At 41.6% G+C, this 70,544-nt stretch overlaps 5 protein-coding genes across 12 annotated transcripts in view; 2 read left to right on the top strand and 3 right to left on the bottom strand.

Annotated features, from left to right (window-relative positions):
• LOC119741470 overlaps positions 1-7,734 on the bottom strand; it is a 9,016-nt gene extending 1,282 nt beyond the window's left edge. Inside the window, exons 1-16 of the mRNA XM_038217228.1 lie at positions 7,262-7,734; positions 6,871-7,118; positions 6,212-6,408; positions 5,707-5,846; positions 5,248-5,507; positions 4,838-5,040; positions 4,518-4,624; positions 4,019-4,375; positions 2,978-3,343; positions 2,448-2,813; positions 1,895-2,266; positions 1,421-1,670; positions 1,002-1,231; positions 426-838; positions 150-255; positions 1-27 (exon numbers count right to left, since the gene is read on the bottom strand). The exon at positions 1-27 is cut by the window's left edge and continues 241 nt beyond it. Of these exons, the coding sequence (XP_038073156.1) occupies positions 1-27; positions 150-255; positions 426-838; positions 1,002-1,231; positions 1,421-1,670; positions 1,895-2,266; positions 2,448-2,813; positions 2,978-3,343; positions 4,019-4,375; positions 4,518-4,624; positions 4,838-5,040; positions 5,248-5,507; positions 5,707-5,846; positions 6,212-6,408; positions 6,871-7,118; positions 7,262-7,390 (3,771 nt within the window). The 5' untranslated portion in view covers positions 7,391-7,734. The remainder of the gene's footprint in view (positions 28-149; positions 256-425; positions 839-1,001; positions 1,232-1,420; positions 1,671-1,894; positions 2,267-2,447; positions 2,814-2,977; positions 3,344-4,018; positions 4,376-4,517; positions 4,625-4,837; positions 5,041-5,247; positions 5,508-5,706; positions 5,847-6,211; positions 6,409-6,870; positions 7,119-7,261) is intronic.
• A 3,622-nt stretch (positions 7,735-11,356) lies between these two features.
• LOC119741782 lies at positions 11,357-19,822 on the bottom strand. The gene is made up of 17 exons (XM_038217678.1): positions 19,327-19,822; positions 18,935-19,182; positions 18,319-18,515; positions 17,823-17,962; positions 17,364-17,623; positions 16,954-17,156; positions 16,634-16,740; positions 16,137-16,493; positions 15,614-15,979; positions 15,084-15,449; positions 14,531-14,902; positions 14,057-14,306; positions 13,638-13,867; positions 13,062-13,474; positions 12,786-12,891; positions 12,396-12,663; positions 11,357-12,196 (listed from the first exon to the last, which is right to left on the bottom strand). Exons 1-17 carry the CDS (start codon positions 19,453-19,455, stop codon positions 12,045-12,047), a joined length of 4,164 nt encoding a protein of 1,387 aa, XP_038073606.1. The 5' UTR covers positions 19,456-19,822; the 3' UTR covers positions 11,357-12,044.
• Positions 19,823-29,949: 10,127 nt separating this feature from the next.
• On the top strand, positions 29,950-35,570 carry LOC119740505 (UDP-D-xylose:L-fucose alpha-1,3-D-xylosyltransferase-like). 3 transcript variants are annotated; one of them, XM_038215831.1, is made up of 3 exons: positions 29,950-30,150; positions 32,515-32,586; positions 33,640-35,570. In XM_038215831.1, exons 2-3 carry the CDS (start codon positions 32,520-32,522, stop codon positions 34,665-34,667), a joined length of 1,095 nt encoding a protein of 364 aa, XP_038071759.1. In that variant the 5' UTR covers positions 29,950-30,150; positions 32,515-32,519; the 3' UTR covers positions 34,668-35,570. The 3 variants fall into 3 exon arrangements, with proteins under 3 accessions (XP_038071759.1, XP_038071761.1, XP_038071760.1); XM_038215832.1 differs by having other exon boundaries at positions 29,951-30,150; positions 33,673-35,570; XM_038215833.1 differs by lacking the exon at positions 32,515-32,586 and having other exon boundaries at positions 33,673-35,570.
• A 1,922-nt stretch (positions 35,571-37,492) lies between these two features.
• On the top strand, positions 37,493-52,178 carry LOC119740504 (kinetochore protein spc24-like). Of its 2 annotated transcripts, none has more exons than XM_038215830.1 (6): positions 37,493-37,613; positions 40,462-40,675; positions 42,217-42,358; positions 43,541-43,645; positions 45,099-45,175; positions 51,841-52,178. In XM_038215830.1, the coding sequence occupies exons 2-6, from the start codon at positions 40,483-40,485 to the stop codon at positions 51,948-51,950; spliced, it is 627 nt and encodes a 208-aa protein (XP_038071758.1). In that variant the 5' UTR covers positions 37,493-37,613; positions 40,462-40,482; the 3' UTR covers positions 51,951-52,178. The 2 variants fall into 2 exon arrangements, with proteins under 2 accessions (XP_038071758.1, XP_038071757.1); XM_038215829.1 differs by having other exon boundaries at positions 37,494-37,687.
• Positions 52,179-52,840: 662 nt separating this feature from the next.
• Positions 52,841-69,626, bottom strand: LOC119740503 (tuftelin-interacting protein 11-like). 5 transcript variants are annotated; one of them, XR_005272690.1, is made up of 14 exons: positions 69,398-69,625; positions 66,308-66,423; positions 65,439-65,639; positions 64,128-64,343; positions 62,486-62,793; positions 61,204-61,474; positions 59,567-59,789; positions 58,704-58,865; positions 57,640-57,858; positions 56,750-56,956; positions 55,804-55,949; positions 55,064-55,132; positions 53,549-53,838; positions 52,841-53,488 (listed from the first exon to the last, which is right to left on the bottom strand). XR_005272690.1 is itself a non-coding variant. In XM_038215826.1 (14 exons), exons 1-14 carry the CDS (start codon positions 69,510-69,512, stop codon positions 53,659-53,661), a joined length of 2,433 nt encoding a protein of 810 aa, XP_038071754.1. In that variant the 5' UTR covers positions 69,513-69,625; the 3' UTR covers positions 52,841-53,658. The 5 variants fall into 5 exon arrangements, 4 of the variants coding, with proteins under 4 accessions (XP_038071754.1, XP_038071756.1, XP_038071753.1 ...); XM_038215826.1 differs by adding an exon at positions 65,810-65,812 and having other exon boundaries at positions 52,841-53,838; positions 65,439-65,636; XM_038215828.1 differs by having other exon boundaries at positions 52,841-53,838; positions 55,064-55,129; positions 69,398-69,626.
• Positions 69,627-70,544: the final 918 nt, after the last annotated feature.

Raw genomic sequence — 70,544 nt, 5'->3', positions numbered from 1 at the left:
GATCCTCATGTCACAATGCACGTATACCTGAAATGCGAAAAATTGTCGCACAGTTAAAATGTTTGGTTTCGATAAAATGAGACACTGATCACGAAGGTCTTTCAGAAAAATGATATGTGATTTGTCTCATTACTATTCTCATTACTTACCGTTCCATGGATGTTGTCGCCCAAGAAAGCAAAGGAGTTAATTGCAAATCGTTCCTTTTGACTTGAGGGGGAGTCCAGCAGCGCAACTGTGTCGTCAATTGGGCATCTGAAGTTAAAAACAAATATGACATTTATGAATACCATTGTCGAAATTATGACGACAGAAAAATTCCCTTTCTCTAAAAACAAGTCATCAAGACTATACAATTTGAAATGGCTGTAATGTTTTAAAATGTCAAGCCCAATACATATTTTGATATAAGCTTTAATACATACCCATTGGTAATAAACGGGAACCGGGTGAGATCGAAGGGGTTGGATGTAGGCGTGGCCCAGCAGGTGTCAATCATGAGGTCACAGTCCCCGTTGCAGGTCACACGGCCCTCGAAGTGCATGGCTTGGTTGAGCTGGACCCCTACGGGGAATTCCCTGGGCCGGTAGGCCCGTCTGTAACTCTCATCCTCGTACATCTTTAGGGAGAAGTTGAAGTTGCCGTAGCCTTCCTCGTAGTACACAATAGTGGTGACGTTGGGGTCAAAGGACAAGTAGCTGACCCTATCGGTCGGCACGTGACAGGTCAGGTGGATCTCGATGAAGTGATCTCGCGTGATCTCGCTGCCGGGAGTGTAAGGCTGAGGTGGGATGAAGACGACGTTCCTAAAGGCCATTTTTCTGCCATTCGCCGTAACCTAATTAAAAGACAAAGAAACAATGAAAACTGTTTAAAACTTAACTAAGGGATAAAGTAAATAGAGTCTCTAGCCGGATGAATCTTGTATGCTTGCAAATGAATTCCCAACCACTTCAGCTAATCGTTCTTCTTGCCAGAATCAAGTTATTAACATTAATTACCTCAGGCTCTGTTTGACAGGCATCGTATGACGTCCCGATGACGTAGTGAGTTTTGTTGTAATGTCTCCCAGTACAGCTCTTGTCATTCAGGTACATGGATGCTGGATCAATCTCACCCACCAAGCGTTTGGACACGAAGGTCTGCATGAAGTTTTCCCTGCAATCTGCGTTACCATGCGGTGAAGTGCTAACCACAGGCTTATCGATTATTTCCCCTGGCAATCTACGACCTGTACGAAGAAAAAAATAGGACAAAAAATAAGAATCAAACAAATAAGGACAGTTTCGCATTGTGCATCTAATACAAAATCAACTTCAAATGAAAGCATAACCACTGCGGTTCCTTTAACGGCATTTATACCAAGAGATCAAGTTTTACCAAAAGGTACCAATTTGACCAAACGTTAACCCAAACTTACCAGTCCACTTGAAACGCCAGTCGGCCGTGTCAGACAGCGTAGTATCGCACTCTAAGGCGCTTCTTGCCGCACCCTGGTCGACCATGACCCTGTAGTCAGATCCGAAGAAGACAGCCGCGGCGGCTGGCAGAGAGAACTTCAGTGCGCTGCCCTCGATAGTGACTTCATCGGAAGTGGTATCCACCTCGTAGACGGCCGAGTCCTCTGAGTTCAAGATCCTGACGTGGGCAGGTGACGTAGGCTTCTGAATCTGTTTATGTGATCAAATAAGATAACGAGTTCAAGTCAAGCAAATATTCTTCACGATACATTCTTTATTGATACCAAACAATTTCCATGGTGAATTAATAACAAGTAGTACTTGAGGTAACGGGAATTTTAAAAGGATATTTAAATGGAATAGTCATCTTGACATTTCAAAGTGGCGTTTTAACAAATGGCAGTGTCGGGTTAGAAACTGCAAATAGAACTTACCGGTTTGTTGTACTGTATCTTGAGTTCATATCCAGTGATATTTCCACCGGGCCTCGGGAGTGATTCCATGGGCAGGACAGCCAACGGCTCAAAGCTATCACCTCCATCTTCGCAGAAGGTCAGAAAGGTGAAACGCCACTCTGCGCTGTCCGGTCTTGAGACGTCACAGCCCAGAACGCTGACGGCCGCCCAGCCGTCCACACGGAGCTTATAGACTCCCTGGAATGCGAGGGGTAGGTCCAAGGGAAGGGTGAAGCCGAGGGAGGTACCGTCGACGATTGAAACAGCGGGAGATGTGGCGTCGATTTGGAAGAGGAGCGAGTCGGCGGAGTCGAAGAGTGAGATGTAGGCTGGTCTAAAGGGCTTCTTGATCTGTTAAAGGAAATGTATAAACGTTTCAGTCTATGTTTAAATACGTTGGCAAAATTGAAATGAAAAAGAAAAATTGATAAAATGGAAATAAGAATTTGGCAATTTCAACTGATGGCAAATACTTTAAACTTTATTGATTTGGTACAAAGAATAGAAAGTCTCAATTTTTAGTTAAATTTACCTGTTTGTTGTAGCCAATCTTCATCAGTCTTCCAGCAAACTTTTCTCCTGGGAAAGGGGATGATTCCATAGGCAGGACTGAAAGTGGTTCGTAATCTCCACCATCTGCACAGAACGTGACGAAACCAAACTCCCACTCGGCCGAAGGAGGGGGGATGAGGTCGCAGTCTTGGGCGCTTCGCGCGGCCCCTTCGTCCACGCGGATGGTGTAACCCCCTCCGAACTGCAGTGGAAGATCCATGGACAGGACGAAGCTCAGAGTGTTTCCACTGACAGTGACGTCCTGGGTGGACGTGTCGACTTGAAGAATGGGGAGGTAGAAGGCGTCCAAGATCGTGATGTAGGCCGAGTCAACTGGTTTTTGAATCTGTATTATGAAAACGGAAAATCAAATGTTTTAAAAAAAATGGACGTACGAAAATAGTTATCTTTGATAGGCAAAAATAATACTATCCAAAATTTAAGATATGAAAAAAAAGTATGAAAATGAAGCTGTTGATAATAATGATATATAATAACATTCGGACGTACCTCTTTATTGTATCTGATCATCATTGTTTGTCCAGCAAAGTTCTCTCCTGGAGATGGCACTGATTGGCTGGGCAGGACAGTCAGGGGTTCATACACTTCCTCGTCGCTACAGAACGTGACGAAGACGAAGTCCCACTCCGCCATAGGCGGCAGGCCTTGCTCACATGCCCGAGCACTCACCACGGCACCCTCATCAATCCGGATCCTATACCACCCCTGATATTCCAGTGGAAGAGTCAGGGGAACCGAAAAACTCAGGGTTCTGCCGCTGACTGACGCATCAGCTGTGGAAGTGTCGATCCTGAAAATGGGTGTGTTTCTGCGATCGACGATAGTGATGTAAACGCTAGTTGATGGTTTTTGGATCTGTAGATATAATTAATAGATAAAGGTCAAATATAGTGTTTATCAAACTGCTGAAGATATTACCTAACTTAAAGGGAATATACAACATTTGCAAACATCGAAAAATAAAACTACCAAGTTTTTGCGAAATACCTTAATAGGATGTTGGTAAATGACAGTCTAAAGCATCCTGTAAAATTATGGCACCTGGTATACTGTCATTTTCAAGAAAAGTGGTATTTTTGTATCAATTTCCAACGCTGATCGGCCGATCAGCGTTGGAAACAACTGGCTTTTTTTCAAATACTGGCCCCAATTGACCATCGCACTTGTTTACAATCGATTACAAACCTATGAACGGGTACGAGCCAGCTAGACTGGTTCCCTAACCTTACAATTCCCAAATGTATGTAAACTGCTCTGTTTCTTCTTATATGGAGTCAGGGAACCAGACTACAGGAAAATGATCGTTTTTCTTGGTTTTTATAGCATTTTCGAACCCAAAACCTCCAAAAAGTCAGTGTAACTATATTTGCTTTATATTTCCAACCCCCCAATTCCAACCATTTCTGAAAATTACAGCAAAAGCAAATGATGTATATTCCCTTTAAACTTCTTCTCAAACAACGTCTCAATCAAAGATGATGACAAAAGCCTCTAACTTGAAGATACTTATGCAAAGAAGGTATATCTTACCTTTTTGTTGTATGTGACACTGACAACATTTCCAAACATCTCAGTTCCTGGAGCGGGCACAGAATCGACAGGGGAGACAACGAGGGGTGAGTTGTCACCGTCACAGAACGACTCGAAGACAAACATCCACTCGTCGCCTTGAGGAGCCGCCTCGCAGTCCATAGCACTCTTCACAGCCCCTTCATCCACGCGGACTTTGTAAGCCACCCCTCTCTGAAGTGGAAGATCGTAAGGTAGGGAGAAAGACATAGTCTTTCCACTGACTGTGATCTCAGATGAGGAAGAGTCGATTTGGTAGATGGGGTTGTTGCTGGCGTCAAGGATGGAGATAAAAGCAGGTCTTGGGGATTTCCGGATCTGTTAAAAAAAAAGTTGTCATTAAAATGCAGTCCTATAGTTGCTGAACATCACATTAAAAAAATAACAGGCTTTGTAATCGTCATTTTAAAGTTAAAACTCAAGTTTTAGAGACAATGATAATCGAAAATATAATTGGTACCTCTCTGCTGTATGCAATGGTGACGGTTTCCCCTCTTAGTCTGGCTCCGGGGGCTGGTGTAGACTCATATGGATCAACTGCCAACTGCGGACCAAAGTCGGCTGCATCTGGAAAAATGGATTTAGCAAAAACAGGAAGTTTTTAACAGAGTTTACCTTAAAAAGGAAGGAAATACGTCTTCTTTTATAGGGTATCTTTACTTTGTTTTCCAGAGACTCGAGACCGATATGATTTAGTATGATTTGTTTAAATGGTTGAAGTTGAAACGGGAGTGGAAAAATAAAGCAGATAAAATGACAGAAATTGGTGTTTCTTCTCACCTACAACATTGACATAAATGCAGAACATGTCACTAGAGAACTTATGGTCTTCCTCGGCCTCGTAACAGATCACGTGACGTCCGATCTGATCCCTGGTTGGGATCCAGGACAGGGTCACTGTATATTCATCATTGGATCCGTGCACTCTGCGCAGAGGGGAGACATGGACGCCGGATGGCTTGATGGTTTCGAAGGAAGTGATACTGCAGTGGAAAACAAACACAAAGTTGAGAAGTGGAGGAAACAGTTTAGAAAAAAAAATACCAAAACACGTCTTTTGCCAAATCATGGGTTAGTTGATCCTACAATGACTTATAGGTAAATTTCATAAAAAAAGTGATATATATTTGGAGAAACCAGGGTCAAATCTCAGTCATTCTTTAGTTGCCTAAAAGACTGGATAAACTCACGCATAGTCCAGAGAGGAGCTACGAGCTCTGAGGGGGATTCGCGTCTCCCTGCCGGCGGGGATGGTGGTACAAGTCCCGTCTTCCCCGAGTAGTTCGGGCTTTCTACACTTGCCGTCTCTGTTATGGACCTCGATCAGAAACTGGACGGGAATTCGGCTCAGTGGGGTGGTGGGGTCCGAAGGAGCGTAATCCTCGACCATCACAGCCACAGCGTAGGTGCCGGCTGGGTTACGGCGGTTGAAAGTAATCTTACAGGTGTCCTACAAATTTGGAGGAAATTTATCAAAAAGATTCGGTCACTTGATGTACCACTGATGTAGTTGTTAGTATTCACAGTTGCAAACACTGATGCAGTTGTTTGTATCATCAATAACTCGCACTTTAAACTTAATCCATAATTGAAATTCCATTAAGATTCATATATAACGAAACGTGGATAAGAATTGATGTTGTACATACCTCTTCCAAGATGGCGCCTTTCTTTGTCCTTTCAGAATTGACAAAAAGTTCTCCACAGATGTCTCCGTTGTTGGCATTGCACTCATTTCTGTTCGGGTCGGTCCATCGACAACGCAGGTCATCACCATCGGCGTCCCAAGCTACAATTGAGGAAAAAAGTAGAAGTACTGTTAACTAAATGGTTCCCATATTCTTGATTCGGTCAGGGATTCTTGAAAACATCTCATAAAGGTAAAATCATAATATTCTGTACAGGATTGGCCTATTTTGGGATTGGCTTACCACTACTTTCATTTCTAGATGCATCTCAAATACTGCTCATACAAAACTATTTTTAACCAAGAGGTATCAGTTGGTCCACCAATTAAATACAATTCGATATTTGGCAACAGTCCTCTTGATAGGCAGACATGAAATATCCATTTACTGCATATACAGAATTCTGATTAAATCACCAACATTCGGAATCGGACAATGGAAATCATTTCAACATCAATCTAATTACCTCTGATGTAGCGTGTGTACTTGCATCCCCTGTACAGCCTGTAGACCGGGAAGCTACCGGCTACGGGTGGGCTGTTCGGCAAGCCCGTGTCAGGACGCCGCGAGATGTCCACCGTTGACACCATGTTCCATCCTCGACCGTTACCCTGATCGTTACCGTTGTTGCCCACTGTGGTCGGCCAGCAGCATTCCTCGAAGCTACGGGAAGGTTGGTGGGAAGGGGATAAGTTATATGTGAAATCTTGGCAAAGATTGAAAATTTGTTCTTGAAACTTCAATCAAATCTGCTATTATACTCAGTGTGGTGGACGAGTACATCACGAGGCCAGTCAAAAGTAAATCACAAGTCCTTTCACAATTCGGGTCACTAAATATAATTAAAGTAATACGGGGAGAACAATAACTTGGAAATATTTTTGTCACAGTCATTTGAATAGAGCTTGTGACTTGCCTCTAGACTGGAGTACTTGTGAGGACTTGTGAGGACTTGTGAGGACTTGTGAGGACTTGTGATGGATTCGACTACAACACTGAGTATATCTGATGACTTAGCACGAAAAAATTCAACTGCTAGAATGCAATCAGTGTTGAAGACGAAAAACAACGGATACAAGTTTTGACCAAATGAAATTCAGGACAAACTTAAAGATTGTTTCTTACTTGACATCGACTCTAGTTTGACCCGGCTCCAGCGTGTACGGCATGATGAAGTATCCAGCCGACCAGTCCATTTCATCGTCATAGTCCGTGCATATGTACTTGGCCCAAGAGATCCACCGGCCGTCAACTCGGAACGATCCCTCGGTGTTCAGCACCGACCTGTCCTGGACAGCCTGGTCGGTGCATTGCGTGTGGAGGTAGCCGTTCTCGTAATGGTGTCTGAAGTTGAGACGGTAAAATACGACCACCTGGATGGAGAAAACAAAAATACTGCAGTGAGCATTTGTACTGCCGTGTTCAATCATCGAAGGTAAACTTTATACTGTGGTACTGGTAGTCATCAAGTCAGCAAACTTGATCAGTTTCGTGCACCAAAATTTGAATTACTTACGTTGCTCGGGTTGTCCTCGTCTGCTTTCCATGTGATGGAGCCTCCTTTGTAATGTCCAACATTCCTGCTGACTGCAGGCTCGATGAACGAGCTTGCTAAGCAGACGACAAGAAGCAAAACACGCCTCATGGTGGTGGCTTTGAACCGCTGCAAATGACAATTCTTTTTACTTTCCAAAAAATGCTGCACGTTGTCAAGTTGTCACAGCGATATGGAGAGTGTTTTATATTCTTGAGTGTTTTAGTCTCACTGTCACTTCAGTTTGCACTGTTTGGTGTCTACGCTTGTTCTGCCCTTACCTGTCACCACCGAAGCCTTATATACCCTTTGCCAGTGACCACTCCAGACCACCTGCCCAGCAAAAGTTATGATCATAACCACCGGAAGACTGTTTATTATTTACGTAGGTGTTTGAGCCCGACAAAACATATCACTTTTCTTTCCACTTGAATTTTCTGGTCGTCTGGTTCGTTGTCTAGGTCTCGTGCAGCCGCATTCCATAGTAACTGACGAGTGGGCTCATGAATATCGAATTAGTTTCGAGGAACCAACTGGGAGATGAGGAAGGTGATGACGCGACGGAAGTTGGCGCGACTGTGGGGCGAACAACCAATTGTATCAGCTGGACGCCATGACGAACTGGAAGTCTGCTGCATAATGCATAGACAGAACTCAGCAAGCAGCCAACCACAAGCTGTCCAGACAAGTGGGCCCGGAACTACCAAACACCCATTCACAAAAATCCTTGCAGCCGCGTGCAGTCACGTACCATACCATGATCAATGATCGTATACATGAGGGCAAGATCGGACAGTGCTATCTTTTTGTACAGTGACCTATAAAACACGATGACGTCATCAAATTGGCCTATTGGGATGGGCGCCCCTAGCGTTAGGCAGGTAAAAGCATGTGAATCTAGGCAGAATCTAGACGTAAATCATGCAATATCGGGTATGAAATGTGAGCGGGAGTTTCATTGATGAAGGAGAAAGACAACTGTTAAAAAAATGACGAAATGAACGAATGAACAGACGAGTAAAAGAATATTTGAATGAAGGAATAAATGAATAAAAGGGTAAAAAAAAACTGTCAATGGATATATATTGAGATTTAGCAATGCTTATCAACAATTACATTTAAGATATTGGGAAGGGGGTAGCCCAGGTTGGACGACGTCTTCATTGCTTTACGACTGACGTAATGCAATGAAGATGTCGTCCAACCTGTATTATTGTTCATGGCCTATGCGTGTACACAACGGAGTCCAACCTGGGCTAGGGAGGGGGAGGGACCGGCCAATGTAATGTAAGGGTACGGGATTTTCCCTCTCGCGTATTATGCATATGTCCTCATTTGCGTGTGACCCTGACTGAGCGCAGGGTGTTTTATCCATCATCATCATCATCATCCCCATCATCCCCATCATCCCAATCCCCATCATCCCCATCATCAGGCTGTGGTCATCCATTGTTGGATGATGCCCTCCTCGGGTTATTATTAGTGTCCAGACCCCAACACGGTCTTAAACATAGTCTTTAATATCGGCAAACGACATATTTATTCCCTTAATTAAAAAAAAATGTACTGTTTATAAACTTGAACCTAATCCTGTCGAGAATAAGCAATAAACAATAATACACATGGTGAAAAGTGGAAAGATTTGGGCGGAAATTGTTTATGATATTGCCAACCACAACTGTGAATCATGTTCCTGTATACGGTAAGCTCATCAGCATAATACTCTACACCGTCAAAAATTATTGTTGTAGGCACTTCAGGCATTACCCCTATGAATCTCGTGAGTGGTGCTATTAATCAGAGATTAAACTACTTTAAAATATTACATATCTGCATGATTTTACCAAAGAACAAATACTTTAGCGGCTTTGCACAACTAATTTATCACGTTGAGTGCATTGAATAAATCTACTGTTTACCTACCTAACACTAGGGACGCCCTTCCCCATCATGACCTCTGAGCAAATACTTTCTGTTTCACTTTTTTTTCAGCTGACTGTCCGATCTTCCCCTGTCTACGATTTTGTTATAATGTACACAACCAAGAAAATGACATTCTCGAGTGTGCGATAAAAGTCTCTGCCTAAACTGATTAATTGAAGAAAGTGTTTCATAAATTGAAGAAAGTGTTTCGTTCTCTTTCAAATTGTCGTTAGCAGTTGTATATCAGGGGCTAGATGTTTTGGCAGGGGAGTGGGGATAACATTTTCTCAACAAAACAAATTGTAGATATAAGATTTCAAAAGTTGAAAAGACTTTAATCGCGTTTTGGACGTTTCTATATGTATAGGGAACATATTTCGTGCCGAATGAAGAATCTATTGAGGGGATATGTGGATTATTATACAAGTTACCCCGTATAGGCCTAGCCTACACAGATCCATATTGGTTTAGTACTGATTCTCGGTTTACGTATCAAAGAGAGGGGTGTGTTGGCAGGCATGTTTTTCTGCAAGATTTTCCTATGTTTGCGCCCCAAGGGGTGTGGTGAGGGGTGACACCTAACGCAGGGGTGGATCCGGGCTCAGGCCCGTCAGATTTTTTTTTATGTTCGATTGTTGCGGACAGGCGGATATATAGGCAATGCAGCACATTGTTACCGGGTGCACTTATTGCTAGAATTGTTTTGTGTGTGTGTGTGGGTGTGTGTGAAGGGGTGAGCTTGTCTTACATACGCAGTGTGGACTTCCGAACAAAAGACGTCCACATAATGTAGGTAGCAGCGACGAAGTGTGGACTTGCCCACGTCCACACAGTGTTTCCCCATTTCTGGAAAACAGGTTTAGAGGCATTTTTGGGTTAGGTTTATCCGTAGCAGAATGAAGAGAAACACTAAAGGGAATCATTGAAAAAAAATTGGGTTGTAAGAGTTTTCACAGTTTGAGAAAAATGAGTTTTTCCACTGGTGTTCCTTAACTACACGAAAAGAAAGGAAAGTCCACACTAGGTATGTGAAACAAGTCTGGGTGGGTGGGTGGGTGTGTGTGTGTTCGTGTGTGTGTGGTGTCAGAGCAGGGGGGGGGGTGTTCGACCCCCCCCCCCCCCCCCCCGCGGATCAGCGCCTGTAACCCCCTTTAGATCCACCATTGGGAAGCCTCGACAGACACAAGAATTTAGTTCCCCCCCCCCATTAAAAGCACCTCGCCTTATTTTCTGTGTTCATAGCCAGCATCAAATTATTGTCACTTGTCTAGCAGCTCCTTTTCACAATGCTTTCTTCGATTTCCAGCTCAGATAGATGCATGCCGAACTTTCAAACAGAGTCAGTGCCCGGTGGAACCCACATAAGAATTTGTAAGTTTTTCCTCAAAATGGTTTTACTTTTAAGACAATATTTCACGTATATTTCCACCAAAAATAATTGTTGTAATGAAAACAGAGCCACACTTTCATACTTTCTTTTCTTTTTTTCCCACATGATATTGCCACATTAAGACGCAAAAAGAGGAAAACAGTTTTCATTGTTGTTCTTTCTTTTTTTCCATTCATTTTTATTTTAGATGAAAAAGCTCAATAATTATGTAATCAGCTGTACAAACGGCAAGGCTTTTATAATATACACAGAATAGCGAGAATACAAAATGTTTATGTACAAATCTTGATCAAATACTGATTGCATTGTTTGCGACTGCTTATATATTCATTAAAATAAATCACCATTAATGCTAACATTTGGTATTATTTCAACTTTACAGAAAAAAACCGTGAAAGTTGCACAAATTAAGTGTCATATATTAATTGCAGCATTGGTCAAGGTGTGAAACAATCGCTCGATGCTATCTTAAACTGAACTCAATTAAACTTTGGTCTCAACAATTACACGAAGTACAATAATGCTTGCACCACAATTGTCGACATTCAAATATTTACAAATCTAGCTTATAATGTTAACAGTTTTCGCTTTGGTTTTTCAGCAGTTGAAAGTATATCAAAGCTTTTCGGTGACGAACAATCTTACTTCTGCCCATGGATATCAATTTTGTCGCACGTCATTTTCTAAAGCGTATCACCATAACACCGATCGACTTATAACACCGATCGAGCAAATTATTTTAAATCAGTATCAAATTATTGTTATTGCTTTTCCAAGAAGCTCAGTTTGTCTTTGAACGATTTTTTCTTCACAAAAAATAAACAAATTTGACAGATATTCCCGCCGAAATAGCAATCGAAAGACAGGTTAAATTTGTTGCAATAATTTTGATAGCATAATACTTCTGCTGTAGCATAATACTGATATCTATACCCCGTTGAAATCACAATGAAGTAACGGTGAAAACAGTTAAGAACTATACACTTTATAACTCTAAATTTATAACGTCTCAACAATTTATAAAATTCCTGAAGCATGAAAAGAAAAAAAACTTAAATATTGCAACATTGATATTAAAATCTCAATGAATCTAGCATGCGTAAAACCTTAAACCAGAAGATGTGGAGTCTGAAAATTAGAATTGCATTTCCTTAAAATGTTGTAGACACTGTAACCGGCCTTGACACGATAAAATGCACAGGAAAATATGAAAAAATTGTATTAAGTTTCAACATTGCATTAAACGTGCACAGAGTAAAATCACAAATATATTATTACAAAATACTGTTTTGGTAACGATGCATGACATTTGGAACAAATAATATTGCAGGTACTGAACACAACATTTCTAATTAATACTCACAAATGTACTTTGTATACATATTTGAATCAGATACACTGAAATAATACGAAGATACAACCGGCCTTCACTGACCACATAGGGCGTAATGATTACACGTCTGACATAGACGCTTTTCCGGTCGCCCGAGTTGTCCGTCTGCACTGCATGGCCACAAGAACGAGCAACAGCAACATAATGGCTCCTAACATTGCGATCTCCACAACGTCTGGATTGACGGCCAAACTTTGGTTTGACTTGACATCTGTCGGCAAAAAGACAACAAATATAATGGTTACAATCAAATAGATTGGTGGAGTAACTTGGTGAAGTGAGCTTGGCAAAGATTGAATAAAACAAGAAACTGACATTTTCTCCTTGAAAAGCACCGAGTGCTGTGAGTAATTCAACACTTTCACTTAAAAACTTTGATATTTAACTGCACTGTAAAATCCACTACTTACCAATTTGTTCACCACCCAATCTCAGCTGGCCACCAGTGCTCGGATAAGCGGCTGACGAGGAGCCTACTCTGCTGACGTCACGTTTACCGCGTCCAAACACTAGCTCACTGTGCGGTACGTCACCTCGGCTAGGTGCCTCTGGGCGGAGCTCATTGTTATCTTCAGATTGCGCCTCGGTAGGTGATTGGTCCTCAGAGTCACATCCCATGGTGCATCTGGAGTTGGGGTCATTGACGTCACAGATCCTCATGTCACAGTGCACGTATACCTGAAATGCGAAAAATTGTCGCACAGTTAAAATGTTTGGTTTCGATAAAATGAGACACTGATCACGAAGGTCTTTCAGAAAAATGATATGTGATTTGTCTCATTACTATTCTCATTACTTACCGTTCCATGAATGTTGTCGCCCAAGAAAGCAAAGGAGTTAATTGCAAATCGTTCCTTTTGACTTGAGGGGGAGTCCAGCAGCGCAACTGTGTCGTCAATTGGGCATCTGAAGTTAAAAACAAATATGACATTTATGAATACCATTGTCGAAATTATGACGACAGAAAAATTCCCTTTCTCTAAAAACAAGTCATCAAGACTATACAATTTGAAATGGCTGTAATGTTTTAAAATGTCAAGCCCAATACATATTTTGATATAAGCTTTAATACATACCCATTGGTTATAAACGGGAACCGGGTGAGATCGAAGGGGTTGGATGTAGGCGTGGCCCAGCAGGTGTCAATCATGAGGTCACAGTCCCCGTTGCAGGTCACACGGCCCTCGAAGTGCATGGCTTGGTTGAGCTGGACCCCTACGGGGAACTCCCTGGGCCGGTAGGCCCGTCTGTAACTCTCATCCTCGTACATCTTTAGGGAGAAGTTGAAGTTGCCGTAGCCTTCCTCGTAGTACACAATAGTGGTGACGTTGGGGTCAAAGGACAAGTAGCTGACCCTATCGGTCGGCACGTGACAGGTCAGGTGGATCTCGATGAAGTGATCTCGCGTGATCTCGCTGCCGGGAGTGTAAGGCTGAGGTGGGATGAAGACGACGTTCCTAAAGGCCATTTTTCTGCCATTCGCCGTAACCTAATTAAAAGACAAAGAAACAATGAAAACTGTTTAAAACTTAACTAAGGGATAAAGTAAATAGAGTCTCTAGCCGGATGAATCTTGTATGCTTGCAAATGAATTCCCAACCACTTCAGCTAATCGTTCTTCTTGCCAGAATCAAGTTATTAACATTAATTACCTCAGGCTCTGTTTGACAGGCATCGTATGACGTCCCAATGACGTAGTGAGTTTTGTTGTAATGTCTCCCAGTACAGCTCTTGTCATTCAGGTACATGGATGCTGGATCAATCTCACCCACCAAGCGTTTGGACACGAAGGTCTGCATGAAGTTTTCCCTGCAATCTGCGTTACCATGCGGTGAAGTGCTAACCACAGGCTTATCGATGATTTCCCCTGGCAATCTACGACCTGTACGAAGAAAAAAATAGGACAAAAAATAAGAATCAAACAAATAAGGACAGTTTCGCATTGTGCATCTAATACAAAATCAACTTCAAATGAAAACATAACCACTGCGGTTCCTTTAACGGCATTTATACCAAGAGATCAAGTTTTACCAAAAGGTACCAATTTGACCAAACGTTAACCCAAACTTACCAGTCCACTTGAAACGCCAGTCGGCCGTGTCAGACAGCGTAGTATCGCACTCTAAGGCGCTTCTTGCCGCACCCTGGTCGACCATGACCCTGTAGTCAGATCCGAAGAAGACAGCCGCGGCGGCTGGAAGTGAGAACTTCAGTGCGCTGCCCTCGATAGTGACTTCATCTGAAGTGGTATCCACCTCGTAGACGGCCGAGTCCTCTGAGTTCAAGATCCTGACGTGGGCAGGTGACGTAGGCTTCTGAATCTGTTTATGTGATCAAATAAGATAACGAGTTCAAGTCAAGCAAATATTCTTCACGATACATTCTTTATTGGTACCAAACAATTTCCATGGTGAATTAATAACAAGTAGTACTTGAGGTAACGGGAATTTTAAAAGGATATTTAAATGGAATAGTCATCTTGACATTTCAAAGTGGCGTTTTAACAAATGGCAGTGTCGGGTTAGAAACTGCAAATAGAACTTACCGGTTTGTTGTACTGTATCTTGAGTTCATATCCAGTGATATTTCCACCGGGCCTCGGGAGTGATTCCATGGGCAGGACAGCCAACGGCTCAAAGCTATCACCTCCATCTTCGCAGAAGGTCAGAAAGGTGAAACGCCACTCTGCGCTGTCCGGTCTTGAGACGTCACAGCCCAGAACGCTGACGGCCGCCCAGCCGTCCACACGGAGCTTATACACTCCCTGGAATGCGAGGGGTAGGTCCAAGGGAAGGGTGAAGCCGAGGGAGGTACCGTCGACGATTGAAACAGCGGGAGATGTGGCGTCGATTTGGAAGAGGAGCGAGTCGGCGGAGTCGAAGAGGGAGATGTAGGCTGGTCTAAAGGGCTTCTTGATCTGTTAAAGGAAAAGTATAAACGTTTCAGTCTATGTTTAAATACGTTGGCAAAATTGAAATGAAAAAGAAAAATTGATAAAATGGAAATAAGAATTTGGCAATTTCAACTGATGGCAAATACTTTAAACTTTATTGATTTGGTACAAAGAATAGAAAGTCTAAATTTTTAGTTAAATTTACCTGTTTGTTGTAGCCAATCTTCATCAGTCTTCCAGCAAACTTTTCTCCTGGGAAAGGGGATGATTCCATAGGCAGGACTGAAAGTGGTTCGTAATCTCCACCATCTGCACAGAACGTGACGAAACCAAACTCCCACTCGGCCGAAGGAGGGGGGATGAGGTCGCAGTCTTGGGCGCTTCGCGCGGCCCCTTCGTCCACGCGGATGGTGTAACCCCCTCCGAACTGCAGTGGAAGATCCATGGACAGGACGAAGCTCAGAGTGTTTCCACTGACAGTGACGTCCTGGGTGGACGTGTCGACTTGAAGAATGGGGAGGTAGAAGGCGTCCAAGATCGTGATGTAGGCCGAGTCAACTGGTTTTTGAATCTGTATTATGAAAACGGAAAATCAAATGTTTTAAAAAAAATGGACGTACGAAAATAGTTATCTTTGATAGGCAAAAATAATACTATCCAAAATTTAAGATATGAAAAAAAAGTATGAAAATGAAGCTGTTGATAATAATGATATATAATAACATTCGGACGTACCTCTTTATTGTATCTGATCATCATTGTTTGTCCAGCAAAGTTCTCTCCTGGAGATGGCACTGATTGGCTGGGCAGGACAGTCAGGGGTTCATACACTTCCTCGTCGCTACAGAACGTGACGAAGACGAAGTCCCACTCCGCCATAGGCGGCAGGCCTTGCTCACATGCCCGAGCACTCACCACGGCACCCTCATCAATCCGGATCCTATACCACCCCTGATATTCCAGTGGAAGAGTCAGGGGAACCGAAAAACTCAGGGTTCTGCCGCTGACTGACGCATCAGCTGTGGAAGTGTCGATCCTGAAAATGGGTGTGTTTCTGCGATCGACGATAGTGATGTAAGCGCTAGTTGATGGTTTTTGGATCTGTAGATATAATTAATAGATAAAGGTCAAATATAGTGTTTATCAAACTGCTGAAGATATTACCTAACTTAAACTTCTTCTCAAACAATGTCTCAATCAAAGATGATGACAAAAGCCTCTAACTTGAAGATACTTATGCAAAGAAGGTATATCTTACCTTTTTGTTGTATGTGACACTGACAACATTTCCAAACATCTCAGTTCCTGGAGCGGGCACAGAATCGACAGGGGAGACAACGAGGGGTGAGTTGTCACCGTCACAGAACGACTCGAAGACAAACATCCACTCGTCGCCTTGAGGAGCCGCCTCGCAGTCCATAGCACTCTTCACAGCCCCTTCATCCACGCGGACTTTGTAAGCCACCCCTCTCTGAAGTGGAAGATCGTAAGGTAGGGAGAAAGACATAGTCTTTCCACTGACTGTGATCTCAGATGAGGAAGAGTCGATTTGGTAGATGGGGTTGTTGCTGGCGTCAAGGATGGAGATAAAAGCATGTCTTGGGGATTTCCGGATCTGTTAAAAAAAGTTGTCATTAAAATGCAGTCCTATAGTTGCTGAACATCACATTAAAAAAATAACAGGCTTTGTAATAGTCATTTTAAAGTTAAAACTCAAGTTTTAGAGACAATGATAATCGAAAATATAATTGGTACCTCTCTGCTGTATGCAATGGTGACGGTTTCCCCTCTTAGTCTGGCTCCGGGGGCTGGTGTAGACTCATATGGATCAACTGCCAACTGCGGACCAAAGTCGGCTGCATCTGGAAAAATGGATTTAGCAAAAACAGGAAGTTTTTAACAGAGTTTACCTTAAAAAGGAAGGAAATACGTCTTCTTTTATAGGGTATCTTTACTTTGTTTTCCAGAGACTCGAGACCGATATGATTTAGTATGATTTGTTTAAATGGTTGAAGTTGAAACGGGAGTGGAAAAATAAAGCAGATAAAATGACAGAAATTGGTGTTTCTTCTCACCTACAACATTGACATAAATGCAGAACATGTCACTGGAGAACTTATGGTCTTCCTCGGCCTCGTAACAGATCACGTGACGTCCGATCTGATCCCTGGTTGGGATCCAGGACAGGGTCACTGTATATTCATCATTGGATCCGTGCACTCTGCGCAGAGGGGAGACATGGACGCCGGATGGCTTGATGGTTTCGAAGGAAGTGATACTGCAGTGGAAAACAAACACAAAGTTGAGAAGTGGAGGAAACAGTTTAGAAAAAAAAATACCAAAACACGTCTTTTGCCAAATCATGGGTTAGTTGATCCTACAGGACTTAAAGGTAAATTTCATAAAAAAAAGTGATATATATTTGGAGAAACCAGGGTCAAATCTCAGTCATTCTTTAGTTGCCAAAAAGACTGGATAAACTCACGCATAGTCCAGAGAGGAGCTACGAGCTCTGAGGGGGATTCGCGTCTCCCTGCCGGCGGGGATGGTGGTACAAGTCCCGTCTTCCCCGAGTAGTTCGGGCTTTCTACACTTGCCGTCTCTGTTATGGACCTCGATCAGAAACTGGACGGGAATTCGGCTCAGTGGGGTGGTGGGGTCCGAAGGAGCGTAATCCTCGACCATCACAGCCACAGCGTAGGTGCCGGCTGGGTTACGGCGGTTGAAAGTAATCTTACAGGTGTCCTACAAATTTGGAGGAAATTTATCAAAAAGATTCGGTCACTTGATGTACCACTGATGTAGTTGTTAGTATTCACAGTTGCAAACACTGATGCAGTTGTTTGTATCATCAATAACTCGCACTTTAAACTTAATCCATAATTGAAATTCCATTAAGATTCATATATAACGAAACGTGGATAAGAATTGATGTTGTACATACCTCTTCCAAGATGGCGCCTTTCTTTGTCCTTTCAGAATTGACAAAAAGTTCTCCACAGATGTCTCCGTTGTTGGCATTGCACTCATTTCTGTTCGGGTCGGTCCATCGACAACGCAGGTCATCACCATCGGCGTCCCAAGCTACAATTGAGGAAAAAGTAGAAGTACTGTTAACTAAATGGTTCCCATATTCTTGATTCGGTCAGGGATTCTTGAAAACATCTCATAAAGGTAAAATCATAATATTCTGTACAGGATTGGCCTATTTTGGGATTGGCTTACCACTACATACATTTCTAGATGCATCTCAAATACTGCTCATACAAAACTATTTTTAACCAAGAGGTATAAGTTGGTCCACCAATTAAATACAATTCGATATTTGGCTCTTGATAGGCCAACATGAACTATCCATTTACTGCATATACTGAGTTCTGATTAAATCACCAACATTCGGAATCGGACAATGGAAATCATTTCAACATTAATCTAATTACCTCTGATGTAGCGTGTGTACTTGCATCCCCTGTACAGCCTGTAGACTGGGAAGCTACCGGCTACGGGTGGGCTGTTGGGCAGACCCGTGTCAGGACGCCGCGAGATGTCCACCGTTGACACCATGTTCCATCCTCGACCATTACCCTGATCGTTACCGTTGTTGCCCACTGTGGTCGGCCAGCAGCATTCCTCGAAGCTACGGGAAGGTTGGTGGGAAGGGGATAATTTATTTGTGAAATCTTGGCAAAGATTGAAAATTTGTTCTTGAAACTTCAATCAAATCTGCTATTATACTCAGTGTTTTAGACAAGTTCATCACGAGGCCAGTCAAAAGTAAATCACAAGTCCTTTCACAATTCGGGTCACTAAATATTATAAAAGTAATACGGGGAGAGCAATAACTTGGAAATATTTTTGTCACAGTCATTTGAATAGAGCTTGTGACTTTCCTCTAGACTGGAGTACTTGTGAGGACTTGTGAGGACTTGTGATGGATTCGACTTCAACACTGATTATATCTGATGACTTCGAATGAAATAATTCAACTGCTAGAAAACAACGGATACAAGTTTTGACCAAATGAAATTCAGGACAAACTTGGGGATCTTCTCTTACTTGACATCGACTCTAGTTTGACCCGGCTCCAGCGTGTACGGCATGATGAAGTATCCAGCCGACCAGTCCATTTCATCGTCATAGTCCGTGCATATGTACTTGGCCCAAGAGATCCACCGGCCGTCAACTCGGAACGATCCCTCGGTGTTCAGCACCGACCTGTCCTGGACAGCCTGGTCGGTGCATTGCGTGTGGAGGTAGCCGTTCTCGTAATGGTGTCTGAAGTTGAGACGGTAAAATACGACCACCTGGATGGAGAAAACAAAAAAAACTGCAGTGAGCATTTGTACTGCCGTGTTCAATCATCGAAGGTAAACTTTACACTGTGGTACTGGTAGTCATCAAGTCAGCAAACTTGATCAGTTTCGTGCACCAAAATTTGAATTACTTACGTTACTCGGGTTGTCCTCGTCTGCTTTCCATGTGATGGAGCCTCCTTTGTAATGTCCAACATTCCTGCTGACTGCAGGCTCGATGAACGAGCTTGCTAAGCAGACGACAAGAAGCAAAACACGCCTCATGGTGGTGGCTTTGAACCGCTGCAAATGACAATTCTTTTTACTTTTCAAAAAATGCTGCACGTTGTCAAGTTGTCACTATGATATGGCGAGTGTTTTATATTCTTGAGTGTTTTAGTCTCACTGTCACTTCAGTTTGCACTGTTTGGTGTCTACGCTTGTTCTGCCCTTACCTGTCACCACCGAAGCCTTATATACCCTTTGCCAGTGACCACTCCAGACCACCTGCCCAGCAAAAGTTATGATCATAACCACCGGAAGACTGTTTATTATTTACGTAGGTGTTTGAGCCCGACAAAACATATCACTTTTCTCTCCACTTGAATTTTCTGGTCGTCTGGTCCGTTGTCAAGGCCTCGTGCAGCCGCATTCCATAGTAACTGACGAGTGGGCTTATGAATATCGAATTAGTTTCGAGGAACCAACTGGGAGACGAGAAAGCTGATGACGCGACGGAAGTTGGCGCGACTGTGGGGCGAAGAGCCAATCGTATCAGCCGGACGCCATGACGAACTAGAAGTCTGCTGCATAATGCATAGACATAACTCAGCAAGCAGCCAACCACAAGCTGTCCAGACAAGTGGGCCTGGAACTACCAAACACCCATTCAACACAAATCCTAGTGGACCGCAGTCACGTACCAGTACGGGAAGCCCTTATAAGGCAGTGGGAAGTTTCCAAAAATACATTTCCAGGCATCTGACAAAATAATCCCCGCGGGGTCAGAGAGGTTAACAACCTAATGCGATGAGTTACTTCTCAATACCGCAGTTTGGCAGTTCAAGTCAAGGACAGACGTCTTATTGAGATAACCGTCTTACACCAATCAGCCACTTGAGTCATTTCTTATCCCTACATGACTAAACTAGTTAAATCAAGAAACAATTCAAGGTTCGAAACTAGAAGGGAGGCGAACTGCTATCCAAAGACCTTCGGGGCATAAATGCTTTCTTCAAGCACCTCTTGAACTTGAAGGTATTTATATGTTCTCGCGTGCATATTTGAAAATCTCGGTCAATGGTTTCTTCGAGACAGAATTCAGATGACGAGGTTGAAACACTTGTGCGATCATTTGCATTACAAAGAAATGACCGGCACAAGAGTCAGATAAAATGTCTGCTTTAATACACTTTTTAAGAAACTGTTTTAAAAGAACATATGAGCTAGGGAACGATTGAAAAATACCCCCCTTTAAATTAAGGTTATCGAAAGCAGTTATTGTTTGGGGCGGGGAGGGAGAATTTATACACTTTTCTCAAAGGAAAGCATTTTTATGGATCGGATTCCAAAAGTTAGATTTGAACATTATATTTCCCGGATTTGACATTTTTTATGCTTTTGAGGGTTTTTTTTAAGGGGGGGGGGACATTTCCCCCCCCCCCCCATTTACAACACACTAGGAAATATTTCTTGCTATAAGAACGTAAACTATGTTAGTGCAGAGGTATGTGTCACATGTTCAGTTTGACATTGTTTCTAAAACCAACAACAAAGAACATGACATACTTGGACGTATATGTCAAGTCGGCTCGAGACGTTGCCGTGAGGCCGTCTTGAGGCGGGAACGATGCCTGACGCGCCACACCTCCCTTGACTCCATGCAACTGGCCAACTCCTCCTTCGTCAAATCATAATTATCATAACCCTTGGCCGACACCTCATTTCAGTCAAATTTGCAAATCATTCACCACCTTTGTTTTTTAAAACATTCCTGTTTTCCAGAAACTAGAAGCTCTAAGTTTATATTTGCTTTGACAACGTGGCCGGAGTTAGCCTTTTGTTAGGTCAAGTTGTGGTCACCTAGGCTGACCACTCCACATTCCTCTGGCCGGACAAATACCGGGTAGCCGCAAAATATAGGCCAGACGGCGTCTGGCCACCACATTGCCTTGACGAACCAGCAAGGTTGAGAAGATATAGTTAGTCTGCTAATTAATGATTTATCCACCTGTTAGGATAGACATATCATAACCAATTAACCTCACTCTAAAACTGAAACCCTGTTTCATTTTCACGTCTATTGGCATGAAAGTTGTGACTAACCTATCGATGCATACAGACTGATTATGATTTTGTTTAACTATTGCTACGATATCCATTTCGATCAGTATTGTTTTCCACATTAATATTCACGACTTTCACCTAAATTCTTACGAATAATTGTGTTAGGTGATTCAACCACAAAGTAACAAAAACAATGTATTCAATTCCTGTTAATGGTAAAATCCCAAAACAATCGCTTATTTTTTTTACACTCGCCAAACTTTCAAATTCTGTGGATATAAAACACGGGACACAACCAAACAACCGCCACATAAACAAGAACAGAGACACAATCAAAACAGAGTCAGCGAAGAAAGGCCAATTATTCCTATCAATAACTTAATGGGTGGAACTAAATTAAATTCTAAACTACCAAAACAATAATAAACGCCCAAAAAGTCTAGACACAATTTTAGATTACACTTAAAGTTCAATCAACGTAATCGTAGACAGGGTCCCTTGATGATTTTGGTGCAACCTTCACATTCTTAAGACTGTTTTGTATCCCAAGACAAATATTTTGGTTGCCAAGACGTCCATTTTTAATTACCTTTAAACCGCGAAACCAGGATATATGGTCACCAGTAGGGAAACCGCTAAGCAAACATTCCAGAAGACAATTATTTCCTTTTTACTAGACATAATAGCATATATAGGATGGTACCAGTTGTTAATTATATCCACTTCCCTTTGAAAAAATAAAAATATAGGCCTTAAAGTAGTCCAGAAACATCAGAAACGATCAATTTTCCCCTCAGAAACCCCTTCTTGAACTTTCGTCATAATATCAGAATTTTGTCACCCAAATTGTTCGAAATCTAACCACTAAATGCTAGCATCAAAGAACGACCACTTTCTACGGCACTTTTCTGCGTGCACCAGGATACGCAATAGAGCTTCGAAATAAACAACTTTACCAAACCGATTATTTCCGATATTGTAACGATGTCCTTGGATGGTACCGAGGAGCGGAGGTAGGTCGGTCCGTGTTTCCGAGCTCGAAACGTACCGGGGTCTTAGCCAACACGGATGTCCTCAGTAGCCCGACGATATCCCGTACTGGACCCGGTCGACCTTCATTCATCGACGGAATTTTATCTTTGGCAAAGACTTAGGCCTAATGTTGGAATGATTTCTTCCATTAGCCATAAGACGAACAAGAACTCATTTTCCAGATAATGGGATTGGGTGGATGTGCATTGTGGTTGTCGCGTAATGTGTGATATACTTTGTGTAAAGTGTTAGAGGCCTATGTAGACTTTCTAATGTTTTATGATGTTCAGTTTGCTGTGGTAATTTTAAGATTTTTATTGAGGGGATACTAGTGTGAAGGACCAGGTTTTTTTTGTAATACCGGTAAGGGGCTCGACCGCCGATAATGACCCAAGCAGAGGGTTGGACAAGAATCATCGAAATAATATTGGTCGCCCATATAAAGACATCTAAGGTGACAATATGAAAAATCAGACAAGGAGGGGGTTATCATGATGAACTCTAAACTGAAGAACAAAGTCTCCAAAAAAGGCCCCTTCTATTAACTATCCCGTAACCTTTTGGGAAAAAAGTATCAATCTTCCAAGATGTCTGGAGCTTGTGCAAGTTGAACAAATTAAGACGCCACTTTCTACTACAACTCGTCGAACGCGTTACTCAGAATGACGCGCAGTCCCTTGACACAAATGACTTCATTCTACGGTGACATTCACACTTTCACCGAACTGCATCAGCATAAAACTCTCTATTATGGCTTCATTGGTAAAAACGAGTGACTAAACCTGTGAAAGACAGTCACTGAAGATCACATCGTACCGGGGTGGAGCAGGGGTGGGGAATTAATGGATGAGGGGTGGGGTTGGATTGGAAAGTGATTTCAGGTGCACAACTATACACCAAAACCACGAATACCGGGTTTAACAGTTAATGTAAACCTATTGTAGTTAAGACACAAGTGAAAATATTTATTATGGCTAATAATTATTGTCTTGTATAGCGGGTAACCTTTGCAAAGAATCGCACTCCGACCTAATTATTGTTTCTTCTTGTAGGTCTATGTAATGCCCTTAAGTTCTATTCATTCGGTTTCTTCTCTTTTGGTCGGCTTGGCTCCGTGTTTGTACGCACGTTGATTAAACATTTTCGACAGTAGCAAAGGTCAGGCAGATCCGGTTATCACCGGAACAAGAAACTGTTTTACGCCTAGAGTGGCCCCACTGGAACACCTATAGACTGGACACAAGTCACACAACGCATTCTTTCCTGCTAGTCTCGAGGGAAGGCAGGAATTTGTCACAGGAAACCTGCCTGGTATTCCCACTCGCTGTGGCGGAAACGCATAAATGCGTTACCATACACGCTGGGATATCAATTGACTGTGTTGATTTGTTACTATTCTCTGTTTTTATTTTTTCCGGGAACTTCTCCGATTATTTGATTCAGTCTGGCGACTATTCATCAAACGCACAATACTGTCCTTTCCTGCGATACGAAAAAAAGTTTCGGAAACAAAACTTATGATTTTTAATGTCAACTATAAACGTTAATTAGGCCCGTGTTGTAATCTCTTTTAACTTCTGTCATGAGGGCTTTACAAATATAAAAGTTTGGATTCCGCGTGGGTACGTTATTAAGAGCCCCGACCTTACCTAAACCAATTGTTTGAAACTGAATATGGCCCTATCTCAAAGGATCGATATACTCATTGCAAATTATACCCTCATCACGTCGCTGCGCATTATGTACGCTGCGTCACCAGAGCCCACGAGCCGTACATTCTCCCTGCCAAATTTGCAATCATGGCAGACAGACAGACATAATTGTATATCGTCGAGAGGAGCTACGGTTAGAAATCGTCCCCTGGCCTGTATTAGCAAATGCGGATTTTTCGTAACGGATTTGAGCCCAGCACCAGATGTTTCCCATAAAACAAGAGAGATTTCTCACATGGTACTACCGTAAATCTTTGTCTTATTGTTTACTGTAAAACATCTCGTAACATTATGACGCATAATCTGTTGACGTAAACAGTGGGGACGACGTTGAAATCGCGAAGATATATCTTCCTCAGTAGGCCTACTTCTTCCTTAGGAGACGGGAAATTTACGTCCGAACCCCTCTTCGTGTTGAGAGGTCGCAAGACGATGTGGAAAGGGGATGCGATAGCGAATGTGTCAACACACAACAAGAGGCAGTATACCTATAGCCAGAAAATGTAAGAAAATGTTGGCCCGAAATTTGCTGACGGAACTTGAGAAGATTCGAAAAGCAATTCAAGGTGTAGGCCCTACGTGGAACTTGCCACAATCTGACACTAGGTCTAGGTGCATGGTTTTGTCAATGATTTGCAGAAGGTGTATAAAAGGGTATCACACCAGTATTGTAGTCGAGTCCATGACACAAGATGTCTGTAAGTTAAAGTAGAGTAACAAAGAAGCGTCTTTTTGTCACATCTTGAATAGCTTGTGACTTGGCTTCGGACTGGGCGGCTTGGCTTGTGAGGACTTAATTTATTGTTGTGGATTCGACAATGAAACTGGGCCTCACCCACCTACTCACACCTTCCTCTAGCGGCGAACTGTCCCACTCCCATCTCCCGCAGTTCTAGTTCGTACATTCTCTCAATCACCACGACTGCGGATGAGTCTTCCCGTACCACGCAGCGGAGTCTGGCCTGGTATCACGGTCAGCGACCCCTCGGACGGTGTCCTGTAGTCTAAACCAACCTGTCCCCGGTATCGGGCCGGATGCATCGCTGCTAGTGCACGTTGCTTTCCTCCACAAACAAAAAACCTTGCAACATTTGCAATATGCAGTTTCCTGGATATCCACGAGTTCAAGGGAAAAGGCGTTTGTTTGGTGAACGAAGGCCGTGTAATAATAGCTGAAAACAAAATACAGAATACTCAGGCATTGACCTCAACCAACTAAGAAAATAAAAACACATCCACTTTTGTGGCAGCTTGAATTGCCTAGAATTTCGCAGTTTCATGAAAATGTTGGCTCAAACAATTGAAAATATGCCAGTTCTTCACGTCATAATCCCTCCTCGCCGTAAAGAAGTGACGTTTCGAACCGCAGATAACAAATATCGGCATTACTGATATTCACCCCCTTCATTATCACCCCCCCTCCCTTTTCAAAAAGCTAGATCTGCCCCTGAGGAGGACCCCTACCTTTCTTACTGAAAATGCATGGGTCATTTGAGGAGATGATTCAAATTCATCTCCACATGAGCGAATGATTCAAAATCATCCCCAAATGACCCAAACATTTTCGGCCATGACAGACGGGGCACTACAGCTCAGGAGCATTAAACGGCGCCACAGTCTCCACAAAATACACACAAGGCCACGATAGCCATAAGACTACGTGATCCTCAGCTAATGATTGATACCAATCGGAAATCCATTCATGGTTCATACAGATAATATACAGTCATTGTCATTGACACAAATAATTAGCTACAAGGTCACACACCAGCGTATCCCCAGTGGATCTGCTATATGGCACTTGTGAAGTTAGGGCACGGTACGCGGTGTGGTTTACGGCCACGTGACAGACACCCCGCGTGCGTGTCTGATTTGCGGCCAACTTCAGCGGTACGGTACGGTTGAAACCACCGCACGAGTCCAGATGATTAATCGATTTGCTGTTGCTTTCGTAATTAAATAGGTTAGACACCCTAGCTTCAGTGGTTTGAATACAACACCAACCTGGGTCGAGCAATAACGAAGCTTTAAAAACCTTTTTAAAGTCTTTTTCTGTGTTTTTTTCTCGAAATAATTATTGGTAAACTTCTAGGCCTACTTAGTCGTTTGGCGAGGATTTGGATCTTTCATTCTCAGTGTCTTTCTAAATTTTGCGGTATAATCAAAACAAAAAATGGTTTTTTTTGTAAATAAGCGAATGAGACAAATACATTTTCAACTTGATTTAAATAGTAAAAGCTATTGCAAGTTATTACTTATTATAACCAGGGATGAGATTGTCAAATAAAAACTGAAAATTGGATGAAAGGTCTGAAAGATGCGATTCTTTCTATACTGATAATGTCTTTATCTCAGATTCAAAAAAGTCTGATTTCAGACAAAAGTCTGAAAAATCTCATGCCTGTATAACAAGCCTTGAATATTCATACTGATTGGATACCAACCACTCAGCTCGAACATTGCCACCCCCCCCCCCCCCGACAGCAACGATGCATCTTAGACGCATCGTTGGAAAGGCCTTCTTCCGTTGATGTCTTCAAAATGACAGCATGTCAGAAAGAGGGAGTAGTTCCCTTACTATCGTTCAACCAAGTATGTTTTTCAACAATGATACGTTAGTTACTTTCTGGATGGCTGCAAATGATGGACTGTAGCTTTAAATGCTGGTGTGTTCAGCAAAAGTTTGGCCTAACGTAATAGACTCCTCGGTCTACTAGGTGAGGTTTCAAGTCCTACGAACGAAAACTATTCGGTCAAGTGGATTCGTAAGTGAGATTTAGGATTGCAGAGATACTATGATAAGCGGTGAATGCTCGGGATGAGGTTTGGTATGCAATCACACAACCCACATACAGTGGTAATATGAGGATAGATTTTGTAGACTTTTGATTTCCCCAATTAGTTCGATTTAGTGTTACAGGCTGAATGACATATTGTTTTATTCATATTGCTGTAAACATTAGGTCAGACATATGCCGTGGTTGTTCCTGGCAAAACATTTGTTCATATTTATGTAGTGTTTGTATGATTATTAATGTTTTGAAGCTACCTGAACCGGCCCACATTTTTGTCCTTTGTTAATTTGCCACGAGCTTCGCATAATGCGAGTTCGCTCTGTCCTTAAAATACTTTATGTTATATAACTCTTATCACTCTGTGTGTTATAAAAGGACTGGGCTCCGGGCACGCGGTGATATATGTCCCTCAACGTACCGTCGGGTTGCTCGGGCCCACGAAGCTGTATTAGAACAAGTTGTTAAATTGTTTGATTTGTTTTAATTAAAGATAGTTGGTTTTGTTCTGCAAACCTGTCTCCAACTGTCTATCTGTTCCTCGGTCTACTATAGGTGAGATTTCAAGTCGAACGAAAGCTATTCGGTCAAGTGGATTCGTAAGTGAGATTTAGAATTGCAGAGATACTATGATAAGCGGTCTATCTGTTCATATTTATCGAATTCGTTATTTTGCTGTGTACCAGATATCTTTTATTTATTGATGTATTTTTCTAAAGGAGTAAGAAATAAATGTTTCTTGAATTGAATTGAATTGAATTGAATTGTTGTGTCGATCCCCTATCCTGTACCGCGCTGCCACACGGCCATAACATTATGGTGGAAGATCCGGACCTGAAACCCCGCTGCACAACATGCTGAGGGACATGTGAGGGGCACAGAACCACTGGTGGGGATAGTCTTTATGGGTGCATACCTATGCTCCCCAATCCCCAATACCGATGTTCCCCGAAACCCTTACCCTATACCCAAACCCTAATCCTATAAGGATTTCGGAGAACATCGGTATTGGGAACATAGGTATTGGGGAACATCCGGGTAGACCCCGTCTTTATAGGTATATGTATTTGTATAATTTTGTTGTTTTAGTCTATCCCCCCGCGCAATTTTTAAAGATATCTATTCTGGTTCTGAAGACCTTGATCTCTTTTTGAGTAGATTTGATAGTTACGCAAAGTTACGTGATTATGTCAATAATACGAGATTATGTTAAAGTCCTATCATTAGGTTTACGCTTGTCAGGTCCTGCTGCATTGTGGTTTGCTGATTTGCCAGATAGCATAAAACAGACTATAAAACAGTCGTATAATAAGACTCATTGTCTCAAAGTACTATCTTGTAAGCTTAAGCCTGTATACTCTTAGCGATATCTCTTTTGTGAAATATTAATTGAATTGTTGCTACAGTTCCTTGTTCCCAATCATGGTGCTTCATATCATAATCTGTGTCAAGTTCTAGCAGAATGCATCCTTTTGGGAGCTTTTGTTTAATCAACGAGAGAGCTGGGCCATTCTCGAATCACACGAACACCGCAGTTTTTATTCAACTGAAAAAAAACCCACTTTGTTATTGCCTCCCAACTTAATTTGTTCCCCAAGTGATTATTAGCGAAACCAATTATTTTTCGTACCTCTTATCTGTCAAAATGTGGTTTAAGATATACAGGCTGACTTGCGGCCAAACAAACTGTCATTTTCACTTTCTAGGGGACTTACTGGGGGATCTACTGCGGTAAACCTCTGTTTTTGAGTCACCTTGGAGAAAAACACAAACAAAAATTTCTAGAGAAAACAAGCAACCGCTGGGGACGTCTTGTATGGGTGGAACTACACAAAAATTCAAAATAACTTTGGTAAAAACAAGTTATTGTGATAAACGCACAGCCATATAGCTTTAAATGGCTTTTGTATATCTTGGTATGTATCTGAGATGAAATTATATTACAAATGCAATATTCGGTTCGTGAGGAAATTTCTTATCTGTGTCTTGAATTTCAAGTATGACTTTTAAGTTTCAGTCTATTTTTGTGTAAGTTAGCGTTAGCTATTGTTTATTTATTTATTGATTGATTCATTCATTTTGGATACCTTTAGTTACTTTCCATTCACAAATTCTTACTTTCTTCACATGTCAACATTATCCTAAGTTATTTTTGGAATTTGTAATATTCGATAATAACTTTTATTTGATCATCTTTTTTTCTCACGCGATATGACACCAATAATGCTCAAGGCTTTGTCTTTATATTCCAATCTACATTTAAATCAATTGATGAAAATCAATTAGTGAAATATATATAGTCATTCTCTCTTTTTTTTAAAACTAGATTTGTTTGTCGGGATTTGTGGCCAGTCATCGGATGCCCAGCAGGTGCAAGGTTGATATCCCAGAAGGCGATTGGCTGAAGGTTTTGTCTTGGAAGTGACTGATTTATAGACGACTGTTTGATGACATTTTGGGTCATCTTACATCTTCGGTTCGCAATTTTGTTTTCTGCATGGAGCAGACATCGTCAATCCCCACAAAGTTTAACCAATCACATACTCCGCGACATGAATATTTATCACACTGTGGGGACCACACTAGGGTTCTCAGACTGTCGCAGTCTTGTTTTCCCTTAAATCAAAATTATCCCAACGATACACTTGGAGAACAAATTAAATAGTCGATGAAAAATTGGCATAGGTGGATATCTATAACGTTGCCATATACTGGGAAGCAAAAAGGGAGCCCTCTGTTAGCCTTGGTCAAGGCGCTAGTTGTTATTCATCCGGCCGTAGCGCAGTAAACGATATCCTGGCTAGCGCTATATGCATGAGTTGCATTAAAAATACAGCGCGAACAGCGACCTCAACTGATTTATGCAAATCAGTTGTCCGACTGATTTGCATAAAAATAGTGGCCGCGTGAGGTCGCTGTTCGCGCTGTATTTTTAATGCACTGCATGCATAGCGCTAGCGAGGATATCGCTTACCGTACCGCGCTGCGGCCGGATGAATAACAACTATACTAGCGCCTTGACCAAGGCTAGCCCCGTGTTGACTTTGTGCTGCTGCTAGCAACCTTCGGTCTAACTAGAGTAGAAACCGCGTCCTATACTGTACAAACGATGATCAGTATCAGGAGAAATGGGCGTCCGATAATTGCATCTGTTTGAGGTATTTTGTTTTATTGTTTCACTAATGCAGGTTTGAATCCGGTTGGAATAAGTTAAGACCATGATTCATGCGAGTGAAAGTTTCTCCGAGATTATTGGGATATTATGAATGCTTGATTATTTACGGTGGTGGGTACAGCTAGCCATGGAGGAATAGTACAGCTGAACTGCGTTCCATTGATATTGACGCAAATAGAAAATGCGAACACGTGAAGGACATCATGATTGGCATGTTTTGAGTGACATGAAACTGATTTTTCAGAAAGCTGTTTCAAAAATTATCACCTTGTTTACAAATGCAGGGCTGTGAGGCCCATGAAGGTCCTTATTTATATAAAAATGATTTTATAAAGCTGATTTTTATAAGTCTGATGCACTCCTTAATGCAGTCGTCCTCCAAGAATGAATATGAAGAGGAAGCTACCGACCCAACAAATAAAATATAATTTGAAGTCGTTTTTAAATGATACTTGAATGGCAAATTCCAAAATACCGAGGCAATGGGGACAGGAACAATGTCACACTTTGGAACCTAAATTTATAATGACCCAGCGAACCCTACACATTGGACGCAGCGTGCATGCACAGGGATGTATTTTATCAATAGCGCCTATACGGCACTATTCGTTCACTGAGTTCAGGAAATAAACATCGGTAAAAAAAAAAAAAACACCCAATGTTGTGTATGCATCATGAAGGAAAATGATCTCTGTGAAAGCTGAGCGCGTCTGTTGTATGACCTGGTTCATTTTAATTAATCAAGTATTTTTAGGAATGACTTCAAACGATTTGTTTATTTGTTGGGTAGTAGTTTGCTATTCAATATCACTCTTGGAAGGCGACTGCATTAAGGAGTGCATCAGAAGTATAAAATCACGGATGTCAGATGCAACAGTGACTGGCAAAACAAAGTGGATCTCAAATTTAGTGGCCCAGTATGGAGTAGGTTTTAGCGTACGGCAGTTGTAAATACGGTGTTTTCCACAAAAGCTGACTACTTTTTCTATAGCCCTATTGTGAAAACATGGCCCGGTGTGTCGAGCAGTTGCTGTATGAGTCATCACTTGTGTACCCAACTACTTGTATGTATTGTTAAGTGCTGTATGAGCTTATTCATGCGTGAATATTACAGGCAGCTTGCCGGTTTGTATTAAACTACATGTACTATATCATCGACCAATCTGCTACTAGTGGGTCGAGGTCACAAATAATACATAAAGGAAAAAATGTAAAATGCACTTCACGACTTTCTAAACTAGACCTGGAGTTATAATACAGTTGTGTGGATCATACCATGGAGGAATAATCATACACTCAGAATCGATTGTCGTGCTAAAGCGCCCGTATAGGGGCGAAATTTTGTACAGTAGTACAGTAATACAGTAGTATTAACACAGGAGCCAAAGTGATAAATGTGCCTAAAAATAAGAAGTGCCATTATCGAGTGCCACCCCGATTTTTTTGTTTTTATTTGTTATGTTTGTAGCATACAAAAGCTATTTACTTTTGATTGAGAAGCTGTTGAATCGGACGATGGAGACAGATTGTTAGGATTAGGCCGTGCCCGAAACGGGCTTGCAGAGCTACGGCTACGTCTATTGTCAGCGCGTCCCCGCGTATTTTCAATGGGCGCGGACCTAGACCTAGCTCTAGACTGTTGATTCGGATGCGGCCTAATTAATCAGTATGTTGCTTTATTGGAACTACACAATGCGAATTTTGTCGCAGGGTACAAAGGTCAAACCTGTACATTTGTATGGTGGCCTGGAAATGACATGTGGCTTTACACTTATTCTATATTAAACGTGTATGTGTTTGGATACTGCTAGAAGCCAGGTTTTATTATGAAATAATCACTTTGCAAATTTAAAATAATGTCCAGCCCGACGATAATTCAATACCCCCGCCCATATGTGGGTTGGAGGCGCACAACTGAGGGGACCTGGAATTAAATGAAAAGCACCTTTTTTTACGGAAAGTTGCCACAAAAAACCCAACTTTTTCTCGCAAAGAAAATATACGTAATTTGTCAGAAAAAGTTTTAATGAAGAGAATCGACAGAATATTTTGAATAGCATATCAAGTGCCGGGAGAATAACATCAGCTTTCGGTCCATTGATCACTAACATTGCTAAAGGCAAACAGAAAAGAATATTAACAGTTTGTTGGAAGAAAAAAAAGTTCATTGAAGAACATCGCCGGTTTATTTTGAATCAGTAACATAATTGTTTATGGGAAAGAACAAAGAAAGGAGTCGGTAGCTAGACTAAAGGCGTTCATATAATTAAAGGAAGGTCGAAACGTGAGAGTTGAGCGTTATTTTGAATTTCACTAAACTCATTTTGTTTTCATTCTATCAATACAGAGAGAATGAAACTCGCCAAAGTCTGTAAGATCCTCTTCCTTGGGCTGACTTTTGTCGTCATCGTGTTTATCGGTAAGCCCGGTTGGTTTATTCAGTGAAACGCTTTAAACAAATCTAGACTCATCATCTGCGTTAAATCATTGGCCAAGTTCGGGCAAGGACCATTAGTCGACTAGTGGTTGATTTGTGACGTACCTTACGCCTGCGCACTAATAGCAACGTGCGAACGTCTCTAGTCAACGCTGGTCAAAATGTCATCGCAAAATTTCTGGATCATGGCTCTCTGCTAGCGTTATAAATGCGCGCGGCTATAGGTTACCAGCGAAGCAACCAACCCCCATAGGCTGGTTCCAAATAGTCGACTAGCGTAGTCAACCACCGTCGACTAGACAGAGTTCGGGCAAACGTTAGTTAACCATTGGTCAACTATAGTCCTTGCGCGAACTTGGCCTAAGTTACTGCCAGCCAAGTCATTTAGTCACGACTTTCATCGGCTACGGCTTACCATCACAGATTCCTTGCGTAAGTACAGCTGCCCCCTCAAGGGCGAAAATACAAAAGTTCGCTGGGTTGACTCTTTCGCTGGTGAAATTACTCTTGTCAATGGAGGTTTGCGCAATAGAAACAGCGCAATTTGGGAATTGTATCTAAAATCTTTTCGTGCCATCAAAACGAAAATAGAGCAATACAGTAATTGACACTTAAGATGGAAAAATAAAAAAAAATCTTTTTTTTCATTCCTTTGGTCCCCTCTTCGATTTTGAGCGCAATGGCGGATTGTTTATGATCTTCTATTGACTTTAAAAGTTTAATTAGGCGCATCAAACGAAAACATTATTCCATTGGCTAAAAAAGTTAAACGGGAAAGTATATTTCTATGCGAATGGTAGTAATATCAATTTCTCAAAGTCTGGTATCGGATTGGAGGCTATTCATCAAATTTTGCTTAATACGCTGGCGGCCAAGGGCATATATTTGAAAGGTACCCCCCCCCCCCCCATTGCGTTTGGTATTTGCAACGTCTGGGAAAGTTTCAGGATTTGGGGGCATCACTGACCCATTTACGTCACTGCTTGTTCCTCTTAGTGAAATGAATAATGATTTCCAATCCATATACATTTGCAGGTTTTTCTCAAACTGTCCTCCCATTACTTCCAGAACACATGATATTTCGTGGTTGGAACTCCACGGAAAAAAACACTGGGGAGCAATTTGGCGCAGTTACTGATGACGTAGGCCTACCTTTCACGAACCACGGACCAGTGCCCGATTGCATCATCCGGAAGAAACCAGGCGTGGTTATGCTGACCACGGCAAATCTGGCCTTCGTGGATTTTGTTCTCAACATGCTCGCAAGCGTCAGAAAGGTTGGAGTATGCGTCGACACCACGGTCATCGCAGAGGATGGGATGGCTTACGACGAACTGCAGAAGTATACCAAAGGCGACCCAGCAGTGAACGTACTGAGGACCAGCTCTGGCGAAATGGACGCCATGGAGTCCAGACGGGGTAACGCTCAGTACTTCGGGATAATGAACAAACGCCAGGCGTATATTCTGTCTCTTCTGGAGCGGGGTCTGGAAGTTTTGTTTACCGACTCCGACACCTTTTGGTTCCGGGATCCTTTTCCCTACTTTGAAGGAAACTATGACATGTTCATTAGAGGCTCACGGCCGCATAACCAGACGCGAAGAATCAATGAAATTGAGTTCTGTGCTGGGTTCATATATCTGAAGCCGACTATTGCCACGGTCCAGTTTGTGAGGACCTGGGTGAAAGTCATGGAAGACTACAAGAAATGGGGATTGCTCTACCCGGATCAAACAGTCATGAACAATCTACTGAAAGATGATAAACCAGTGCATATGAATATTAAGATGCTAGACCCGGACCTGTTTCCGTGGGGAGCTGCGTTTTTCAACCCATCGTGGCAAAAACAAAACCATCCGACGGTGGTTATGCATGCCGCTAGTATTCGCGGACATCCCCTCAAATTGCAGAAGTTCAAAGAATTGGACATGTGGCTCGTGAATGTCAAAGATTTTGCGGGAGATTCTGACAGTTACGAAGAGCCGTTGCTTTTAGCGCTTTCTTGTGCCTTTTTCCTACTTTTCGTCATCATCTTACTTTCCATAAGGCGAGCTGGTTCTTGACATGGTTCTTGGTAACATTATATTCAACGATCGGACAATTAAAGTGTGTGCATGTAATCATGACTGCACCGGTAGCTTTTATGATGTCCATAATATTTTTATAAATTCCATCTGCATTGTTACGCATATGGCGGATTAAAGTTTTGAAAATGCAGGTTGATTAAACAAATCATTTCAAAGATGAAATTATTTTCGACAACAGTAGCAGCTGGATTCGTTTACACAGCTGAGCTTTCGTGTTTCGTGGGTCCTCCGACGGTCCTTAGCTGGGCCTACCGCATCCGACCCTTATACACTCTGAAATAAATCATGGGCCAAATTTGACCCGGCATCCGGGTACTATTGGGCGTGACACTTTTCTGGGCCGAATTGACACTTCTTCTAATTTTCCGGGTCATTTTGACCCAGAGAAGTGTCGTTTTGACCCGGAAAAGTATCATGACCAATAGAATCCGGATTTCGTGTCGAATCTCAGTGACTGGGGTCTTTTTAGAGTGTATTGGTGCATGGTCATACGAAATGTACCATTATTATATTGGTATATTGGTACAGAAAATGTAAGCAATCTACTTACTTTAGTCATTATTATGAATTACACAGAAATGTTGTAAATGTATATTTTGAAATGTTGTAAATGTTGCATGTATATTTTATATGATATGCGGTACCACAATTCGGAAGACCTTATAAAACGATCACCTTTCTTTGCCAACAGGCCGGTTGGCAATTTTTGACCAACCACGGGTTGGCAAACTACGGAGGTCAATGTTGCAAAAATAAAGAATTGTTATTAACGTTTAAAACATAATCATTAATTTTTTATCAATACAAAATAACCAGCAAACGCTGTCTTACGTAATAAAGGTGTTAATATGCATTTCTTGGTGTTAAAACCGTTGCCAACCACGGCTTAAATTTATGTCTTTTTGTGTGATGTAGCAGCCCATACAAAATGGCGCTCAAAGTACAAACGAAAGAAAGGTCTATAGAAACGCTATCGTTCACAGGAGGAAACAAATCGTAGAGAACAAAAGAAGTTGGCAACGTTAACAGATGTCGACCACCTGAAATGATGCACTAGTTTGAGATGGGATTTTCTGCCAACAGCAGTTTTTTTTTGCGTTGTGACGTCCCTAAAATGTGACATCCTCGGGGTGACGGGTGCATGCGGTGCCATGTCAGTGACATGGCATTGCATGCACCCTCATCCCAATGTTTTTGTAATGACTACATACAGGGGGTGCATACCTATGTTCACCGATGGTTTCCCAATCCCTATATGTTCCCCAACCCTATAACCCTAACCCTAAGGATTTTTGGGAACAAAGTATTGGGGAACATCGGGTAGACCCCCATACAGGCATGTCTTTAGGTATCATTGTACATGATCACAGAGTGGACTTGTCAGATTTACGATATACGTGGACATCACTTGACACAGTGACACCCTGTGCACAAACCGTATGAGACTGGTCTGAAAAATTCAAAGTGTTTAATGATTTGTTTCAGCTAGTGCTTCAGTATTTTCTCCGCTAAATTTGACTTATAGGATATGTTAATCGTTTTCTGATGGCTTAAAAATTAGTGATGTCCATTTATGGATTTAAATTACTTTTGTAAGATAATAAGTTTTCCCTTCTTTTCTTTCGGTTTTTTTTTTAATATAACGGCTGTCATCTTGATTTTTCGCCCAGCTGCGCCGTCCACACGCACGTTCACATATGGGCAACCCGAGAACACCGTTCGTGAGTCACTCGAGAACGGAGATTCGAATACGCCCAGTACATATCTCGGGTCTGTACGTCCAGAGATAATGATTTCCTTGTGCTGTTTAGAAGAAAGAAAAAAAATGATTCCGCCTGGGCTCGAACCAGGGACCTTACGCGTATAGGTGCACATGATAATCACCACACTACGGAATTTGTCGGATTTCGAAGTGTTAATATGCAATGGTCTTAGCTATACGTGACTGAAATGACGTCATTCTATACTGCCTGCGCTATATAGGGGATCATTTGATGCTTGGGGGCGCTTTATTTTAGGTACACCGACAAAAAGTCCCTCCCCGCGACACTATTTTTTGTCAGAGAATATTATAGGTCTGTTTAGCGTACAAAAAATAGTCAAAGAAAAGAGCTTTGTTTTAAAGAGTTTTGGAAAACTCCTCAAGTTGAAGCCAATTTGAATTACATTAATTAAAAAAAACTGGCTGTAAACCAACAAGATGACCTCGGCCTGCGGTTGGTTTAAGACCAGCAAATAAAGTGTCATAGACCCCAGTGCTAAATACGCCCACTTCCAAAATTCAGGAAAACTACTCAAAACTCTCCAAACATGGTGTTCAAGTTGAGAGACACACATAAAACTCAAAGTTTATTTCATCATCTTTTATTTTCAGCTTCTATTTTTTTTTTGGGGGGGGGGGGGGGAGAAACTTCCATCCAAAAATAGTCACCCCTAAAAGTAGTCCTCCCGCAGCCCGTCGCCATTAAAAACAATGATACCTGCGCCAAAAATAGAGCAAAATTATTGTGGGCCGAAGTTTCACAAATACGAGCTTGCAGTCCTCCTATACTGCAATCCACCCTTCTTTTTTTACAAACCCACAAGTTCATGGCCCACAAAATGCTTTAAGCCGAGGAATGTGATATGGCATATTATAAGCATTGGCCTGTACCCCCCTACAATGGCCTGAAACCAAACCCCGTTTGATTTGAGAGCGATGGGTGCGAGCAGTCCTCCACACAGCCTGTACACATCCATGTATACAAATTGTAAAGCATCCCAAGAGGGCGCTATTGTCGGGTGTTTCATACATAAGTAGGAATTATATTTTTGAAAGGCGTTCAGTTTGCATCGCGAATCCCACATTATCAAAATTCCCACCTGTGCTCAGCCTCTAGCCATAGGGGAAGGCAAAAGATGGCGCGGTTCGTTTGAAAAAGTGTACGTTACGAATACGATTTTTGATTGCAAAATCGGTGTGTTTTCCAAGGAATTTCAACAGGTTAAAAAAAGAGGTAGGTTTTCGGAGAGAATGTTGCAACTTGATGCCACTTCAGCGGTTGTGTACAAACATGACAAAGTCTAGGGTAGTCCGACTTACATGACTTAACTAGGATTCTACGACTAGTAGTACGGATCGAAGAAAATTTTCTGTGCCACTTTTTTGTTCATATAAAAAATTAGCCCCACTAGTGTGGCCGTCGGTATGCTGCGCTGAACCTAAGCGCAGCATACCGACGGCCACACTAGTGGGGCTAATAAAAAATATCGTCTCAATCAGTAGCCTTGACCAAGGCTATCACTTGTTCCCATACGAACTTGTTCCCGCTACCGCACACCGCGCGCGCCGCGACACAATCACTAGTTGTACTATACCGTTAGCCTCGACGACCCTTGCGTGTGCTTTGTGTGCATGTACGTACGCCCCACACACACTTCCGCAAACAGCCGTACGTACAGCAAGTCGAGGCGGAAGATAGCCTTGACGCAACCGTGGCGAATTCTTATGTGTTTCTTTATAGTTTCGACCGAAATCGGCCGAAAATTTCTGATGCGCATATATTACACGATATCCAATCAAAGCCCGTAAACTTTGACCCGCGATATACATATTCATGACCCGCAAATTACTGTATACACCGCGTACATGTATGTTCACTCAAACCATTTCTCCAGTTTTATTACAAACAAATAAAATATGCCGCTATATGAGTGAACAATTGTTCAAAATGATATATTTCCAATGTATTGCGAATTGGACAGTTCAAGACCGTCCGCCGACATTTTGTCGGTGCAACAGCGCACATTATCACGCCGCTACCTGCCCGTGCTATTCTGCCGGACAGCGAATGTAGGGAATAGGTCAACTCGGACCCAGGTCAAATTGTACCCATTTAATCGAATGCAGGTTAACTCGTATCTATAAGCACCCGTATGAATTAAGTGCAAGAAACGAGCTATTGACTTTGGGATGGAAATATACGAAACTGTCAGGTACATGGTGAAAAAAAAAACTCTCCCTGAATTCGTACCATGTGCAACATACATGTACATCTCATACGTACGACACATGTATTTTAACGCGTACGTATGAATCGTATGTCGTACCTACGACATACGTACGATATGTAAGTCGTAGATGTAAATCGTACGAGATACCAGTCGTTCTCACAAGATATGTTGTATGTACGACATAATCGACAAACAAGTCGAACATACGAGTTACAATTCACATTTTGTACACACGAGATATTAAGTCATACTTATATATACGACTTTGTCGTATGCGACATATATCGTACCCTGTCGACTCGACTTATGCACGACATATATGTTGTACCGGCACCTGTCGACATTATGTCATATGTTTGATATGTCATACCCTGTCGACATAAATGTCGTAACCTGTCGATGATATTAGTCGTACCCTGTCGAAATATGTCGTACCCTGTCGATATATTAGTCGTACATACGACATATAACTTATAAGTTGTTCATACAAGTTAAAATCAGTCTTACAGAATAAGTTTGCTGAAGGAGAGATACCCCTCCCCCCAAAAAAAGTCAGCAGTAGATACATACTCAATAGTGTGAGCGCTTTTTTGGCCGCTGAACGTGAAAGCGCAGCGTGTCTCACTGCATGGCGCCAGCCGGGCCGGTGCCTACAGTGGACGGCCCCAACGTGGCCTCTGTGCATGGTGACATCGTTTTTGCCGGCGTGCAGTTTTGTACCGTTTGCCGTTTTTTGAAGGTCTAATTTTTCATCCTTTTCATTTCATTTTCGACCCAAACTATGTGTAACTTTATAAATATTATTCTACTATTATTTAAGATTTTAAGGGGGTGTTTTACAATAATTATTGTTACCACAGGCCGTCTGGTTTATAAACCTTTGGTCGTATTATGCAATTTAATAAATATTCATATTTTTGTCAGCCGTTATCCAATGAGAGAAGACTATTTACCATAACGCGAACTAATTATATTCAGCATACACGGTTGCGTCAAGGCTATCTTCTGCCTCGACTTACTGTACGGCTGTTTGTGGAAGTGAGTGTGGGGCGTACATACATACATGCACACAAAGCACACGCAAGGGTCGTTGGGGCTAACGGTATAGTACAACATTGTGTTGCTGCGCGCGCCGTGTGCGGTAGCGGGAACAAGCTCATATGGGAACAAGCTGATAGCCTTGGTCAAGGCTACTCAATCAGTGGCGTAGCCAGGAATTTTTCAGTGGGGGGCGCTGGGAGAGGGGGGGGCTGGAACATTTCATGGGGGGGGGGGGGGGCGTCATGTAGATCAATGATAATTCTTTTAGAAACACAAAATCTCAGTGGGGGGGGGGGGGGGCGACAACGCCCCCCCCCCATTAATTTTCAATGGCTATACCGGTACAATGGAAGAAGGAATAGATTACAGCATTCAAGATTACCCCTAGAACTATGCCTGGGGCTCTGCACGGAGCCCCATAATTATGTCATGATGTAGTTCACTAGTTCTACTTCTAGTAGGGGTAAGGCAAACAAAAATAGTTCTGCTTCCAGTTTCTCTACCTAGTCTCACTCAGCACCCCGAATGCACATCTATCCTTTTGAACTATCAAAGCTCTTCAATCATGAGGCCTATAGGAATTCAAAATCTCTTAAAAAGTCTTTTAAATTTGCAACGTTATATTGCAGTTCTGTAACTCTAACGTTTAAAAGCGGGTTATGGCTTCCGCAAAAATAGCCATTGCAATAAAAGACACTACCAAAACCCCCAAATAAAAACAATTATTTATTTGCAGTTTTTCTTAAAATAAAAGACAATGGCTTCATCTAACCTCTCGGAGGTCATCACGTTGATTGAGGATCGGAAAGTCCTCCAAGCTACACAGGAGATCAGCAGATGTCTGGAAGATCAGTCCAGCGCCAAGAAACTGACGCAGTATGGAGAGACAATACAAGAGATGAAACAGATTGAGACGGAACAGAAAGAGACATTGAAAGACATCATCCGAGGTAAATATGTTTTAGAAACATCCAGGGAAGATTTTAATCCAATTTGGAGTTGTCAGTAGAATGGGGGGCGGACAAGTCGACCGTTGAGACAACTCGACTCGGGACAAGTCGACCGTTGAGACAACTCGACCGTTGAGACAACTCGACCGTATGTGCGATAAATGGAAAGACAAGTCGACCATTGAGACAAGTCGCCTCGCATGATTTGGGCCTAGTTTCGGCCTTTCGGGAATAGTACCGGGGATTTTGACGGCGGCTGATCGCCGTTTGGGAGTGATGACACACGACTTTTTTGTTGTTGCATATAACCATGGAGCTATAACAGAGCCGATATAGCGCAGCGTGATTGTCCGTACCCGTGCACATCGTTGTTTTTTTTCAAGGCCACGTGCACGCATCCCCGGTCAACGTGGCCGTACCGTGCACGGTGGCATCGTTTTTGCCGGGCCTGTGCGCCCTTTTGCCGGTCAACTTGTCCGTACCGTGCACGGTGACATCGTTTTTGCCAGCCCTGTGCGCCCACTTATCTCATCCCCGGTAGGTCAACGTGGCCGTACCGTGCACGGTGACATCGTTTGTGCCGGGCCTGTGCGCCCATTTGCCGCGCCGGTCGACGTGCCCGCATGCCGGGCCCGGCCCAGTCCTTGCGGGCGGGCGGGGCGCACCGGCCCCACGCGACGCCCTCTGTACATCGAGTATGCCCGCGCCGCACCCGTGATCGGTCTTGCCACAGATTTGTGCAACTTTTTCTGCTCCACGGGTATTCATTTCCATTAAGTCGAGCAGTCTCAACGGTCGAGGTGTCCCGAGTCGAGTTGTCTCAACGGTCGACCTGTCTCAACGGTCGAGTTGTCTCAACGGTCGACTTGTCCCGAGTCGAGTTGTCTCAACGGTCGACTTGTCTGACATTCAGTAGAATGATGCAAATTCCAGTAAGATGTCTGCACTAGTAAGGAGGAGGTCTTGGGTCTGAGCCCCACCCGTGTAGTTTGTGAATTTTTTTCTCACAATCACTTGGGACACACTTAAGTATACAGGCATAACCCAATAGTGGTAGGTTGTCAATGATTACAATTACGTGGGTACACCGTACATACTGACAAGAGACACAACCAAAGCTCTGAACCGCTGTTTCGTACATGCATGGTTATGTTTATCAAGTTTATCCAAACAAAAATAGATGAGCTCTGTCAAATTATGTAGTGTAAGTGCATTCAAAGCTAGAGAAGGAATTTGGCACAGTGCATGTAGCATGCAACAATCATTTGTGCAAGTTCATTTTGTCTGAACAGTTTTTGTGTTTAAATTTGTTTTCTCGACATCATTATTGCAACTTCAGGATGGATTAAAAGGGAAATTGTTACAGGAGCAATAATTAATAATTTTGAACCAAACATAATCGTACCTTTTGTTGTCAAATTTGCCCCAACAATACAACTAATGAACCACAATACCAAAACCCATGTGCCACCACTGTTTTAGTATTTCCGTTTGAGTGAATTATTTGTAAATGATGACCATTCTTCTTCATTTTGTAATAGGATACTTGGAGATGAAGGACCAAAAAGCAGCCTGCGTGTCGCGTGACCAATCCCAAGATGCAATGTCTCCCGAGATAGCCGAGGTCCAAAGCGACAAAGCCAAGAGCCGAGAGAAACTCATCTCGTTCCAACAGGAGGTTCAATATCCTTAAACATACCAGCTCATATTAAAATCGATTATATTGATGGGCAGAGCAGAGCGTCTGAAATGTCGAGTTTCCCAACGATTCTTCTCAGAACTAGGATCAGAACCACATAAAATCACAAAAGAGATTTCTTGTAACATGGTGCAGCTGCAAGCAACTCTTTATCGATGCTTCTTACAGTGTTTGTGTGGTTACGAGGCTTCACCTCGCCCGCTACACCTCGCCTGCTTCGCGGTTGATCAACCCGCAAGTTGTGAACGATAACTCATGACAACTCATGAAAACACAGACATACACACACCCAGTCATGTTTTACTATACTCATGAGGACCTGCCCTTTTCTTCTTTTGTTCCCTTTTCTTTGTACCCTAACTTTTTCTCGTCAGCTCCCATTAGGTTATTACACAAAATCTTCTCGAGGACTAGTGCCCAGGTCCTCGGGCAGCGTCGGCCCCGTTGTTATCTCACCCACCCCATTGTCCCAAGTCCTCAGTCATATAGGATAACATGTACACCTTTTTTTAACGTTACATACCTAGTGTGGACATTCCTTTGTTTTCGTGCAGTTAAGAAAAACCTGTGAAAAAAAACTCCTTTTACTCACACTGTGAAAACTCTTTCAATCCAAATTTGTTACTATGATTCCCTTGAGTGTTTCTCTTCATTTTGCAACGGATAAACCTATCCCCTTAAAGCCTCTTAACCTGTTTTCCAGAGAGGGGGAAACCTTGTGTGGACGTGGGCAAGTCCACACAATGTCGCTGCTACCTGGTTTATGTGGACATCTTTTGTTCGGAAGTCCACACAGTGAATGTAATGCTTGTACACACCTTTAGCACTTTCGGTGATATGCCGTAGGCTGGTACGATCTTTGGAAGATTTGAATTATATTTTTTGACCCAACCTCTCATGTTGCTGGAAACAATTATTTCTGGACTACAGGTTCTGTACAACTTTTTGTCCGGTTCATGTTTTTGTTAAATGCTTGAAGCCAATATTATAGAACTGTTTCAATTTAATTATAGACGAGAGTAAGTAAAACTTTACTGGATGCCAAGAAAGATTGTGTTTCTGTTGCAAAATTATCCATACATATTGTGTACCTATTTCTCGTCAAAATTAACATAAGCATAAATGTAGGCCATCTTGAATGATTTGTCTTAACTATAGTCATGTACAGCTGTCCAGAGGGAGTTGGATCACTTGGCAGATCTGCAAGTGAAACTAGAGACTCACCGGGGTAGTGTTAAGGAACAGACAACCGAAGTCCTCCCTAAAACCAGGTTAGTCTCCGCCCCCCCCCCCTCACAGTCAAGAGTTTCAGTACTGAAACATCCCTTTATAGTTTATTAGACAAGTTTAATTAAAGTTGCGTTCTCCGTACTCTTCAACAAACTCGATTTTGGGTTGTTTTTTTTTTAAATGATAAATGTTCAACTTGTATGTTTTCTTCCAACCAAAACCCCCTCTTCACCTTTATTGGATGTCTGCAACCTCTGAAAACAAGGTTTGTTTTGGGGGACAAACAGATCTGCTTTGCGAGCAGACTGGATCCCGGTCTGTATATTATCGATACTGATTGTGGGGCGGGAACCAGCCTACCCCGCAAGAACGGAATGATTGTCTGGCCACAAAAACATTCGAAATTGTAAAGTAATAATTCGATCACTAGACGTAGGCCGTTTTTCTTTGGGCGATGTCTCATTCAAAAGTGAATACTTTTTGTATTGCTTGAAAAATAGCAATTTACACAAAAAAATTCGTTTTTTGGGATGAAACTCGAAAATAGCACAGGGAACACAACTTTTCTCACTTGGTAGTTTTTGCATTGTAAAATGTCGTATCGGTGAATATTTTACAACACAGGTTTGAAGAAAGGTTGGGTAGAACAAAAAACTGGGTTTCTAGTCGGGAATCTCAAATCACTGGAAACTTAATTTTTCAACATGCACGTAAGGTGACTAGAATTGCCTTAGAGGTTTTGTTGCTTGTTCCTGGAGTCTTGTGGTTTTAATAATTCGGTCAGTTTCTTGTTTAACACTGCTGAGGGAATAACTTGCCTCGTGGAACTCTGTGCACAAACAGGTTTGCTCACGTGTGGCATGGAATATACACTGCTACTGTGCTACATTTAATTTTGTCTGATTGCGCACAACCGTGCCTCATCTTTGCTGGGGTTCACAATTGGGATTGTGTTAAAATGTCTGTCATATCCCTCATTCTCTTTGTCCTTTTTGGACAGTGGATCGCCTGAATGCTTTGAATAAACGTATTTTCACATGGTATATGTGTACAATGTGTCACTTTTAGTTAATAGGTGAGGATCTTGAAGCCACACATTTTGGAATGCAGGAACAAAGTTGTTTGTGGTTCCTCCCTATTCCTGAAGAAAAAAAATACAAAACAAAACAAAAAATACCCTTCAGATATGAATATGTTGTTTTATCTTCAAGTTAACTTGTATCCTCGACTCTGATTGGTTGATCCATGGCAACAACAGTGTGATATTATACTGTATTGCATGGTCCATATCGCACCCTGCGTATTGCGCTATTCCAAGATGCGAGCAACATTCCAGCTGCATGCTTTAAACTGCTGAAATGTTCGTGTAAAGCGTGCTTGTTCCAACTGTACTGCGTGTTCAAGTTTGCTTGAAGATGAATTTGTTATTCGGGACGACTAAAAATATGTGTATGAAGTGCAATCGATTTTTTTTTCATTTTGCGTTTTATCCAGGTATAATGTGAGCCTGTACCAAGCTGCGACAAAGCTGACCTGGGATTTCAACAGTGAACCGGAGGAAGTCAAAGGCTGTATCCTTTTGTGGTGTAGCCATGTTTGTCTGCCTAGCCATTTGCGTGCAAAACTTTGGGTTTTTTTCAAATATTTAATGTTCCTTTTTTTTTTTTTAAAGGGCAGTGGAGCAATGATGTTTTTAGATGTCATATTCTAATGAATGAATCTACATTCGTTTGTATATATATTTTTCATATACATAGATACTTTTTCTAAACACATCGGATTTTCCAAACACATCAAGCAATTTGAAAATTGAAATTTCAGAGTTAGAAGTTGGCCATTTGTGTGCAAGACTGGTTTTTTTTCCAAATATTGAATGTTCCTTCTTTTGTTTTAAAGGCAGTGGAGCAATGATGTTTTTAGATGTCATATTCTAATGAATGAATCTACATTTGTGTGTGTAGATATTTTTTATATACATGGATACTTTTTCTAAACACATCAGATTTTTTAAACACATCGAGCGATTTGAAAATTGAAACTTTGGAGTTAGAAGTTTATGGAACGCCAAAGAGGCATTTAATGTGATCATCGAATCGGTGATGGACTTTTGCAATCGGTGATGCATATTCACGATCGGTGATGGGCTTTCGCGATCGGTGATGGACTTTTACTGGTGATGCATATTCACGATCGGTGATGGACTTTCGCGATCGGTGATGGACTTTTACTGGTGATGCATATTCACGATCGGTGATGGACTTTCGCAATCGGTGATGGACTTTTACTGGTGATGCTTATTCACGATCGGTGATGGACTTTCGCAATCGGTGATGGACTTTTACTGGTGATGCATATTAACGATCGGTGATGGACTTTCGCAATCGGTGATGGACTTTTACTCAACGACTGGTCATCGCAGCTTTGATCACCGATCGCGAAAGACCATCACCGATCGCGAAAGTCCATCACCGATTAAATGCCGCTTTTGGCGAAACAGGAACGCCAAAGAGGCATTTAATGTGATCACCGAAACGGTGATGGACTTTCGCGACCGTCGCATCTGTGTGTTGCGTCGTAATCATTTGCACGTATTATACTTATCTATGTTCCTTGCTCTGGAGCAATTTAAATTTAATTGCAAATGCGCAGAGCCTTTATTTTGCTCTTCTGTTTTTTTAATACCTTTCGCGAAAATATGATAAATTTTACTTCCGCGTAACCGATGTAATTTTCGAACCATGGTGTGTGTGTTTGATAAGAATTAAATTTAGAATTTAATCATTTTTAAGATTAGAAAATATTATCATTGTTTTTTCAAATAGCAATGATTCGATGTGTACATTTATGTAATGCAGCATGGTACTCAATCTGCTAAGACCACTGTGGGAAATAGAGCTAGCTTTATGGTTTGTGCCAGCCATGTCTTCTTTGGCAATCAATCACCTTGTCCCTTTAGCCCTCGCAACAACACGTGCTTCAGGTCTCCACTTACCAGCTACCATTTTTTTTTGCAGTCGTGGAATTGGGGCACGATCGAGGTCAATCGTTTTTACATGGGGGCTCACAAATTGGGTGTTCCACATGCAAACGCGTTCCATGCACCAACTGACGTTCAGCAAAATAATGGAATCCTTTTCAATTTTAAGAACATATACCTTTACATCATGTACATGATGTATAGGCTACAACGGTCTACAATCGAGCCGCAACTTCCGAGATCTTTTCGAGCTTGTCTTAAGTGGCCTTGTCAATTGTATAGTGCACAAACAGAACAGACATTCGCTATTTAACCCAATTGGTTACATTATTCTTTAACTAATGAATAATAACTTATTCACCGGTGTGCACAGTCTTTTTAAACATCGGAGTTATCAAAGGAAAATATTGAATAATGTATAAATAAAAACACACTAAAATTTTCCAATAGGAGTACAACCGCAACAGTTACCTATGTACCGATAACCTAAACAAAGCTTAGTCTGCCCATGACGCCGGCAGCCTCCGTCGCCCAGAAATCACAGCATATTTAAGTTGAAGAAAGTGGGTTTTTTTTTTTGGGGGGGGGGGGGTGGCTGGGATATTTTCACCCACTTACTTTGATAATATAAAAAAAACACTCTGCACCGATAGCAAAAGTCCATGCAAGGTTGATCACCGATCGTGAAAGACCATCACCCATGGGCGTCACAAGGGGGGGAGCACGGGAGCGCTCCCCCCCCCCCCCGGAAAAGCCCCCCCCCCCCCAAAAAAAAAAAAAAAAAAAAAAAAAGATGGGGGAAGAAGACAGAAAAAGGGGCGCGAAGTAATATTGTTTGAAAAATGCCCACCCTCGAAAAATGATAAATCGTGAATATGCTGGAAAAATCCAGGTATTTCGGGGAGAAAAATGTTTTGCCCCTCTGCAAAAAAATTCTGGCGACGCACAAATCACGGTGTTTTATAGCCACATTGCCAATGATAGGGAAAACCGGTCGACTTATCAATTGTTATGGTTATATTAATAACGGCAACACCAAACCGTAGTGGGCAACAGCGGAGACTCAAAGCCACGACATACACAATATGCTTGACAATAAATGAAATACATGAACATGAGATATGTGGCAATAATAACAACAAATGTAAATCATACTTGAATTACAAAAAATAACTTCCCACGTCATAGCCTCGTGACACTTGAGAGCGCTACGGCAAGTATCAAATTAGAAAAACAAGGGATTGAATGGTTTCATTTGCCCCATAAATATGAGGAGCAGGCTGTCTGTATCCTAAAAATTGCGAACATTTTAATCCTTGTAATGGATATAGTCTCTTGAAACCTTGGAGCACTATAACTGGCGGATGTAAGGGGTGGTGGTGGAAAACATTTGCAAGGAAAGTTCCTCTGTGTACTGTCCATCATGTGCTCGCTTAAGTGTGCTTAAGTGACCAGAGGCCCCACATATCTATACCAAGATTGGCTATTAGATGGATTTATGATGATGATGATGATGATGTGATTGCATTCCTGTGCCCCTGGATGCCTGCTCAGACCCCTCAATAACCCCACCATATATGCTGTCTCCAATGACCCACACATCAATCATCATATTATGCAAAAACCTTTTATCACGTATTGGTAAAAAAAATACTCGGACTCAAATTTAAGGACATGAGAAACACATTGCTGAGATGATTGGTAAAGCTAATAGAAAATTATTCATGTTCAGGAAACTGAAAGAAACTGGTTTTACTCTAAGAACTTGTTACCCTATGTTAGACCAGTCCTAGCAAACGCATCGCCGGTTTGGCACTCAAGCATTACACTCAAACAGACCAATCTAATTTAGTCGATCCAAAAGAGTTTGCTGTATTACTCTATCTCTGGATCACCTTTATGATAGAAGAACCACTATGTGTACAAACTTTGCTCTAGGTGCTTTTAAATCAGGCAAATTTAATGAGTGGTTTCCTCAATCAAAAAGTTGGCACACTATGAATCTTAGATCGAGTAGAACACTCAAGGAGTATCCCAGTTCATCCAAGAGATTTCGAAATAGCCCAGACTTTTCAATAGTTCAACATAGGATTTTCAAATGTATACAATTTTAATTGCTATTATCCGAGTGTATATGTTTTTGAGAATAATGGATTGTTGTGCATTTTGTATGTGTTTCGATTTCTCGTGAAATGTGTTTATTTTTAATTTATTTTAATTTTTACTGTAAATCACTGTGCAATTCAGCGTCTGAGCTGCTTGATGGTGATAATCAACCCAAATAATAATAATGTTAATAATAATATTGATAAAAAATAATAACTTATAATAACCCATAATTGGCTATTTGGGGAACATTCCCATAAACTAGTGCACACATTTTCCCCCCAAATTTAATGACCCGTAACTCCAATTTTACCTTAATTCGCCGGGTAATTTTTACTAATTCGACCACGAGCAATCGAGTCTATTTGCGACGATAATATTTTGCCTCTAAATGTGTGACGCTAAAGTGTCTCCCGAAGGGTATAGGCCTATTATAAAACAAATCATTCTGTTCATGCCACATTCACAGAGGAGTGTTTTATTCCGGATACCTGTGATATGGCATATACCGTTTGAATTGTTAATTGTTATGGTTATGTTAAAGGGAATATACATCATTTGCTTTTGCTGTAATTTTCAGAAATGGATGGCATTGGGGGGTTGGATATATATTGCAAATATAGTTACACTGACTTTTTTGAGGTTTTGGGTTCGAAAATGCTATAAACCAAGAAAAACGATCATTTTCCTGTAGTCTGGTTCCCTGACTCCATATAAGAAGAAACAGAGCAATTTACATACATTGGGGAATTGTAAGGTTAGGGAACCAGTCTAGCTGGCTCGTGCCCGTTCATAGGTTTGTAATCGATTGCAAACAAGTGCGATGGTCAATTGGGGCCAGTATTTGAAAAAAAAGCCAGTTGTTTCCAACGCTGATCGGCCGATCAGCGTTGGAAATTGATACAAAAATACCACTTTTCTTGAAAATGACAGTATACCAGGTGCCACAATTTTACAGGATGCTTTACACTGTCATTCACTAACAGTCCAGCAAGGTATTTCAAAATGATTTGGTAGTTGTATTTTTTGATGTTTGCAAATGTTGTATTTTCCCTGTAATATGGGCAACACCAAAGGCCCAAATCCACAGCGGCATACACTAACTGCAAACATTTCACGGACATTACAAAAAATGGAGTTCGTAAGTGAGAACGGACATATTATAAAACATATAACCGTATTAACACAATTTAGGGGCAACACCAGGCCCGACCAGTAGTGGGCAACACAAGAAACTCAAAGCCACGGCATACACAATATGCTTGACAATAAATGAAATACATGTAGGCCTATATGAAAATGAGATATATGTGGCAATAAATGACAACAAATGCAAATTAAACTTGAATAACAAAAAATAGCTTCCCACAGATGTACATTCAGTCAGGAAAACATCATAGCCTCGTGACACACTGAGATCGCTACGGCAAGTATCAAATTAGCCTAACAAAATAGAAAAACAATGGATTGAATGGTTCCATTTGCCCCATAAATATGAGGAGCAGGCTGTCTGTATCCTAAACATTGCGAACATTTTAATCCTTGTAATTTGTATAGTCTCTTGAAACCTTGGAGCACTATAACTGGCGGATGTAAGGGGTGGTGGTGGAAAAACATTTGCAAGGAAAGTTCCTCTGTGTACTGTCCATCATGTGCTCGCTTAAGTGTGCTTAAGTGACCAGAGGGCCCCACATATCTATACCAAGATTGGCTATTAGATGGATTTATGATGATGATGATGATGATGTGATTGCATTCCTGTGGCCCCTGGATGCCTGGTCAGGCCCCCCAATAACCCCGCCATATGCTGTCTCCGATGGCCCACCCATCAATCATCAGGTGCAAAAAACTTTTTACCATTTATTGGATAAAAACAAATCATTGTGTTTATGCCACATCCACAGAGGAGTGTTTTTATTCCGGATACCATCGATTGGGCATTTACCGGTTGCAATATGGGCAGCACCAAAGCTCAAAGCCACAGCGGCATACACCAACAACAAACATTTTACGCACATTAATTTTTAAAAAATGCAGTTCACATATGAGAAAGACACTTTCAAACACAAAAACACCGTAAACAAATATCACTGTTAGGGGCAACACGAGAAACCCTAAGTCACAGCGGCATGCAAGTTCAATAACTGATGCACTTTGGCGATCGATGATGGATTTTGCAATCGGTGATGGGTCGTTGATCATCGGTCGCAAAAGTCCATCACCGATTGCAAAAGTCCATCACCGATTGCAAAGTTGATCACCGATTGCGAAAGTCCATCACCGATCGTGAATATGCATCACCAGTAAAAGTCCATCACCGATTGCGAAAGTTCATCACCGATCGTGAAAATGCATCACCAGTAAAAGTCCATCACCGATCGCGTAAGTCCATCACCGATCGTGAATATGCATCACCAGTGAAAGTCCATCACCGATCGCGAAAGTCCATCACCGATCGCGAAAGTCCATCACCGATCGTGAATATGCATCACCAGTGAAAGTCCATCACCGATTGCGAAAGTCCATCACCGATCGTGAATATGCATCACCAGTAAAAGTCCATCACCGATCGCGAAAGTCCATCACCGATCGTGAATATGCATCACCAGTAAAAGTCCATCACCGATCGCGAAAGTCCATCACCGATCGTGAATATGCATCACCAGTAAAAGTCCATCACCGATCGCGAAAGTCCATCACCGATCGTGAATATGCATCACCGATTGCAAAAGTGTATCACCGATTCGATGATCACATTAAATGCCTCTTTGGCGTTCCATAGAAGTTGGCCATTTTTTGTGCAAGACTTTGTTTTTTTTCCAAATATTGAATGTTCCTTCTTTTTTTTTTAAAGGCAGTGAGTGGAGCAATGATGTTTTTAGATGTCATATTCTAATGAATGTATCTACATTCGTGTGTATATATATTTTTTATATACATAGATACTTTTTCTAAACACATCGGATTTTCTAAGCACATCGAGTGATTTGAAAATTAAAACTTCGGACTCGGAGCTAGAAGAGAAACTATCAACCGACATATCTTGGATATCCCAGGACTTTTCAGTCAATTCCTCAAAAAGAAAATAATCCAACATGAAATTTATTATGTTTGAGGTTTTTTTAAGTGAATTCCTTGACTTAATGTAACCAGACATCTCGACTTCCAAGGACGTCAGACCGTTTTCTCTGGATAGCCGCCAGAACTCCAAATTCTTCATCACCAACTATCTGTGGGACCTTATTGAATCCACAACGGCATAAAAACAAAAAAGGCTTAAGAGTGGCTTTTGTCAACTTTAGACGCCACTTTTTAAAAAGCTGGTCCCTTTTTGAAATTCTCTTAATTCTGTATCTTATGAAGGAAAACCAGAAAAAAAGTTTTCAGTTGTAAATATCCTCTTTTTTAGACGGCCGTGTATATAAAATGTCAAGATAGCCTGAAACTAGATAATAAAATTATCTGGATAGATGTTTCTGCTTTGTGACCCATTTTGCCTGTTGTTTCACTAGTATCTTAAGTAGAGAATGACAACATTTTGTGATAACTCTTAAGTCACTTGTAGCGCCCGAAACCACCTCAGCACTCTATGGTTTTATTGATTGTTCAATGAATAAACACAATGTAATACAATGTAGTACAAGTGCTAATGGGTAAAACTGGAATCAAGCCAATTAGCAATTTTTGACTGCTGTGATGTGGGATATGACATGAAAACAAACAGCAGTATTAAAACACAACAATCATGACAATCGAACGTCAACTCACATGCATGTCGCATGTCGATCGTCTGCTAGTTCGCTGTTCCCACTCATGTGTGAAAACATGGTGAAAATAGCGTGAGTACCAACGATACAAGCGTTTCACACTGTACGTACAAAGTCATAGCACACTCCCTGTGGGATATCACGTCCCACAGGGAGTGTGCCATGACATTTTATAAACTTAACACGTGATTGTCCTAGGCCAATGAAAATACAGTATTCAAAACAGAGGTATAACAATCTTGTTTACACCATGATGTGTAAAAAAAAAATACACAGGGAGAAGCTGCCGAATTGTCCTTATTATTAAAGCTGTTTTATTCACATTTTTATTACAGTACTCATAACAAATGCGAGTTATACAATGTTTAGAGAACTTGGTGTATTTATACAACCCCTCACCTATAGCAAGTTGTAAACTAGCCATTCTGTTAAACGGCAGAGAACCATGTAATATTTGTATTAAATTACATCTAGTCAGTTGCTGAGGATTAACATGCAACAGACGGAGAGTAGGCTTGGGCTATATTTCAATAATAACGTGAAGTGACGATATTTTTTTGAACAAAACTGAATTATGTTGCCATACAGAAAATCGACGACCTCGGTATGGAATTTCATTACCGCAGTTCCTACGTTTGAATGTGGCCAGATGTGTGCAAAAACACTTTCAAAATAAAGGTGACAGAAACAACTTGGCCAGGTCTGCACTGGACTGATAACGGTTTAAATTCCTTGTGGTCACCGTATCCAGATTCTGCCGACTAGTCCAGCTAGCCCATGCTGCCTGTTTGCAGTTTCCATATCATCGTGTATCTTCTTGTATTTCGATAACGTAATAGTCTACCCAGAAAAGTACCTGATAATACCGAATACCGCGATATTTTGGTGACGGTATACCATTTTGGTGACAGTATACCGTCGACCCTCAAAATCCAATGTCGCACAAGCCTAACGGAGAGGATTGCAAAGTTAACAGACTTTGATAACAGCTACGGTTATTGTAGATGGTAATGTGTGAAAACTCTGTGTGGTCTCCACTGTGGGTGGCTCAATGCATGCACACAACACACAACTTTTAATCTGAATGTCCAGATGAAAACGGTAGTTTGGCATAAACAGCATTCAAGTGTTTGTCACATCTCTGTGCCTCCATGCAGGGTACTTGCGCAAAAAGTCCATAGCTCACATAACGGCTTCCCCTAACTTAAGCCATATTTTGAGCCAATTCAATGGCTGTCTGTAACCCCATGGGCGTCCATACATGTCCTTGGTGTACGTAAACCACGGATCGTTCTATGTAGATATTGAGTGGGCCCAGCATGTAGACGTTCTTGCCTTCGTGTCGGCGGTTGGTGGGAAGGAAGACGAGGTTGTTCTCTGATGCCTGCAAAACAACATAATAACCACATTATCGGTTACAACCAACGTTGCAATACTCATACTTGCGTACAATGTCAGTGTGAAATCTCAGCTTTAAAGCTGATTTCAGCTTTTTGTTTGTTTTGGATTTCAGCTTTTTTCCAGCCTTTTCCCTCACTTGCTGTGTACAAAAGTATAGGAGATTTCTAAAGTTCAGCTTTTTTACACCTTTTTTCAGCGGTTTTCAGCTATTTTTATCAGTGGTCACTTACATCCCTGCAGTACTCATACTCACATTCATGAAAAGTACACGAGCAAAAAAAAAGAAGATCATCAGGTCATCACCAGTCATCCAGTCTCAAGTCAAGTCGTAAGGTATTCAAATGCACCAAGCCAAACGCATTGTATTGCTATTGTCTGTACCGTAGTACTTGTGATTGACTGGATTACATGAATCTGTATCATATTGGTAAGGCACTTGATACTTCACCCGCATGAAAGGATGCTGTGAAAAGTTCATGGACAAAGCCAGAAAAAGGTGTACCACAATTTTTCTTTGGAGAAGGTTTAATAACCCCTTCCTGAAATTCCACTCCATAAGGACCCCCAAAAAAGTCTCCCGTTTCTGGTATGTGCGTCGGCAAAATTAAAAAGTTGTTTTTTTTCAATGTAAGATGATGTCTCAAAACCACCAAACTCACTGGTTTGACTGGAATCCTGCTGCTACACAATTTTAACGTGTTTTTAGATGGGGTTACGATCGAGTATAAGCTTTATGTGGCCTCTCTGGGCTCCCATATATTTTGCACTAAATTTAGTCGGGTACCATTTGCAGACGTAGTAATTTTGTAATTGTGCATCTGGAAGCCAGACTGACGGAGCGATGGTTGTGTATCTGGAACCTGTAGACGCTTTTAATTAGCTCAATATACTTCCCAAGCCTTATGGCCTTAATGGGGGTCACCTCAAGCTGCACTCTGAAGGATATTTTGAGAGTTTTAAGGGGAGCGAAGCGTCATCTGCAACATCAGCAAACATTTGAAGAGAAAAAAAGTTGGGTAAAAAAAAAACCTGCGTCACCGCACCACTTTTGGGGCAAGCTCCTTACCAGAAACCGGAGACTTTTTTTTTTAGCCTAAGATAATTGTGCATTTTTTTGATACAATCAGATCTGCTTCTTTATTTGTAATACAAGCACTCTCCCTGTCAAAAATTATTCAGTCAAAATTATCAACTTTCAAGTAGCCTACCTTCTTTTCGACCAGGTCCCTGAAGTTGGTGGGCACAGATATAGTTGGGACACTTGTCTGTCTTGCCTGCTGGAAAAAGAACAGCAAAATTCAGATTGTCTTTACTGGTTCGTGCACGCATGGCCAATTGTATTCCGAATTTGCACAAACTAACTCACAGCGTCTTCGCGTGAGCATTAGGCAGTGTCGGCATAGTGTTTGAATGTCTCTCCTAGTGGTCTCCCCAAACTCTCCCTTCGTAACCGTTGAGGGAGCACTTGTACACATAATAGATATTTTGGGGCAAGTTTGCGCAAGAACTACTGTTGACCAATTGTTGACCAATGGTTAACCATAGATCGACTAAAGTTAGCCCTAACTCTGTCTAGTCGACGATGGTTGACTACGCTAGTCGACTATTTGGAACCAACCTACTGGGGCTGGTTGCCTCGCTGGTAACCAAGAGCCGTGCGCATTCATAACGTACAGCAGGGAGCCAGGATCCAGAAGTTTTGCGATGACATTTTGACCAGCGTTTGACTACAGACGTTCGCACGTTGCTATTTGTGCGCAGGCGTAAGGTACGTCACAAACCAACCACTAGTTAACTAATGGTCCTTGCCCGAACTTGGCCCAGGATGTCCCCCAATTTGATAATGTCAAAGCCACAACCAAAGAACTACTTGAGCAGAGAGATCGCCATTGCAACACAGCAACCAGCATATTGGGCCCATGCTAAGCTGGTTTAATAACCAACTAACCTGTGGCTCTGGTTCCCATCTGTTGCTGCTGGTTGCTTCCCTCTGCTGACGTAGGCTGTTGACGTAAGCCATGCTGTCGGCTTCTCTGACGGGATGTGAACCCGAGACTGCTTGGTTCATGACATCTAGTGCATCCTTCAAGTACACTGCATAACAGTGTGAGAATCAAACAAAAATAACAAAAAATAACAAATTATTAGTGATTCTCAAATTTTGCGAGTTTCATTGACGAAAACAGGGGCGTCGCCAAAACATTTTCAATGGGGGGGGGGGGGGGGGGTTGTCGGACCAAATTTGCCGACAAGTTTGTGTACAAAAAATCTGACAAGCACAAAAAACCCAAAAAGTCCTCAAATTTACCAACAGAAAAATGTATGGGAGGTGTGAAAAGTAAAATTTGCTGACAAACTTGCAACGAAATATTTGACAAGCAAAAAAAAAAAGGTCCTCAGATTTCAAAATTTGCAGACAATGGTAAAATAACATAAAAGAGGCCCTCAATTTTTAAAATTTTCCGAAAACAATTGTGGATTTGCCGACAGAAATTTTGAATGGGGGGTGTCACCCCCCCCCCCCCCCTCTAGCGACGGCCCTGAATCAAAAGGTGTAATAGTGAATTCAAAGTTTCCAGAATGCTATCATAATTAGTTGAAGCCAGTTCCTACTCGGCGTAAAAAGCAAAATCCGAACACAAATTACAATACAATAAGTATTGCTTTTATGATTTTGAAGAAAAAAAAAATTCAACTCCGACGAATTTAACCAAGACTGTTTAACAACATCAAATTTTCTTCCATAATAGAAGTAATTTTATCCAACATAAATGACAACCAGTCACAGGAAATGCACATTGTATTTGCAGCAAGTAACCTTTTCTGCCGAGCAACATTTTTAGATTCTCATTTAGTTTTAGTTGCTGAGCCGGTCAATAAAATTCAGCCCTTACCTTTGACGGCCGGCTCCTCTCGTATCCGTTCAGGCAGAAGTCCTTTCCAGCCCAGATACCATTTACTGACTTCCTCGTAGTCAGGGTTGTTCCCCAGCCAGGAACACAAGACCTGCAGCCACTTGGGCAGGAAGTGTTTCTCAAACAGACTGGCCAGGGTCGGGGTCGGTAGTAACTCCTCCCAGTCAATCACCCATCGGTAGGGCTCTGAGATTAACCAAAAAAATAAAGATTCTGGCAGGTTCAGAACAAAGGGGTCTCAAAAAAAAAAATTTAAGTGACCACAAAACTATCAGCTCTGTATGACAGAGGCAACTGTATGTGCATCTTAATTTTAGAAATAATAATATCTGTGGTACAGACTGAAATAATGACAAAAAGGTATGAATGCAAACTGTGATTGAATTCAATTCTCAGAGTCACCAAGTTTACTGAATTATACTTGTCATTTTTACGTTACCATGGTTATTGAGTAGAAAAGTACATAAATGTATTGTCGACTGGTTCCCGATCCCTCTATTATTCTTGGAGTTATCTTTACAGCGACAAGAACCGGTCTACCAGAATTGACGACGATATTTTTAAAGTTTTTTTGATATTCAAATGCAGTTGAGAAGACAACATGAACAATATAAATGCATTTTCGGAAAATTATTCAGTGTAATTTTACATATTCAATGTAGGAGCCAAAGAGAATGTTCAGTGAAGTCAAATGTTCTACTGTACTACACTCCAGAGGTCAGCAGAGGTCACGCTCAGTAGACTTGAGACCTGTCTATGTGAGAGAGTCCCTCGTCTTATTCTCTTTCTGCAACCAGTGATTGTGTACTCGTTCTTGGGGTCCACAGCACAGTGAGACACACTGAGGCTGTGTTCATACTAACACTTACCAAGATGCTGGTCGTAGGGGTTGATCACAAACTCCTGCAAGCAAACAGCCAGCTTAGGGACAATGTTCCTGACCAGGAAGGCTTCAAACGTCCCCCGAGAGAAGACCCTTCTCCAGGGAATCAAGATGGTCTTAGCGGAGGAGTCACTGGGATGCCAGTTGCTTAGCGCCCTGGCAAGCTTCTGACGAATGGGAATGTACAAGGGCTCCAACTTATCACCTGTGAAAGAGTAGAAAAAAACCCAGAATTTTCAACTCATGGAAACTTCTAAAATAAAAATACAGTTTGTCCCAAAGGTTGTGTTCAGGTCAACTGTTCAGGTTTCTAACAATAATTTCAGAAAAAAAAATTCATTGTCTTTGAAATTCATGAATTGCAATTCACATGTCATGAAATGTTTTGTTTGTCTGGTTGTACGTTTTCTAAATAAATCTGTAGTGAAGTTTACATATATAAGCCTGTGGTGAACTTTAGCCATAGAGGGACCTCAAAAAAAAACGCTTTAAATAAAACATCCCAAAACTCCCCAAATCAAATTCCTCGTAGTGCAGAGTTTTCACATATTCAGGACTGTGCAGATTTACCATTACTTATATAGGAGTTGGTGTCCTATTTTGTTTGAATACAAAATCACTGTGTTGCATGATGATGGTTACTGCATGTTAACTAATTTTTGAGAGATTTTTGATGGACTGAGTAAGGTAGAGCCCAGCCACTGCTACGTCACAAGAAACTAGGGGCTTTTTCAAAACTCCTGCCTTTGTCTTTGTCTGTGCATGGTGCGTGTTCTGCTTCAGGAACATTGAGTCATATGATGTAAGGCCAAAGTTAAAATACGTCCATTTCTGTGGTTTGCTTCCCTGTGATGCAGAGGTCAGAGATAAAGTTGAAGATGAAGACAAAACAACAGTTTCGAAGACTCCCGATACGCCCCTTGAAGTCAATAAGTTATGTGACATTGGTTTCCTACAATTGGTTTCTCACAAGGTGAAGGATTCTGGAGGATTCAAGAAGTTGCCTAATAAAAATGCAAATTCATTTAGGGATGAAAAAGACATACTGACCCATCAGAGGCAGCCACGGGTGTAGCCAGGCATGTATCGGGATGATGTCAGTCAGTGGGTTCCATTCATCCACAGTTTCTTGAAGTCTCGGGTAGATCAGCTGATCTAAGATGTTGTTGAGAAGCCACTGAGGTAGCAGGGGCAGCCAGTTCTCAAGAAGGTCTGGATGAAAAGAATTGGACGAAGGACTCAGCAAAATGACAAAAATCGAGTTGATGAATGCAAATTTATCTTACTCCATGATGTTTAGACCAAACACAGCTCTGTGCAAAAATGCTCAAAATCTTTAAAAGGGCGCATAACAACTAATATGGTGAAGTTTCAGCTCAGTGGATACTATACAATTTTAGAAAAACAGAGGAAACGTATGATAATTTTTGGGCTCTCGTAACTGAATTCTGATGCTAAAGTTCCTAGACATCACCGACTATAACAGCTTCAAATCTGCTGCAAGGAGCCACCTCAAGTAAATTGTCTGCTCCTGTCCAGTCATCAAAAGGCCTTAGGTCATAAACTCAGATTTGATGCAGGTAGCCATTTTGTCGGTGTATAACGATCCAAATCCAGCGATCCAGATAGCATGTAATGTCCACGGGCACTTTTTTTTCTTAAAGCACCTTCAAAGATAGTTTTCTTCTGAATGATACCATTTACAGGTGGAATAATTTCACAGGTTATTTTAAATGCTTTCTTACATGCCTTTAAATACCTGACAGGTTTTTTTTTTGCATGATCAGAAAAAAAATTCAATCAGACTGTTGCCAATTCTCATGCACAAACTAGTGCCGAAAGACTTGACTGTCTGAGTCAACAATTTACAAACACTGTCACAATCGTTAGTACTTTTGTTCAAAAACACTTACCGATGATTGGGTCACATTCCCTCATATTCCAGTTGGTGATGGCCCGTCTGAACTGCGGCATCCAGATTTCCCATGATAATCTCTCATACACTGTCATGGTCTTGCCGTTGGGAAGTAAGAAGCGGCTGTCGTCGGAGTCTAGCATGTCTTTCCACTTCTTGAAGAGGTCTACATGTTTGTTGCTGTCTCTGAGTGCGTCCCAAGACGTCAGTTCTTTCTTTATCTGAAAGAAGTAAGTTTGTTGGTCCATTAACCCTTACTCACTAGCGGTTTTGGACTGTTCTGTGATGCGTATGTGGTAAGTAAATGTTTTACAGTGTGTGTAACAACCAAAATTGTTATACCTCTGTCTTGAATACTGTATTTTCATTGGCCTGTATCGATCACGTGTTTAGTTTATAAAAAGTAATCTCACACTCCCTATGGGATATCACGTACATGATATCCCACAGGGAGTGTGCTATGACTTTGTGCGTACAGTACGTACGCGTTTCACACGTAAAACGCAGCAACACTTACAGACTATCAGCTGTTTCGAGTATGCGACATGCGTGTGAGTTGACAGTCATGACGACTGTTGAGTTTATTGCTGTTTGTTTTCGTGATTTTTACATCAAAATCCAAAAAATCCAAGACATACCTGTATAACAAAACAATTGTTGACTGGTGTGATGTGGGATATGACGTTTTGAACACCCGAGGGGCGCTTCGCCTCGGGTGCTATGCGCCCCTCAGGTGTTCAAAACATCATATCCCACATCACACCAGTCAACAATTGTTAAATGTTGTAGTGTTGTCATGTATGTGGCATCAAATACGCAGTGAAATCTCGATAAGTCAATCATCAGGGAATGGGCTAAAATTTTGAGTTGAGCAGAGTTTTGAGTCATCCAATGGATTTTCTTTTCAACAACAATTGACGGGAATGAGTTCTTACCTTGAGTTAGATGGGTTTTCTAATTAGCAGGTTTTGACTCACATGTATCAAGATTTCACTGTAGTTTTATTTAGAGTTAAATTAAGTAATTACATGTATATATATTTAACCCCCCCAAAATGAAAATTTTGATAGAGAAAAACACCTTATGTTAGAGGAGTAATGCAAGCAATTATAATGCGAGCATCGCGGTCACTTTCTAAACTTGTCAAGTTCCAAATCTGGATCCATGCTGAAAGTTCACCAAAATACCTGTGTAGACCTCTCTCTAATGACGTCATTTCCTACAGACCAGCCATGTGCATCGGCATTTTGAGCGTCAACTTGCATAACGCAGCCGATGTGCGACATATTTCAAACACATTTCGAGCAACAAGTGCGAGTGTTTGGAACATTTTCAACACTGCACAATGCGTGCTTGATTGCGTAAAATACGCAGTTGCAGTTCTCCTACAGAGATGACCGTCTTTGAGAGAGACCTATATATTAAAGCTTAAGGACCTGACATTTCAATCTAAGGAGATTGTTTCACAAAAAAGGCAAATCTTCTTTGCCTTTGAGAATAATTTCTACGAGCATGAAGTTGTCAAGCTGTCTACCTTTTACAGCCTTCACTTCAGTGCAAGAGGTTTTTTGCAGTTGCTTTTTATTTCTTTATAACAAATACCATTTACATTTAAACTCCATTTTAATATCTTACCAAGGGTAATACGTTCACTGTGGCAAGCTGCGACAACTCAAAGGCTCTGTACTCCTCCCGATAGTCGGTCTGTAACGTCTTAAAGATGTCCTCATACTCCTCCAAGGATAAGGGGTTCGGGCATCCCGGCTTGGACCGTTCCTCGCACTGCTCGACGATCTCCATGATCTTCTCGAGGTGGGAGATCTGTCTCTCTTCCTGGTTCAAGACAGCTCGCAGTTTGCCCTGCTCGTGTTGGAGGTTGACGACCATGTCCTCTTCATGGTGTAATCTGGAGGAAACAGATGAAGAAGGAGGTGGAGGGATGGGTTGTAGGGTGTTCAGGAGGGGGTGTTTCGAGAGGGGGAGGGATAATTAGCACCTGTACTACATTGTTTAACTGTGTATTTATTTTCGGATGAATCCATAACACCATACAGTGCTGAGCACTTTGGGACAGTACAGGGATTAGTAGGCAGGGCAGTTTAGAGCAGTGCAGTGACTAAAAGCCTAATCTGTGTTCCTGTCAACAAATTTGTTTGCCTCGTGTTGACAATTTGTAACATTCCTTTCCACAATATGAGGTTAAAATGCATACATGTAAGTCAGGTGTTGAGATTTTAACATCACTGGATGGAAAACTTCTCACAGTGGAACTTTGCTATGGAAAAAAAAACAATCATTGTAGGATTGTACAAAAACATTCCGAGTCCAAAAATGTGGTACTGCAGAATTTATTATAGGAGAATTCAGCAATATGACAGTATTGTTGACTATTTATGCCAAGGCATTTAAAGGTTAGAGAAGGTTGTAACTTCAAATAACACAGTTAACCCTCCCACGGCACTTTTTGCTAGGACTCTTCGAAGATCAACCCTGTATTAAACCCCACAGAGTTTTCTTCAAACTTTCACTCTTTAGGGCGAGCAAAAACCCTTGTACAATAACATTGGCCGGGCATGACCTTCCGAAAATACTGCAAACTGTTTCAAGTAAGGTTTGACGGAAAAGAGACGGTAAATTTTTGAGAATGTTTAAGAATTCTACCCAGGTTCAATTCCTGCATTGGTCAATATGTGGATTGGGTTTTTAGTCCCTACTTGATACCGTGGGTTTTCCTCAGAATATTCTGGGGTTTTCTTTCCACCTCCAAAACTTTAATTTCTTCACATTGTTTTCTCTTTAGTGGACCCCATGGGAGACCAGTGGATTCCACTGAATGGGCTACCCAGTTAAAATAAGAAAGAAAAAAAATTAAAATAATTAAATTATTTATCAAAATTTGCAAGAAAGCCTAACTCACTGTCTGTCATGCTGAATGATCTGCTGCTCGGCCATCTCCACCAGAAGCTGAAGATTATGTTCCAACTCCGGCATCTCAAACGCTGACTTCTTCCCTTCCATACCCTCGACCTCTAACCTCTCCGTGGGCTTATCGTGTTGCTTGCCCAGGTGACTGTATCCAGACATCACACGCTGCTCGGGACCCGTCATGTCTATGACTTTCACGCCTCGGGCGGTCGGGTCGGCTTTTTTCCGTTTCGTGAGGTGGGCTGACTTCTTCACCTCTTCGACGGTGCGGTAGACGTACTTGGTTTTCTGCATTGTGACCTAAATATCAGGAAAAGGAAATTGTTCAGACTTTTACTTTTCCTATAAACTTCTTGGTTGCAAAAATGAAAGCAGCCATGAAATCTGGATAGGAAACGATCCATTATTTTTGACAAAATTTTGCCAACAGAACATCAAGCAAGTTTTTTTTATCCTTTATCATATGTAATTTAATTTGTTTCATTCACATCAACTTATTTCTATATTCTTCTCAAAATGCCAAACATCATTGTCAATGTAGGGCACTTGGTTAACCATGTTCAGCATTCTTCACATTATAATGAACCAGCGATGTAAACATCCTCAGTGGTAGACTAGTTCTTACCCTCTCCTTTCAAAAAGTACAGTACAATTTAGGATGGGGAACCAGTCTTTTTTCACTTGTGAGTAGTTCCAGCATTAACTATGACTAAACCAAAGTTTAAATAACTTTACTAAATGCACAATAGTTTCACTACTTTTGTGGACAATAATGGAACTTGACCCCATGGTACGTTTCATTATTGATGGAAACTACTGATGTGAAAGTAATTGTGCAAATGGCTCAACATTTTTCTTTTAACTCCAACCCTCCTCAATCCTCCAAAATCAACCAGGCAGTTTTGGAGGATTTTAAAAAATTGAGGCTTTATGCCATTTTAGTGCCAGTCGATTTTGGAGGATGCACAGTGTCAATGTCTTCAGCTTTTATACCTTCCCTTGTTTATGTTAGCCATGCATAAATTATCCCCAAGTTACTCTACATATCATCCGCACTGCTCCAACGTGTGTAAAAGTGAGTCGGAGGATTTTAAAGTATGGGCCTTATTCACAAGTTGGCCATTTTTGTCGAGTTCCCTGAATGTATTTCATTAATTGTTAACTGTTGAATTGGATGGCGCCAGACTATTTATACAGGCACAATGCAGCCTTATTTTACTGTCATTTTTTTTTTCAATATGGCTTTAAACATTAGAAAATGTTTAATTACCAATTTTAAATTATTTATTGAGGCACACTGGAATTGATTATAAATTAAATTGCTTTCATTTCTCTTCGCAAGTTCAAAAAATTAACATTTTACCTAACTTTCAATTCAATATGAATTCAATATGAATAAGGCCCATTGAGGCAGTGGTCACCCCTCAGCAGAATAAATTCAAGAAATAACGGATGATTTTGGAGGATTGAGGCTGAATCAAATTTTAATACATAGTGGCAATTGGAGGATTTTTCCAGGAATGAGGATGGTTCCCAGCCAACAGGGCCCAGGGAGTTAGGGTTAATTCACTCTCTTTGTCAGGCTAGAGACCGCCCTCTTGAGTTTACGCACAATCCCCATACATGACCCTCACCTCTCCTTTCTTCCACCGTGCAAGCTCCTCTCTAAACTGCGTATCTTCTTCCTCTTCGGAATCCACAGCCTCTGGCTCCCGGCCGCCCCGTCTCCCCACGTACTGAGACGTGGCGTTGGCACCCACGGCCCCCTTCCCCTTGTGCTTGGTGGCTTCCACCGGTCGGACGATACCTTGGTTGGCTTTCCCCAGACCTTTGCCTGGGATGTAACCCATCTGAGAAAATAAGACACAAATCATATTAATTAAAATCTTAGCAAGCCCACAGCAAGTCAAAAAGAAGTAGAACTGGTATGAGCTACATTATAAATATTAAAATTTTAAAAGTATATTTCTTAATTTCGTACTTAAAAGAAATGAGTTGGTTGCACATCATTTAATCCACTTTTAATCAAAATGGGTAGACTGCTTACACTGTAACATCCAGTTACTTGAGAATGTTAAAAATTTAAAAGTTGCATTCCTGTGCTCTCCAACAAGTTCTTTTTTCCATTCATAAAATTTCAACTTGTATGTTTAATTCCAAACAAATTCTTTACAAATTCTTTAAATGTGGTCTCATGCTAGCAACTTTCAGCAAACTTTTATATTCAGCATTTCATGTGTATCACTTGAAATATGATTGGTTTAAAAGGGAAGGAAATGGAATAACATGAAACCTGGTTTTCTGATACTAGTTGGCTCAGTGTGCCTCAAAACAAAACTTACCATTTCAAGAAAAAAACTTAGCTTTACCAAATAACAGCAACTTACTACTGTGATAGGAGTGACTGATTGAAAGAGACTCAAGAGAAATTTCTACCAAACATTTGATCCTTGCAAAGTACCAACCCACATAATTCGTTGTGTGCCAATGAAAAGGACGTTAGGAGCAAAGACACGGCAAAAAAAACAACACTTTTTGAGATACATATTATCGAGTTTAAAATTTTGTGCTCCCACTTCTGACTCACATTAGTCTGAAATTTTGAATGCTGAATAATTAAAATAATTTGAATAATATCGTGCATTTTTTATTTTAAAAATATTACTTATTTTTCAATTTATTTAAATGTTAACGGCCTTTTGCCAGGAATTCCTCCTGGCTTAGATGTGTGCTTATAAGTGGCATATTGGATCATTGCGACCTTCTGCTGGGAATAAACTTTGCTACCAAATAAATATATTTCAGTGCTCAGTCAATTATCCTCAAAACCTGAATTTGGCCGTTTGACCCGTTTTTTTTCCCTTACGACCTTCTTCCACGTATCGACGATATACTCGACGTCAAGTATGAAATAGTTAACTATTTGTTCATTACAAAGACCTCACCTGAAGCAGCAGCTTTTGACCAATGCCCTTCGTGTGCTTCTGCCAGTTGCCAAACTGCTTGTCAGATTTCATCAGACTGGCGTGCGACTTCTGAGCATTGGTCATGACCTTTGAACTTTGACCTTTGGATGACCCCTCGGGTCGCAGGGGCAGCTGATATGAGATGGAGGAGGCTTTGTCATCCTGCTTGTCATCTTTCTGTTTTGAGCAAATAAAAAAAAGTCATCCATTTAAAATAATCAGTAAGTAATGAATGCAAAAATAAGATGTTACACTGTTACAATAAAGTGAAATGTAACATTCTCGGTGATCTAACAAAACCTTAAAAAATAAAGGTTGTTCTCAATGCTTTACATACATGTACCAACAACTTTCTGTTCCTACAAAGTTGAAGACCTATTGAGCATGGACAATCTCTGTAGTAATCTCTGATTCTTACAAAGTTAATTCATGCAGTGACAATAAAAACAACTTTACAATGTACCATAAAAACTCTGTGGCTATTATTATGGAAGTCAATGACTGCACATATGCATCAGTTGTCACCAAATGGTTCGCAGACTTTACTTCCTTTTTAAAACCAAAATTCTCCAAAGTCATGAATCAGAAAAAAAAGGATGAAATCTAATGCAATAATGCTTGTGTTCTTTTGGCAAGACACTTTATTACAATTGCCTCTCTCCATCCAGGAGTATAAATGGGTACCCGTGAAGGTACAGACCAGAACGCGCTAATCTCGAGCTGCTGCAAAAATTGGTCTCATGGCCTGATGATCAGGGGTAATAATTGTAAAGCGCTCTGCGACCTTTGGTATAAAGCGCTATATAAGCACCACAATATAATTACAGCCACTGGTAAGGTCAAGTTACCTGTTCTCCACCTCGGATTTCTGAACTAATGAAGTTCAAGTCTCGTTTGCTACGTTGACCGGTCGTACCAAACCCTTGTCTTTCGTCTGTCTCATCATCACTGTCAGCCCAAACACCTGTCAACACACGGTGGGTATTTTTGAAATAAGTTTACAAAACACAGGCTCAGTGAAGTAGAAGTTGATTCACACTGCATCAACTTGACACAGTTAATAAAGTAAGTTTTGTGTCAAAATGTTTTTGACAATCTTGAAAACTAGGGATATTAAAATATAACTTTTGCTTCAGATTGAAGAAGTCATTTGTACGGTGGCCCACAACTGTCACGGCAAAAGCAAAAGCGCCACGGCAAGCGCAAAAGCGCCGCGGCAAGCGCAACAGCGCCGCGGCAAGCGCAACAGCGCCACGGCAAGCGCAAAAGCGCCACGGCAAAAGAAAAAGCGCCACGGCAAAACAAAAAGCGCCACGGCAAAAGAAAAAGCGCCACGGCAAAAGAAAAAGCGCCACGGCAAAACAAAAAGCGCCGCGGCAAGCGCAAAAGCGCCACGGCAAGCGCAAAAGCGCCACGGCAAGCGCAAAAGCGCCACGGCGAAAGCAAAAGCGCCACGGCGAAGGCAAAAGTGCCACGGGTTTATTGGGAAGGGGCGTAATCATACATGCCGCTACTACATCAAAAAATAAAATGGGAAGGAGAATGGCCGCCACCAGGAATTCTTATTAAGCACAGAATTTAATTCTTTGAGAAGTGATTTTATGGCTGAGAAAATAGCAAGGCCAAGGAAAACCGGTCAGGAAATAAATCGTCGATATTAATTTGTTGTAGGATAATTATTATTCCAAGAGAGTTGCTGCTGTGAATCAGAGTTTATCAAGGAGTGGGACTCGCTATCGGCACCATCAGGGCCGTTCCTCATTTCTTTACATTTCGTGGGATGCAAACAATTACAAGGACGGGAGGCTCTGTGAGCTGATGCATTTTTGAAAACATTTTTTTCCACTTCCGACTAGCATGCAGAGAAGAGTTCCGTTAATTTGAGCCTTTTTTCACAGGTGTGTATACCAGTGTAGGCACGAAAGTGAACTGCCCAGAGTGTATGAGTTAATTTTTTTTTCTTTTTCAGTATATCATACACATCTATAGGAAGTCGATTAAGGCTCTCCTGCAGGGCTGCGGCAGTGGGTGGGTAAGGCTTGTCAACACGTTACTCGCCCGCGGGCCCATTAGGTTAGAAATTCCCAGAGAGCGGGAATTTCAAAACTCTTCGCTGAACGTTGCTTGCACTGACCGGTTTTCCTTGCTATTTTCTCAGCCATAAAATCACTTCTCAAAGAATTAAATTCTGTGCTTAATAAGAATTCCTGGTGGCGGCCATTCTCCTTCCCATTTTATTTTTTGATGTAGTAGCGGCATGTATGATTACGCCCCTTCCCAATAAACCCGTGGCACTTTTGCCTTCGCCGTGGCGCTTTTGCTTTCGCCGTGGCGCTTTTGCGCTTGCCGTGGCGCTTTTGCGCTTGCCGTGGCGCTTTTGCGCTTGCCGCGGCGCTTTTTGTTTTGCCGTGGCGCTTTTTCTTTTGCCGTGGCGCTTTTTGTTTTGCCGCGGCGCTTTTTCTTTTGCCGCGGCGCTTTTTGTTTTGCCGTGGCGCTTTTTCTTTTGCCGTGGCGCTTTTGCGCTTGCCGTGGCGCTGTTGCGCTTGCCGCGGCGCTGTTGCGCTTGCCGCGGCGCTTTTGCGCTTGCCGTGGCGCTTTTGCTTTTGCCGTGACAGTTGTGGGCCACCGTACATTTGAAACAATAAGACACAATGTAAGAGCGATAACTACTAAAGAGATTGATGCCGGGCCAGGCTAAGGCCCCCCCAAAAAAATATTCGGTCTCTGGTCAGACCAAAGTTCCGGAATTGACGCGGCCACGCGGCTTTTTTTTTTTTTTGGCTTTTTTTTTTTTTCAAGCTTGGATTGTACAGACAAGGTGGGTACTATTTTGCTTTTTTGGTGTCCTCATGTACATTGGTGTCCTCCATAATTTGCCTTGGTGCTTTCGATCATTTGCCTTGGTGCAATTTCCCATTCCTTGGTGCTCTTTGGTAAAAAAAATTGAGGAGGTGCGGAAATAGAGGGCGCTGTTGGAGCTATCGCGGAACATTTTGGAAAAAAAAAAGATCGACGCGCATGATTAAAATCGACGCGCGCGCTGACCATAGACCGACTTTTTTTTTTTTTTGGCCTAAACTACACTTTTTTTTGACATTTTAGAAATTTTTTATGTTCTTTTCAGGCTCCAATTTTCCTCTTATTTCTGGAGAATTACGGGTCTTGTGCAAATGGCAATTTAGCAGATATAGCCTCGTCAGCTCATATAGTGTATAAGTGCTTAACAACGTGCAGGTGCAATTTCAGCTCATAAAACGTAGCGGATGCAGAAGTGAAAATCTACTGAGGAGTAAGTGCAGAATACCCCGCCACTCGGAAATACACCCCTAAAATCACTGGCTACGAGGTTGGAATCACTGCAAAAGAAACAATTCAAGTCCATTGCCAGCTAAGCGGATACTGAGTGGGGGTCCATAATTTGAGAACGAAGCAACACAAAATGAATGGGAGTTGCTGAAAAAAATTCTAAGTCCAAACCAACCACCCTGTTGGCGGCTACGAGGCTACGAAGTGGGAGTCCCCTTGAATATGCATGAGAACGAAGCAACACAAAAGGAATGGGAGTTGCTGAAAAAAATTCTAAGTCCAAACCAACTACCCTGTTGGCGGCTACGCGGTCACGAAGTGGGAGTGCAATGGAGCATGACGCATACTCGGCATAGTACATACAACTTACAAGTAGCGCTGAGAATGTTTATTGAGGTCAATCAGCCGTGACCTCGTAGCCGGCTATGAGGTGGATAGATCGAGTGGCGGGGTATTCTGCAATTGTGCCTCTACGGAAAATACATTAATCTGGGACTGAGAAACATTTCCAATTTCTTGACGCTCCATACCATATATACTTTGTGTGCGCGCACAACCACTTTGTGTGGCGTTTGGTTACCTCCTCCACTTGGTTGTGTACAAAGTCTATGGGAAATGGTGAAAAATCTTACCATAAATTGCTTGCGCCTTTGTCATTCGCCTTGTCGGTCTGTCAACGTTGAATTCATTAAGTAGATCATAGTCCGTGATCTCAAAATCTTCCTTTTCGTCTTTGTCCGAATCCATCGTAAGATAGTTTGAGATCAGAAGTAAGAAGAAATTTCCCTAAAATTTAATGTCAAACTGCACAACGTTTTCACTCGTTTTCAGCGTAAGTGCTTTAGTCAGGCCTAATCTTACTTTTCCATCGACCACATACATTTGACGTCTGGGTGCCAAACGAACTTGCTCGTTGTAAAATGTAGAGGGCGCTGTGTAGCATGAACAGTCCAGAAAACTATTGACGCCGGAGATCGGTCGGAGAAAGTTGGGGGCGGGAGGCCCTGGGCCTGGGGCGGGGGGGGGGGGGGGAATAGGTCATTAGGCCAAAGCAACATAATGTACAACATCTACGTCTTGTCTATCTTTCAACTTAAAAAAAGTAGACACAATCGTCACCAAAATATGCATTATTAGTTTTAATAATTGCAATTATTGTTTATTGAACGTGTCATCATTTAATTGATTCTTCCCCCCACCAAAAAAATCCATCAGAAATTTCAATCGTCGGACGTATAAGCATATTTACAATTGCTATTATTCAAACTACAACATATTCATATATAAACACATACAAACAATTCAAACAGTGTAACAATTAACACACAGGTCGTCTATGACCTACTTATTTAAGTTAAACCTCGAGTGCGTGGAAGTAAACTAAATTGATTACCATGTTTGCTTAACGGTTTACAGTTTTCTATTTTGGGGCTCCGTTATCAATCCTTCCCGTCACATGTGTTATTCTACCTGTGTAATCCATTTAATACTTCAGATTATAAAGACTGTCTGATCTCGTGACCTCTGACCCTCATCACATTGGCACCATTACTCTCGAATTTTGAAGTTTCGTAGGCCTCGCGGCTTGTAGGCCATGCGACTATTCAAATTACCTCCACCCCTACCCCGCTTGAACTGATGAACTTTTAACGTTGACCCCCCCCCCCCCCCTCAATAATAAAAAAAAATTTGAAGCTGAAGAACCACATTTTGTACGCTGGTTAAAAATGCCTAAAAACTAGATTTGTGTTTGTGGAAACAAACCAAACACATATGGCT

The sequence above is a fragment of the Patiria miniata genome, unplaced genomic scaffold, assembly GCF_015706575.1.
Source record: "Patiria miniata isolate m_02_andy unplaced genomic scaffold, ASM1570657v1 HiC_scaffold_5, whole genome shotgun sequence".
In the NCBI taxonomy this organism is placed as follows: domain Eukaryota; kingdom Metazoa; phylum Echinodermata; class Asteroidea; order Valvatida; family Asterinidae; genus Patiria; species Patiria miniata.
Note: the sequence above shows the minus strand (reverse complement) of the source record. Positions and strands in the feature narration are given on the sequence as shown.

Coding starts and splice junctions, on each gene's coding strand:
- LOC119740503 (XM_038215826.1), bottom strand. CDS start 69,512: ATGGATTCGGACAAAGACGAAAAGGAAGATTTTGAGATCACGGACTAT. Junction 61,475..62,485: donor ATCATTCAGCATGACAGACA/GTGAGTTAGGCT, acceptor TGTTTCCTCCAG/ATTACACCATGAAGAGGACA. Junction 57,859..58,703: donor CCCGTGGCTGCCTCTGATGG/GTCAGTATGTCT, acceptor ACTCTTTCACAG/GTGATAAGTTGGAGCCCTTG.
- LOC119740504 (XM_038215830.1), top strand. CDS start 40,483: ATGGCTTCATCTAACCTCTCGGAGGTCATCACGTTGATTGAGGATCGG. Junction 40,676..42,216: donor ATTGAAAGACATCATCCGAG/GTAAATATGTTT, acceptor ATTTTGTAATAG/GATACTTGGAGATGAAGGAC. Junction 42,359..43,540: donor TCGTTCCAACAGGAGGTTCA/ATATCCTTAAAC, acceptor ATAGTCATGTAC/AGCTGTCCAGAGGGAGTTGG.
- LOC119741782 (XM_038217678.1), bottom strand. CDS start 19,455: ATGAGGCGTGTTTTGCTTCTTGTCGTCTGCTTAGCAAGCTCGTTCATC. Junction 16,494..16,633: donor CCATTGCATACAGCAGAGAG/GTACCAATTATA, acceptor TTTTTTTAACAG/ATCCGGAAATCCCCAAGACA. Junction 13,475..13,637: donor CCTGTCAAACAGAGCCTGAG/GTAATTAATGTT, acceptor TCTTTTAATTAG/GTTACGGCGAATGGCAGAAA.
- LOC119740505 (XM_038215831.1), top strand. CDS start 32,520: ATGAAACTCGCCAAAGTCTGTAAGATCCTCTTCCTTGGGCTGACTTTT. Junction 32,587..33,639: donor TGTCGTCATCGTGTTTATCG/GTAAGCCCGGTT, acceptor ATACATTTGCAG/GTTTTTCTCAAACTGTCCTC.